The sequence below is a fragment of the Choloepus didactylus genome, chromosome 7 (assembly GCF_015220235.1).
Source record: "Choloepus didactylus isolate mChoDid1 chromosome 7, mChoDid1.pri, whole genome shotgun sequence".
Classification (NCBI taxonomy): domain Eukaryota; kingdom Metazoa; phylum Chordata; class Mammalia; order Pilosa; family Megalonychidae; genus Choloepus; species Choloepus didactylus.
In genome coordinates, this window is record NC_051313.1 from 45,672,511 (window position 1) to 45,744,599 (window position 72,089).

The 72,089-nt window shown below is 39.8% G+C and overlaps 1 protein-coding gene and 1 pseudogene across 1 annotated transcript in view; both read left to right on the forward strand.

Annotated features, from left to right (window-relative positions):
- Positions 1-784: 784 nt before the first annotated feature.
- LOC119540551 lies at positions 785-34,013 on the forward strand (annotated as a pseudogene).
- A 29,868-nt stretch (positions 34,014-63,881) lies between these two features.
- The window catches only part of POPDC3 (popeye domain containing 3), a 14,422-nt gene continuing 6,214 nt past the window's right edge, over positions 63,882-72,089 (forward strand). Inside the window, exon 1 of the mRNA XM_037844084.1 lies at positions 63,882-64,000. The gene's annotated coding sequence lies outside the window, so the exon portion shown is untranslated. The remainder of the gene's footprint in view (positions 64,001-72,089) is intronic.

Below are 72,089 nucleotides of genomic sequence, written 5' to 3' on the forward strand. Positions count from 1 at the left end.
TGAAGCTGAAGAAAGCAAACCTCTCCATTACTGCATTACAAGTTGTGGGATCTCTTGAGTGCATAAACTGTCTACTTTATATTTAGCAGAATCTTTCTACTGTTGAAGTGTTTCAGATGTTTTAATTGCCGATTTAAGTGTCTGAGAAACAAATCTGCTTAGTTTTCCTAGGCTGAGATGGAACAATTTTAACAGGGTTTTGGCATTTCCTTTCCTTTATAAAACATGCTCAGCAAACGGCACCAGTTAACTTCAGTTTGGTAAATTGTTATGTTAACAATTACAACATCTGCTGTGTTTTATAAAGCAACTAATCTAATAAAATCACTATTGTGAGAGAAAAAAAAACAACGACCCTAAGTTCCAGAGGAAATGGTGGCAGTTAACGTTAGGTAACTTTTTCACTTGCTCCTGACATTCCTGTGGGGGCATCGGAGGGGCTGGGCTCCTGCAACCTCAGTTCCAAGAGTTGCACAGCCTGATGACGCAAGGAACGTCAGCTCTATCACTGTTCATTCTTCACTCGGAGTGTAAAATTCCCTCTCACTAGCCCAAGATGGTTGTTAAATGCAAATAGTTTTGAGAGGGAAGATAACAGAGGGGCTTCATTTGCTATCACCTGAACTTTTCAGCTATTTTGCTGTTTCGTGTGAGGGAAGACACTTGGGTGAAGTGGGTTTAAGACTTACTTGGAGAGGGAAAGAATGCTCAGGGTAGGGAGGTAGGTATACTGGGAAGTTAGGGTTCCATAAAGGATACTGGGGAACAGATACTTAAGACCGAGATGGCCCGCCTCTCCCTCTGGCTCTCCGTGAACGCTGCCGCAGCATCACCTGTCAGTCAGGGGTCTGCCCCCAGCAACCCTCCAAAGCCAAGAGCCCCTGCTCAGAGCTCCGATCAAGGTTGTGGAGAAACACAGGTTTTGCAGCCTGAACCAGTCCAAACCTGTGGTGAAGGAAAATCATTCGATACTCAGGAAACAGAACACATTCACATATAGACTGGCCTCCATGCATGTTATTTTAAGCACCATGCATTTTATCCCAAAGTTGTATATCTTTCTAAAAATATTTTTTGCTGTTATTTTTAATTGTTGCAAAATGAATGTTGCTTGTCATTTTTAACTGTGTAATTTGAGATAAATTTTTATATATACAGAAAATTTGCCCCTTCACCCAGGTTTTCCTAATGCTGACATCTCCCTTTGTTCTAGTTTGCTAATGCTGCCTTTTAGCAAAATACCATAAATCGATCGGCTTTTATAAAGGGGGGTTATCTGGTTACACAGTCACAGTCTTAAGGCCATAAAATGTCCAAGGTAACACATCAACAAAGGGTACCTTCACTGGAGGATGGCCAGTGGCATCCAGAAAACCTCTGTTAGCTGGGAAGGCACATGGCTGGCATCTGCTCCCAAGTTCTGATTTCAAAATGGCTTTCTCCCAAGATATTCCTCTCTAGGTTGCAGCTCTTCTTCAGAATGTCTCTCTCAGTTGCTCTTGGGGTATTTGTCCTCTCTTAGCTTCTCCGGAGTTAGAGTCTGCTTTCAACAGCTGTCTTCAAACTGTCTGCCATCTGCAGCTACTCTCTCAGCTTCTGTGCATTCTTCAAAGTGTCCCTCTTGGCTGTAGCAAGCTCACTCCTTCTGTCTGAGCTTATATAGTGCTCCAGTAAACTAATCAAGGCCAATGCTGAATGGGCGGGGTCACACCTCCATGGAAATTATCCAATGAAAGACCTCGCCCACAGTTGAGAGATCACATCTCCACAGAAACATCCAATCAAAAGTCTCCAACCCAATCAACACCAATAGGTTTCCTTCCCACACAATAATGCATCAAAGATAATGGCATTTGGGGGGACATAATACATCCAAACCAGCACACCCATAATCATGATACAATTATCAAAACCTGGAAACCATCGTTGCTATAGGACTGATAAATAAACCACACACCTTATTTGAATCTTGTCCATTTTCCCACTCATGTCTTTTTTCTTCCCCAGGCTCCTACGTTGCGTTTAGCTGGCACGTTGCTTTAGTCTATCCCAATCTGTGACAGCCATCAGTCTTTCCTTGCCGTTCATGACCTTGACACCTTGGAAGAGGATGGTCAGATATTTAGTAGAACGTCCCTCAATATGAGTTTGTCTAATGTGTTCTCATGACTAGTTTGAGGTTATACGTTTGGGGGAAGAACAGCATAGAAGTGATGTTGTTACTTCTGTGCCCTTCTCAGTGCATCCCATTAGAGGGTACGTTGTGATGACACGTTTTATTCCTGGTGATGGTACTTTGACCACTTGAAAATAGTGTCTGCCTGGTGTCCCCAATCTAAAGTTACTATTTCCCTTCTTGAAAATTGCCTTATTATTTAATGATAGCTTTTGCCAAATTGAAATACATATTTAAACTCTAACTTTTTGAAAAGTATTTGAAGAAATTATAATTAAAGATGTATATAAATAAGGGTTGTGTGTCCCCCCTTTATCCTATTCCCCAAGCTGGGGAGATGTCTTCATTTTTCCTTCTCAAATTCAGTCATCACCAGGTCTACCAATTCCACCTTCTAAATATGCCTCAAATGTGTCCACTTTTCTCTTGCTTCACTGCAACTTCATAATTTGTCTTCCTGACTCCAAGTCTTGTTCCTTCAAATGCTATCTCCTCACTAACTCTAGAGTGGGCTTTGAAAAGCAAATACTATCAGGTCGCCTCCTGCTTGGAGCCTTTAGCGGCTTCCCACTGCCCTTAGGCTGAGTGATCTGTGCAGCAAAGCCTATAATAGGTCTTCCGAGATGAGCTGGTAGAAAAATGTCCCCTGGGTGGCTGAACAAGTTAATCTCCCAGCTGCAAAGCAGAATCACCTGGGGAGCTTGTTAAAAATATAACTCCATGAGTACTACCCACAGAGATTCTGATTTGATAGAAAGGACCTGGGATCTGCATTTTAATAAGCTCCCCAGGTGATTCTGAGATAGAAGTTGGTTGGAGAATCACTGATTTAAACACCAAAATGATGTTGGTTCTTAGGGGGTACAATGGGAAAAATTTTCTCTATATTCCAAATTTCCAGAATCTGTTGCAGGCCTGCTATAGTTTTTAAATAAATGGAGATTTATTTAAAATTGCATTATACTATAAAGCAAACTGGAGTCTATGGTCAACAGTAACATTGTAATATACCTCCATTAAATGTAACAAAGGCAATATGCCAATGCTAAATGTATATGTGAGGGGGATATAGGGGAGGAATATGGGATTCTTGGTAGTGGTGTTATTTGCTGTCCTTACTAGTATATTGTATTGTATGATATGTTATTTTTCTTTTTATCATTTTTTTTCTTATTGCTAAAAAAAAAAAACAATTTTTCTTGTAGTAATCAATACGTTCAAGTGCTGATTGAGGTGATAAATGTACAACTTTATGATGATACCATGAACAACTGATTGTACACTGTGGATAAATGTATGGTATGTGAATATAACTATAAAATTGTAGGAAAATATATATATAGGAGTAAAAGTGTTGGAGAAAACATGGTGAGAGGGATGTACCTATCTACCTGTTGATGAGCAGGTAGAATGGTGTAGCCTTTCTGAAGGTCAGTGTGGTTGTTCCACAAAAAGTTAAGTATCTAGGGACCAAAAGGTCCTGCAACCTCATTATGAGGTATGTCATTTGAAGATCTGAGAGCAGAGACATAAATGAACATTTGCAAACTGGTATTCATGGAGGCAGTAATCATGATTTGCAAAGGGTGCAGTTGACCTAAGGGTACATTGACTGAAGAATGGAATGGTGTACTGTGGTGTATGCTTACAGTGGAACATTGAGCAACTACAAGAAGGAGTGAAGCTGTGAGACACACAACGAGGTGAATGGATCCTGTACACAGTATTTGAGTGGAGTACACCAGAAATAAAGGCAAACACTTTAATGCCTCACCAATATGGACTAACTACAATGTGTAAACGCAGAATTGAATCTTAGAACATAGTCTAATGTGAACATAATTATTGTAATAGTCCCTAGATTGTAAGCTCTTACAGCAGTTAACTCTATTCCTGAATTGTAATGCCTATCTCTAAACTTTGAGATGCTGATCCCCTAGTGTATAACCTGATTGGTCTCTGGAACAATGCATATCTCTGAGACACCTGAAACTCAGAGCTAGAGCTCAGCAGATATGAATGTCAGTATTAGTGCATACAGCCACTGTTAAAAAAAATAATAATAATAAAAAAAATAAAGCTGAAAAAGAGCCCAGACTTCAATTAGTGATATGAATGAAGCAGGTCTGGTTAAGACCAGGGCAAGCCAGGCCAAAGGGTAAAGGTTGAAACTGACTGTGTTTTAAAACTTCAACTTCTGTATGAGACCAAGGGAAGAGATATCTATTTGGTACAGGATCTAAATTTTCTAAACGGTACAACTCTACAGTCGATTTGTTCAAACACCACAATTGCATGGAACTTTGAATAGGAAGTGAGATACAGTAGGTTAGTATAGGCTGGAGTGAAATAGTGACACATCCCAGAGTAATTTGGGAAGATAATAAAAAATATATTTACAGCCTCCCCCACCCCAGCCCTGAGGATCTGGGGAAAGGTGCAGATGTGTTGGACATCCTCACCTGGACTGGTGTTGATGTTGTCACAAACATTGGGACTGGCAGTTTGATGTGCTGAGCCCTCGATCATGGGACTTCCCCTTATGAAGCTCGTTACTGCAAAGGAGAAGCTAAACTTGCATATAATTATGCCTAAGAGTCTCCCCCTGAGTACCTCTTTGTTGCTTAGATGTGACCTCTCTTTCTCTAACTGAGCCATCTCGACAGATGAACTTGCTGCCCTCCCCTCTACGTGGGACCCGACTCCCAGGGTTGTAAATCTCCCTGGAAATGCAGCATATGACTCCTGGGGATGGATGTGGACCCGGCATCGTGGGACTGAGAGTATCTTCTTGACCAAAAGGGGGATGCAAAATGAGACGAAATAGTTTCAGTGGCTGAGAGATTTCAAATGGAGTCGAGAAGTCACTCTGGTGGACATTCTTATGCACTATATAGATAACACGTCTTAGGTTTTAATGTATTGGAATAGCTAGAAGTAAATACCTGAAACTACCAAACTCCAACCCAGCAGTCTGGACTCCTGAAGACAATTATATAATGATGTAGATTACAAGGGGTGACAGTGAGATTGTGAAGACCTTGTGGACCACACCCCCTTTATCTAGTGTATGGATGAGTAGAAAAATGGGGATAAAAACTAAAGGACAAATGGGGTGGGATGGGGGGGATGATTTGGGTGTTCTTCTTTCACTTTTATTTTTTATTCTTGTTCTGGTTCTTTCTGATGTAAGGAAAATGTTCAGAGATAGATTGTGGTGATGAATGCATAACTATGTTATCATACTGTGGACAGTTGATTGTTTACCATGAATGATTGTATGGTGTGTGAATGTATTTCAATAAAACTGAATTTAATAAAAAAAAATCAAAAAAAACTGCATTATACTAAAGGTTTTTTAAAAATGACTTAAGTACAAAGTCCTGGCATGTTCTCACTTCTAATGAATTTGCACATAACAAGGACATTATCATTTTCTTTCTTAAAAAGGTGATCACTTTATTTCCTAAGAGACTTGTTAAATTTAACTCCATAGCAGTGTGAATATAATCCTTTGGGATAATGATATGAAGTCCTATGTCCTATTGTAAAGATTCCAACACTGTCAGTGTCCGTAAAAGGCATTTGCCAAGTACAGTCCACAGTTTTTAAGACTAGGGCCAAGTTTAAAAACCAGCTTATCCAGTGCTAAATACAAAGTTTTAGTCATCCCAGTCTTTTCAAATGTATATAAAAATTGAACAATTTAAAAAATCCAAGCAACAATTATTTCTATCAAGTTCACTATACTTTTGTGGGAGTTGAGACATTCCCAACAGTAATCTTCAGCCTTTTCTTTAAATAGATAGCAAAATACATGTTATACCAAATAAATTTAAAATTCACATTAAATATATGATGTGAACAAATATTTTATCTCCCAACAAAATAAGAGGATGGCACTTAAACTTTTTTTTTTAACAGTGCACGTGCACATCCTTCCACTTCTGTTCTTGCAGGTGATACAGCTGACTGTACTGGGGAAATATTGGCAGAGAGAGAGGAGATGGGGGAGCTGAGGAATCAGTATTATTGGCTCATGGTAGCCTGTGGCTAAATGGTTACCTCGGCTCCTTGGGAATGAGTCGGATCCACTTCAGAATGTGACTTCTCAAGCCTGAAGGTACCTCCTTCACTGCCCCTTCCTTTGTGATTTATTCTTGTGATGAATGTATGTATTTTTTAACTCTCAAAAAAACACAAAGGGACATAAATTATGACAACATCATGATTAAGGAATCAGGTTTCTCATAGACAATACTTTTCTGTTTTTGGTTCATGAGAAAAATAAAGGTGGTGGGATATGATCTTTATCACAGACCCCGATCATATGCAAAAAAAAAAAAATTGAAAATGATCTAAGAATGCTGGATATGAAAATTCAATATTCTGCTACCTTTAACTATTACCTTTTGGGTTTGGAATCTAAAAACACAAAGCCAAGAAGCTTCAGATGAATGAGTCATAAAATCAACTGGGAGAACTACTCAGGGGTTTCCCCAATAGCCAAATTTATAGTATGGAATTTTTCATTTTCACTAAAAGGCAATTAATTGATTGAGTCATTACCACAGCACCATACCACCCTACATTTCATTTGTCTGAAGTGTATGTCTTGGAAGAATTCTGGGCAGCTTATGAAATTAAACAAGACATCTAAAAAACAGAAAGCAGGGGGTTAAAAAAAAACACTTCATGTTAGCAAGCACCTGGGAAAAACCGCCAAAGTTGAGCATCGAGCACTGAACTTGGCCCTGAGTCTATCAGCCCCTGGGTGAACTTGGATAAATTACCTAAACTTCAGGAGCCTCAGTTTCTTCAGCTACAAAATAAAGATAATACTGTTTGCCTCAAAGGGCTACTGTGTAAACATGGATTAAATGAGAAGATGACTTCCCCGATGTCTTAGTTTGCCAGGCAGCTGCAAAAAAGTGCCACAAACCAACTGACTTAAACAACAAGAATTTATTGTCTCACTGTTCTAGAGCCTGGAAGTCCAAAATCAAGGTGTCTGCAGGTGCATGCTTTCTCTGAAGTCTGTAGCATTCTGGTGGTGGCTGGCCGGCAACCAACTACTCAAGCTCTGCTTCCATTACATGGCCATCTCTCTTCCTGTCTGTCTCCTCCTGTGTCCAAATTTCCTCTGCTTATAAGGACTCCAGCCCTATTGGATTAAAGCCCACCCTGATTTATTGTGGTCTTACCCTCACTGATAGCCTCTCCAAAGGTCCTTCTTACAAATGGCTTCACACATCCACGGGACCAGGAGTTAGGACTTGCACATGTCTTTGTGTGGGGCATGGACCATTCCCCAACACCCAACTAAAGACAGATTCTCATTTTGTTGGTCTCTTCTCTCCACCCTCTTCTGGTGCCCAGTCCTCTGCTGCAGGCTATTGGTCTGATTTGTGTCTTTGACTGCAGCTGCAGAGGTTCAGTGGGCCCATCACTCTGCCCTTGGGGGCAGCATTCTATCCTCCTCAGGCTCCATCGTGCTGGCCAACCCCCTTCCTCTGCAGTTTCTCCATCCTGACCTCAGGCCCCTGATAGTCCTCTGTATTCCTCAGCGGGGCACTTAGGGACCTCTAGGTTCCCTGCACACCTCCTGCAGGTTGGGGGCTGCCGTGGGAGCTACCTCAGGCCCATCTGTCTAGCCAACCTCTCCTGCAGGGCTGCACATGGCAAAAGTGCCAGGAGGATGTTGTGATCCTCCTTAAGATCCAAAGGCCAAGGCAGCAGCAGGGCACAAGCCCCTTTGCCTTTGTCTTTGCCTCCACCTATTTATCATGATCCCTTCCTCTGGACATCAGCCCAAAGAAGGGAGGTCGGGACACGTGGATGTTGCCGCCTGCATCCCCTCCCTCTAATTTTCTCTTCTCTTTCACACACTCCACCTACCCTATGTCATACACTGACTACTATCTCTGCATTTATTATGATCTAGTCCACCAAGACAGGCTCTTAATAGCTGCCAAGGAAATTCCTCTCCACAAAGTTTGGTTTTCAAAACTAATGCTTTGCTGCAGACCTAGAAGTCCCATTTTAGATGTCAAAGACTGACTCTTGAATCTCTCTCTTGGTATTCCTGTGTGGCAAGCCTAATCTTCTCTCAAGGCAAACAGATATTTCTGGTCATAAAATGCATATCTGTGCTTTAATATATTTGAAAGAACATACAAATTTTCTAGAATGCCACACTCTTCCTATGACAGTTTGTCTTTCCATCTCACATTCCTCTCTTCTAACTGAACAGGGTTGAAAAGTTCCCCTAAAAGAAAAGCTCAAACTAGGAACTTTGGAAAAACAAGATAGAAAAAGGAGCTTTGAGAATGTAGGCTCATCAGTTAGTCTTTTTGCTTTTCCACATCAACTCCTGCTATTAGGTCATGTGTATATCTGAAGACAACTGGATCAAAACATGGAGTCTCCATTCCTTTAAATACTATTTCAAAAAACAATACATTCCTTGTTTGTATGAACCTCAAATCACATTTTCAAACCTCTCATAACAACAGGAAGCTCTTTTGCTACCCAAATGTTCCTCACCACCTTTAAAAGTTCTGCACATTTTCCATCACAGTTCTGTAAGATAATTTGTGAAGTTCCTTATACGAACATTTTATTCAACTGCCTAGGGTGTGACTCTATAGGCAACATAGAGATGAGTAAGTCAGGGCCCCTGTGTCCCATGAATTTACAATCCAGTGAGGGAACAGAAAGAGGAGATGAGCAACTACATAATTAGTTGTAAAACAATGGAAAACATTCGGGTACAATGGGATACAAACAATGGGGTACAAAATGCTAAAGAAGTGCTAATAGTGGTTGTTAAAGGACACCTCCCATGTGATTTCATAAAGGTGACATGACTTGTGTACTAGAAAATACACTGAGAGCTGTTTTACAGCCATTGTAGAAGTGAACTCTATGGTATTGAGCTCCCAATGACTGCTAATAAAATGACCTTGAGCCAGACCATCATGGTCCAATTACCTTACCTTCTGATCAAGTGGAGGAGGTTGAAGTTCAAGCAAGACCCTCAGACTAAATGACACGTCTGTATGGCGAGCTTTGTTTAGAAACTGGATGGTGGACAGGAGTCAGGAATAGAATACAGCTAGCATAGCGTACAACTAGCATAGCAACTTGCATAGAGATCTGGATGTTAACAGAAGAAATCAGTTCTATATGGTGCTCTAAGATGCTGACCGAGAATGGGTGTGTTCTTTGGAAACCAGATAAGTGGGGGGTAAGGTTGCTATGGTACAATGAAACTTGAGAGCACACTCTTTGTCCCCACTATTTTTATCCAGATGGAGGGCAGGGAAGAGAGACTATAGGAAGCAAAGACCAAAAGAAGAGAAGCACAGTGAAACAGGAGCATGGCAGGGGTTAATTGTAATGCAAATAGGGAGAATATTATGAAGATCACTGACATTTCTAAGTGTTTTGGAAAACCTGGCCACAAAGACAAGAATAGAAAAAGGCATGGAGTGAAAAGCAGAGGAGCCAGAAACAATTGTGTATTTGATAAACTTGGGATAAATCTTTGCAAGAAGAGATGAGGGAGTTAAGAATGAGAAAAGGCACCTTTGGAGAGAAGCAATAAACATAATAGGAGAAGTCAAACACAATTTAAAATAAGCAGCACAAATACTTGTCATAAAAATGTTTCCAGGGACTTGAAAATTAAATTAGATCTACTCGAAGGGACACTGAGGACCTCTTATTTCACAGTATATTCTGGGTGCCAGCAAAGCCCTATCAGGGTAACCAGAGCACAGCTCTAGCCCTGGGATATGGCCAGAGAATATTGTACTTCACTCCATTGTACCGTATCTGACAGGGAGGTGTAATAGGCTTAGGAAACTTAGGTTTTTCAGGCTGAAATCTAGGAAAAGGTGAATCAAGGGGCCAGGTGTGTGAGGTTTAGCTAGTCCTGTCCAGAGAAGGGGACACTGATTCTGGGTGTTTTATGTCTCAGTGCAAATGAATAAATTGTTCGGGCTTGCCATTTGTTCCAGTTTGCTAAAGCTGCCATTATGCAAAATACCAGAAATGGATTGACTTTTATAAAGGGGATTTATTAGGTTACAAATTAACAGTTCCAAGGAAGTGAAAATGTCCAAATTAAGGTATCAACAAGGGGTTACCTTCAGTGAAGAAAGGCTGATGGTGTCCAAAACACCTCTATTAGCTGGGAAGACACATGACTGGCATTAACTGGTCCTTTGCTCCCAGGTTCTGGTTTCAAAATGACTTTCTCCAAAATGTCTCTGGGCTTCTGTGTCTCTTAGCTTTTCTCTCTCAGCTCCTGTGCATCTTTGTTTGTTCTCCCAGGGCATTTCTCTCTAAGCGTCTGGGGGTCCTCTCTTAGCTTCTCTGGGGAAAACTCTGGGCTTCATCTCTTAGCTTAGTATCTCCAAATGTCTTTCTGTCTGTATCTCCAAGCATCTCCAAGCATCTGGGTCTGTGTTGGCTCTTAGCTTCTCTCCAAAATGTCTCTCTTCTTGGTTCTCTGAGCTCCTTGTTTCTGTGAGCTCTCTTAAAGGACTCCAGTGATCTAATTAAGACCCACCTGGAATGTGCAGGGTCACATCTCCATGGAAATACATAATCAAAAGATTCTACCCAACAACATTGGATTAAAGATTATGGTTCTTCTGGGATCCATAATAGTTTCAAACCAGCATATCATTCAAATCTGATCATTGAGAGAATCTGGAGCAAGAATCAACAAAGTAAAATGCAAAGCCATGAAAGAAAGCAGGGAAATGAGATTTTATTAAAAGTTGTGTATGTGGAGGATAAGCCTGTGAAGCAAGTTGCTTACATGGTATGTCATGGGAATACAGGCTCAGGCACAACAGAGGCTTTCAGCATATGAATGCTTTACTACTCTTACAGCATGAAGTGTCCATAAGGGCAGGGGAAGAGATCCCATTGGCTGGTGCCCTGGGGAAGCCACCTGCTCATGTCGGGATTGGCAGTTCCACATGTCCAGTTCCACGTCAGAGATGAGGGACACTTATGCTGCCTGACTGTTGGGTTTTTATAAACTCCAGGGGAAGGGGTCCCATGAATGAGCAAAAAGCATTCATCAAGCAACCTCTGTGCCCTGAGAAGCATTTGGGGCTGGTTAAGATTTAACATCTCCCCCAAGCTGCTTGCGGTCTTTTGTGAAATAAAAAACATACCAAACACTTTCACGCAAACAAGTACAAATGGAAACACACCAAACACCTGCATGCAAACCAGCAAGAGGAGAAAAGGAGGAGAGTAGGCAAGGGCTAGGAAGTGGCTACTGAGTGTGTCTGTGACTTTCCCAGCAGGGCTATTGAGAGTTCTTGTAACATACTTTAAAGGGAAAGAATATGGGGGAAAAAATCTGTGAAGCAAAGATAAAGTAGAAAGGATAAAATATAAATGGTAAATTTGGATGTTAATGGAAGGAAGCAGGATAAACTTAAACCAAGAAGATTCTTGGTGTCAGATTTCTTGTGCACTAGTTATACATGGCTCACAGGACCAGATACAGAGATCTGATGGATGGAAAGCTTATTATAGCTAACTCTACCATAAAAGGACAGAGTTTCAGAAAACATTTCTGGATGAACCATCAGAGGAAGTCGGGCATTATGTATACATGATTGCTTCTTGATTTAATGAATTAAAGACAACAAGATCTAGGTGTCCAGGGTCAAACCCCCCTGCCCAAACCGATGGGCTATTGGAGTTGGAGAACTACGCTACAGAGGGAGAAAAGATATACAACCCAGAACGGCATGCCCTGGAAAAGTCATGGTCAATGGAGCAAAGTGGAGGCTTGTAAAGGCCAAGGGTCTGAGACAAACAGGAAAATCTTGTTCCATGGGACAAACATAGATTAAGAAAATTGAGATGGACTTGAATTCTCAGGCAATGCATGTTACCTATCTGGACCTCTGTTTCCACATCTATAAAATAAGCAATTTAGATTAGACAATCTCTGAAGTGGGAGTCAGCTTGAAAATTGCATTACTAAATGATTTTTAAGAATTAGCAGGAAGCAGAATTAGGCCAAAGCAGAATTATCCTGTGAAATGCTGTACATGACAAATCAAAGTTAAAACCAGAAGAGGGGTCCCTGCCCCAAAGTAGAGTTTGAGCAAACAGTAGAGCAGCACATACTCTCTGAATAAGCAAAGGATGTTGAAGTTCATTCTATGGGAACACAAGGAGGAGGTTGCGATGCAAAGAAAGGTGTATAGAGTCTTACTAAATGGGAGGACGAGGAAGCAGAAAGGAAACAAAATAATTTAAGATCTTATATTTAAAGTGTGCCAGTTTGAATGTATTATGTCCCCCCAAACGCCATTATCTTTGATGTAATCTTGTGTGGGCAGACCTATCAGTGTTAATTAGATTGTAATTCTTCGAGTGTTTCCATGGAGATGTGCCCCACCCAACTGTGGATGATGACTCTGATTGGATAATTTCCATGGAGGTGTTGGCCCACCCATTCAAGGTGGGTCTGAATTAAATTACTGGAGCACTATATAAGATCAGACAGAAGGTACGAGCTTGCTACAGCCAAGAGGGACACGTTGAAGAAAGCACAGGAGCTGCAGATGAGAGACAGTTTGAAGACGGCCGTTGAAAGCAGACTCTTGCTCCGGAGAAGCTGAGAGAGGACAAATATCCCAAGTGCAACTAAGAGTGACATTTTTGAGGAGCTGCAGCCTAGAGAGGAACGTCCCAGAAGAAAGCCATTTTGAAACCAGAACTTTGGAGCAGACGCCAGCCACGTGCCTTCTCAGCTAACAGAGGTTTTCCGGAAGCCATTGGCCATCCTCCAGTGAAGGTACCCGATTGTTGATGCGTTACCTTGGACACTTTATGGCCTTAAGACTGTAACTGTGTAACCAAATAAACCCCATTTATTAAAAGCCAATCCATTTCTTGTGTTTTGCATTCTGGCAGCATTAGCAAACTAAAACATAAAGTGAATTAATATTTGATATCTTTCAAGTTTTCCTTGTAAAGTCTTAATAGTGGGAGAAGAAATGAAAAGTTGTCTCATACATTTTTTAAAAGTTGCGAACACAATTTTAAAGCACTTTACAGATATATAAGTTACTATTTTCTGTATTATTTCATGAGTCTAGAAGGAGAACCAGCTCTTTGAATTTCCAGTGCACTCGACACTTAGGGAAGTTTGAGTCTATGCTACAAAAGCAGCAGTTGACAACCAAAGTAAAAAAATGCTCTTAACACAATTAATATGACAAAATAATAATGATGGTAAAAATTTAGGAAGCCCAAAAAACTCCATATACAAGGGAACCAGTTGAAGATAAAAGAAGAACTGAAATTTTTAGTGGCTTTTAAATCATCATTATTATGACTATTAGTACAAGTTTATAAGAGGTTTTAGCTAAGCTCTTAGAAATCTCTTGTGCTTTCAGCAAGACCACAGAGCAGGAAAGAATGCATTTCAAAACTGAAATCCATGGTAGTAATGCTATCATCAAGCATCCTACATATTTGAAAGCTCTAACACTTGTTTCTTGGGAAGGACATGCCAATTTTATGGGAATTAGAGTACTTTAGTCATCTTCCTGATGCTTCCATCCCCCTCGCCTGTCACTTTTGCCAAAGATCCTCAATAAGAATATGGTGGAAATTTTTCTGCACTAAAAAGGGTGTTTGCACTGCTGCACTCTGTTTGCTGTCATGAAGACAGGCAGCTGCACCATGCCAAGAAATAGCCTAAATGTTTAATGAAGCAGGAAAGTCATTCTCCCCTTGTAAGGCAGACCCACTAGATGGTCTGAAAGATTGCCTCTGTTTGTTTTAAACTGGGGTATGGATTGTGAATATTTAATCAGTGCCACAGTATTCAGCTCTGTGAGGGGCCAACCCAGGGTCAGGTTATAGCTGCCCGTTGCTCCTACCATTTCCGAGCCCCTCGGGTTTACTAAAGGTGGGGATAGGAAGGCTGGACCAAGGCAGTCTCCAGCAGCACCCTTCGTAACACTGTATAAGTAGAAAGAGAAGCAGGATGTCATGTGTCCCTCCTGCGGCACAATGTTAAGAATTAGGAACAAAGTTTCAGCAGGAATGAGGAGCAGGCCTACAGTTGTTGCTGCCACTCACAAAGGTGGAGAAGAATAAAGGTGTTAGGACAGAGAAGCAATCAAAAATCCTTGTTGTGTATAAGCTGGGAAAGAGATCTTACATCCAGTTAGTTCCATGATTTAGTTGTGGTATTAAGCCCCTTTTACTAACTGAATAATCTTAGTTCAAGAAAGGGGTACTTTTGTGAGCAAGTTCCTCCTAACGAGATTTAACCTTTAATGGATACAGAATCTACTACAATAATGCAGGTTGTGGCTTGGATAAGGAAGTAGCAGTAGAGTAGAACCAAGAGGTGTTTGCTGATGGATTGGATCTAGAATATTAATGAAAGAAATGGATCAAAGACGACTCCAAGATTTTTGGCAGGAGCATTTGGAATAATGGAGGTGCCATTAACCGAGATGAGAAAAGGAATGAGAGATGCAGTTCTAAGAGGAAAATAAAGAGTACAGTTTTAGAAAATGCTAAATTTGAGAAACCCATTAAGCATCCAAAGCTAGAAGGCAACTGGAGAGCCAGATTTGCTGAGCTGTTGTTCTGGGTGGAGATATTTGGGACTCATCATAATAGCAATAGATGTTAATTGAATAAAATCACTAAGGAAACATAGAGAAAATAGAAGAGTTCTGAAGACTCCAACATTTAGTGGTCAGGAAGTTGAGAAAGGACCAACAAAGGAAACTGAGGAGGAGATGCAGTATGTAGGAAGAGAAATGAGAGAGAAAGTTATGAAAGTCAAGTGAATAATGTTTCAAAGAGAGAATGCTCCTAATGGACTAAATAAAATGTGGACTGAAAATTGGCCATTGAGGTCTTTGCTGACTGATAATTATACCTGAAGAATGGGAGAGACAAAAGCCTGAATGCAGTGGGCTCAAAAGAGAATGGGAGGAAGGTAAATGGAGAATATGAAGTATGGAGAAATATTTCAAAGTATTTTTGTGTAATGGCCAGCAAGGGAATGGGGTGGCAACTGGACTGAGAGGTAGAGTCAAGAAGATTTTCATTATTTTGTTTTGTTTTGATCTGTTTAGTTTTAAATGGGAGACATTACCCCATATGTGTGTGCTGATGGTAATAGTCAGAAGAGAGAAACAGCTGACAAGGAGAAGAGAGGGTGTGATATCGCTGAGTAAGCTGAAGAGGATGGACTCTGTGCACAAAAGGAGGGGTAGTCCTTGTACAGGAACACGGACATTTCATCCACTCTAACAGGAGGGAAGCAGACTAATACACAGAGGGGTAGTTTGATAGGTTTAATGAGGGTATGTTGAAGTTGGGTTTGAATTGTTTCTGTTTTATAATGTTTGTATTTATTTTTCAGAAAGTGAATTGTATCATCTAGGATACTTTTGGGTCAAAAAATCAAGATATCCAACTAAAGCTTCCTAGCTAGGCAATTTAAGGTTGTGTTCAGTAGTTCATGGATAACACCAAGGATCCAGGCACCTTCTGAATTTCCATCCCCAGTCCTCAGGGTACTTACTTGGTCCTTTGACCTGTCCCCGCCTGGTCACAAATGGCTGCTGCGGATGTACCATTTCTGTCTGAAGAAGAGTGGCAGCGAGGAGAACAGCGGCCTTTCTCCTACATGTCTCTTATTTCCAGGTGGGAAACCTTTCCCACCAGCAGACTTACCCCTAGTCCCATGGGCGAGGATTCTGTCATCTGCTTGTGTTCTTAATGGAAGGCAGGCAGCCAAAGCGAGTATCTGGCATTTTCAACACCTTAGTGGGAGGCAGAGTCTGCAGAGTCTGGAAGGAAGGATGAGGACTGGCCTTTGGGTTAGTTATGAACAGTGCCGGCTGCAAAGGTGGGGATACTCATTAATTTTAGACAAAATTAACAAGTATGAATTTTAAAATTTAAGGATAGCTACTAAAAAATAGAAATAAAAATTTAAATAGTAGCTTCCTTATTTGTAGACAGAAAGAAGGGGAAATTTAGGAAACAGAGATCAAGCAGTTAAGGCAGAGAGGGGACTAGAATTCACAGATCTGAATATCGGGTCTAGCACTCTTCCCACAAAAACAGCTGGCCCTTTTATTTCTTAGAGTCATACCCCATGGTGTTTTTACTACTATTCATAAGTAGTCTTTCTGTTTTATATATACACAGAGAGAGCATCTCCTGACTGTCATAAGGGATTCATTTTGTTTTCCAGGAGCACTGATAGAGTTGCGTTGTTCAGTCTTCTTTGGAACCAAACCACATGTTCATGCAGTACCCAACTAGAAGTAAAAAAGAAGGCAGTGGCCAGGCACTAGAGCAAGCATGATGGGTTTATATGAACTTGACCTTGGTATCAGCTTCACTAACCATCAAACTCCCACATCTCTTGGGTTTACCACCATCTGTCTTGTTCCCCATGCTTCTCATCTCTGAGTCACTGTCAGCTGCCATTCATTCTTCACATTGCCCAGACTGGAGGATTTGTCTTCCTTTTCTTTATTAACACCCAGGCCCTATTTGTGCCTGGCTTATTTCCCTACAGCAGCATCCTTTCTGAACTTCCCTACAAGTTACCCCTAGGTATCTTCAAGTGCTCTTAATCCCCTGCTGTCAGTTAAAAGACTCCTCTTTCTCAAATATGATTTTGATCACTTTATCTCCCAGCTCAAAGGGTAACTCCCAATTTCTTCTCAATTCACACATCTTAAGAACAACCAGTAACAAACTCCCTTACCCCCTTGTCCTAACTCAGTTGGATTTGTTTCAGTCTATATTCTGGTCCATGCAAACTAAATAGCTAATCAACATTCACATATGAGTTACCCACTTTCATAGAATAGATCTTTCTACCTAGTTACAATTCCTCTGTGGCTCTCTTTCCAACTTTCTTCTTGAATACTTCTAAAACAGTTCCATGAATGCTCACACATCATTTTTCTTAAAAGTCTATGACAAGCCCCAGTTGTTTCTATTTATACCAACAATGCTCTTTATAAATGTATCTGCCTCTTTGTGGAAATGTGATCAATGGGGATAGATGGGGCAAACTATAAATGGCTGAACGGTTTTTGTTCAAGTCAGAACTTGGATTCACAGCTGGTCAAAACCACCAGTGGTTTCTATATATTCCGAAGAGGATTGAAAGAAGTGCAACCCAAGCAGAATCCCAAACCATGCCCAAATGAAAAATTATCGCTATTTCAGAGTTCTCAGAAATTTTTTTTTTCATGTCTACATATTTCACAATATCATAAAATAATTTAGTTTTTGCTCTCATCACTTTTTCAACTTTGAGATGACTTTTTCTCTATGGAATATAGGCTCCTTCAGTTAATCAGCCCATACTCATACATAATTATCTGACACCTACTATGTGTAAAGCACTGAGTTAGATGTCTCTAGGGCTTATAAGGTAGAATCTGGGCCTTCAATTAGAAAGATAATTTAAAACTCAACAACCCTGTCAATTTGCTTTCTCTTTCTAGGAAACTCCTAGATTTTACATGATAGCCATTCTTCCAGTTCAGATGCTGTAATTTACATTGGTATAAGAAATGATACATTTCCTTACTTTTCTAAATCAAAGCAATTCTGATCTATATCCATCATCCACCAAGGCTGATGTAAGCTCTTCATCATTTCAGGGTCCCTCCTCCTCCCTAGAAATGTAGACGAGACCATAAAGCTTCTTCAAAAGCTCTCAGTCTGTGGTCACTGCTATTTCACTACAGCTTCTTTTCCTATGGCCAAGGCATTCTCCTTGGTGGTCCTTTCTGCTGTCTACAAGCTGACATTTGCACATTCCACCTCACCTTATCTCATTCCCAGCACCTAAGTCCAAGCAACTCCAGGATACTGTGGTTTCTAGGGATTCCACTGCAGCCCCTTCCTTCCTTGAAGACTATACCCTCCCTACCTCCTACCAGCAATCAGCTTAAATACTTGCTCCTCAGAGTTTGGCCCCCAGTCCCTTTTAACTGTTAATTCCTTCCAGGGGCTGGGGATTCCAAAGCTCAAGAACAAAGACCTGATACTCTATGTGTCTGGGTGAGGAATGAGGACATGTGTGGGTGTGAGTGTGTGGATGTGTGTGTGTGAAGGAAGTAGAAGGAGGCACGGGAGAGGATGAGTGGGGAATTAACCTTTTATTCTTTGAATCTTCTACAAAAGTATATACAACAAAAATAGTATCTCAATAGTTACCCTTCTACAAAGGTAGTAGATTTAACTTTTTCTCTGGGGACCAAAATCTTCTACTTCATCACACCAGTCAACAACTTTTCTTCAATATCATCTCCTGCTACTAAAAGACAATTCACTATTACTCAGCCTTTCTCCGTACATGTTCTCCACAACGCGTCTCCAATCTATTCTTTGTTTATGACATCCACAGACAACAACTTCCAACCAAGTTGTCACAGCACAGAGCCCCAAGGAAAGAGATTTCTTACTGAAACAACTGTTGACAGTAGAGGTATTAAGAGAATTCTGGAAGGCTAACAACCACAGATAACCATAAAAGCATATTTGACTGAGGCATATCAATGCCTGTCGAGTGATTTGTATTCCTCAAAAGGACAAAAGGATTTGTATTGCTCTGTACCCCTGTCACCTCACACACAATAGCAAATCCTGTGGCCATGCTGTGAAGCCCCTTGAAGGACCATTTGATACTGCCATAATTTAATTCTATCAGTCTGGACCCAAAGTGGATCCACTGTGGACTAGTTTTCTCTTCAGAGAACACTGTGAATGCTTCAAAAGTAGTATTAGCTATAAGTATGCATTCTCCAATAGAAGGAACCAAGGCTTCTTGAATAAATGACTGGTTTGGGGGCAGGGAAAATGCAGGTTAGCCTGGAGCATCTTGTAGTAGCAGAAAGTGCTAAAAAAATAAAAATTAAAAAAAAATATGTGGGGGAGTGTCAGAGTGACACAGGAGCCAAACTTAAAGAGTTGCTGATGGGCAAAGCTGAAATAATCTGAGCAATGAAATAAATAACATAGCATTGGATTATAAGCCAAAGTAGAAAATAAATACCCATGAGTCTATGCTGACATAAGTAAATAACTGAATACAAAAAGGTGGGAAAAGAGATAAATCTCCAAATAATTTATGGAAATACTCCACCATCAAGAAGATGGTGTTTAATTCCCTTTTCCCCTTGATTTAATGACTTGCTTCTGAAGGATAGACTATGGAAAGGAGGGGGAAGTCACTTTACAATGGATAAATCTTGCAAAGACTACCTCAGTCAGGTGATCAAGGTTAACTTCTCCAGAGATAAGTTATACTGATATCATGTTCCCTTGATATGATGTGATGAGGAGGGCACTTTGCCTCTGTAGTATTCTTCCCCCAAACCCTTAACCCCAGTCTAATCTTAAGAAAACATCAGACAAACCCAAAATTGTGGAACAATGTACAACATACCTGATAGTACTCTTGAAAACTGTCAAAGTCATGATAGGAATAACAAAACTATCATCAATCAAAGGAGGCTAAGGAGGCTTGATGCTCCAGAATGAGATACTGGAACAAGAAAAGGATATTAGTGGGAAAACTAGTGAAATCTGAATAAAGTCTATAGTTGAGTGCAATGTTTAAGCTCATGGGTTAATTGTTTAGATTATAGTGTCCAGTTGTTTGGTCAAGCAGACTCTGGCCTGATTGTTACTATGAGGGTATTTCATAGAAGTATTTGCATATATAGTCAGTCGAGTGTATCTACAGCTGATTGCATCTACAATCAACAAAGGAGATTACCCTCAGCAATGAGAGTAACCTCCTCATTCAATCAGTTGGAGGTCCTAAAGCCAGAACTGAGGATTTCAGAAGTCAGAAAGAAAGATTTCTATCTCTGCTTCAGCCAGACAGCTTCTTCTGGAGAATTCAGCAACAGCTTTATGGGAGTTTCCAACACATGTCTTTTCCTGGGGAATTCAATGTCCCTTCATCAGCGTTTCCAACTTGTGGCCTACCCTACAGAATGCAGACTACCCATCTCCATAATTGCATGAGCCAATTTGCATAATGAACTATATATATATATATGTATATGTGTGTGTGTATATATATATACACACACACTTTTATACACCTAAATCCACCCTTATCCATATATCCTATCTGTTCTGTTTCTCTGGAGAGCCCTGATTAACAAATTGAGTTAATAGTATTCCAACATTAATTTCTTAGTTTTGACAAATACACCATAATTATGTAAGATGTTAACATTAGGGGAAACTGGGTGAGGGGTATATGGGAATTCTCTGTACTATTTTTGCAATTTTCTATAAATCTGAAATTATTCCAAAATAGAAAGTTTATATATATATGGTTCATTGGGCAATGACCCAAACAAGTAAAAGTGTCCGTTCCATCCTGGTATTTCTATTTCATTTATTCTGAATTTGCTTTGCCTACAAGCTGAAAACTGATCCTTTAACATCAACCAGGATGAGTAGATGTGGGAGAGAGTCTTCTCCTGACGACCTAAAATGTGTATCATAGAAACTCTTTCAACTCCCTGGGCAGAACTTGTTTGGCTCTGGGACAGCATTCGCCAAAGAAGAGCAAAGATGAATTATAAGTCAGCACTGAGAAGACTGCATCTCAGCTTTTTGTAATTAACAGCTCACTTCAGTGCCATATTTCAGCATAAAAGAAACCACAAAGGAACCAGCAGCCTCCATTTAAGAATTGTTATTGAATGTGTTATTGCAGCTATTAACACTTCTCAATTGTGATCCCTGGCAAATACTTCTATCTTCCCTTCATACCACCTTCATTTTTCAGTTCAGTTCTTTCTAAAGCTTTCTTACAGCACAGAGAGATTTTGGATTAATTTTTCCTGCCAAATCAAATTTTAAAAAATATTTTAAAAGCACTAGGGTCATCTCCTCAACTAATATCTATTTGGAGAAGATAAAATTCCACCTTCCACATGGAAATTAAAGATTTAAGCATGCTAAAAATAATGATATCTAATATTATACCATACATTTGCAACACACTTTCATACACCTAAATCCATCCTTACAATAACCCTTTAAGGTAGGCACAACAGATACCAACAGAGTGAAAAATCAGGCAAGTGGCTTAAGTCGCTTAAGCTCTCAGCAATAGACAGGTGGGAAAGAGACAAAAGCTAGATTGGGAGGGACTGAAGTTAGGAGAACCGAGAATATAATAGGGCCAACTCCCCAGAGGGAAAGCCGACAGTGTACATTACAAAGAAGGGATGGCCTGGGCTAGAAGGCATCACATCCGGGGGTGGGCAATGGCAGAAAGAGCATCATGGTGCCTGTGGAAACCCAGCTGATGTCCGAGACTCCCAGAGAGGGTGTTCTGGTCCTCGCTATAGCAAGGCTCTTATCCCAAGTAGATTATTAACCAAAACCAAGGCAGAAAACTTTTCATAGCATACTTCTTTCTGTCACAGATTGCTTCAGGAACTGCACAGAATTTGGTCTTCATTTGGAGGCTTCAGAACACTAGCTTAGAAAGGCTGGAGAGATAGGTTGTGACAATCATTCCCACTTTTCAAATGAAGAAAGAGATTAAGTGATTTAACCAAGCCAGACTATGCAGCCACACTGCCTGGAATCAAATCCAGATTCCACTGAGTGGAAGCTTCACCATCCCCCTCACCACCACGCCTCTTTGTAGACTGCAACCAGGAGAGGTGAAAGAGCATGAAGGAGGTACACCCTCTTCTCAACAACTTTGATCTAGAAATGGCACATGTCCCTCACGTCCCAGTGGCCCCTGCTTACTGCAAGAGAGGCTGGGACATGTCAGGTGGGTACATGCCTAGAAAGAAGCAGCAGATCTGGGGTGAGCAGTGCCTGCTACACTAGCTCTATGACCTTGGGAAAGTTAGCTTCTCTGTGCCTCGTTTTTTTCTCCACTATAAAATAGGGATGATAATATCACTGGCCCTATAGTGTTCTTAGGAAGATTAAATAAGGCAACACATGGAAAGCATTTGAACAGTGCCAGCTTCTAAGTTAGCTCTCCACAAATGCTGGCTATTATCATTATTTGCCTCATTATCATGATTATCAGCAAATTAAGTAGCTGGGACTTAAATCTACATCCTTTGACTCCCAGTCTAGGGAGGATTGTCCCTACTTTTCTGGGTTGCTGCTACAGTCTACAGCATCTATATAAAATGATTCAATTCTCAGCTTTCTGACTGAAATACAAATATTGTTTCTTTCAAAATCACCAATGGGAAAATCTGGTCACAGTAATTGGAAGTAACTCTTGGGGCTAATGAAAGGACATGGTACGTTTATTTGATTTCAAAAATTATAATTCAGGTTTTTTTCTTACATTGAAATTAAGAATTTCAATGAAAGACAGCATAAACATGCCATGCTGGGGAGAAAATCCAACTTAAGGGCTCATTGCTCCCTAGGCCTGTATTTTGAGGGGAGAAAACACATATTTGATTTTTTTTCAGAGAACACTCTTTTATTAACGGCCTTATTGAAGCAGCCACGGGCTGCTTACTAGATTATTTCTTGCCCTTCTAGCCTTTCAGCTAAAGCAGATTGTATCATTCCATATTTAGCTAATTCTATGTCATTTGCTTGAATATTGAGAAGAGTATCAGGAAATGAAAATCTCCTTCAGTGAATAATCTGGACACTTTCCTTTTCAATCAGGTAAATAAAAATAGAAGGCAAATATCATTAGCTCATGAACAGTAAATTTTTCTGTCCATATTCCTGAGCTATTTGACATCTAATGCTGCTGTTTGTTGCCTATAAACTGGGGCTTTTTGTAAATGTCCTGTGATGATGATTCAATACTTGGGTTGCCAGTATGTCTTGCCAACTACCTGGATTCATTTATTACCCTATCTCACTTATCAGATGAGAAAACCCGGAGCACAGTTGTCCTTGCTGGAATAATGTACAATTGGGCTTGAAGCATCAATTTATTCTCACCAAAACAGAAAGCATTAAACAAACAGATCTTGAAGAGGCATAATCGGGTCATCTTGTTCACTTCCAAAGTCAAGAAGGTAGAAAAAGAAAATCTACCCATGCATTCTCTCCCGAATAGGCCACCTCTGTACTCAAGACATCCCAGGAGTAGAACTTTTCAAGCAGGTTGTGAAGTCCAGGTTTGGAAAGTCTCCTTGACTCTTCTCTGAGTAAACCTCACCTTATTGGGTGATTCACCCACAGATCTCTGGAAGATGTGTGAGGGGACTTTAGATACAGTAATGTGGCAGGGACTGTGAGCTGTCTGTCAAAATCTGCTCCCCACTCTTAGAAAATAAGAGAAATGTAGCCAAGTATAAGGTGGCCCAGTGGGATTACACTCCCCAGAGAATCCTCAGGTAGATATGTCCATATAGCTATGTTTTCACCAAGGAACGTGGGCAGGAGTGATATGTACTACCTTTAGGTCTGGAATTTAAGACATTGAGCAAGCACCTTCATGCCACCTGCCTTCCTTCTTCTTCCCTTCAGGTTAGAACCTGAATGTGGCAATGACTCAATTTTGACAATGCAAACAATGATAATGCACTAGGGTCTTGCTACTCCAGTAACAAATGCAAGGAACTGGGAAAGAGGAAGAGCCTTGCTAAGGAATTGTCACTAATGGGAGTCACGGACTGGAAGTCAAAAGGGGAATTGCAGTAGATGAAATTAGAGCTACAGTTAAGAAATCTCTGGGGCTTCATGGCTGTCTGCAGCAGCTATCTTCCAAATGCATTGCCCCACTCCCCCAGCCTGAGCCCCCTGCCCTTCCCAGTGTCCAATGGCCAGTTCAGAACACTGTGGTCCTTGCCCTGTACGACTAAGCTTGAGTTGTTTCAAGGTCAACATTGTATACATGACAAAGGAAATGCTGGAGTGGTAGTCACAAATGATGCCACATGAATTCAGTAATTTTTAATTATCTAAAATAGCCCAAATGGCTTAGCTTGAAATATAATCCTATTCTCCCATTTGACTGCTACATCCATCTGCAAACAATTTCCTCTGCTCCTGTCCACATCCCATACTCAATCCATGTACTCTATCTCTGTTTTCAGCACACAAAATTTTTTCCATTCCTTCAGAATATTCCCTCTCTTATCTTGGCTTTGCACATGCTGTTCCTTCTAGTTTGAATGTTCTTTCTTCCAGAAATACAACCTTTCCAGAATCATTCTTCAAGACCAAGTGTAATGTTTCTCCCAGAAGCCATTCTCCAACTCCACCTGGGCTTTAGGTCTTTCCCCCTTCTGTCAATGGAAGCTAATGGCCCTTAAGAGAGGGTATTTTTTTTTTAATTTAATAGATTTTATTTTGAAATAAATTCGATCTTACAGGAAGAGTTGCAAAAACTGTACAAACCCATCATACCCCGACCCCCATCCCCCAATACCCGGATCCACCACCTTTAACATCTGGTCACACCACCATTTCTTTCTTTCCCTCCCTCTCTCCCTCCCTCCCTCCCTGTCTATCATCCATCATCTATTGCTCTGTCCTCTGAACATATGAGAGCAAGCTGCACGTATCTTTGAACAAACAGTATAATTCACATATACCTTTCCCATGGACAAGAACATTCTTTTATGCAATCTCATTAAGCACAGCTAAGAAGTTCAAGAAATTCAACATTGATACAAAGCTTACATTCTGTATTTCCTGTGTGTGTGTGTGTGTGTGTGTGTGTGTGTGTGTAAGATAGAGTATTTTAATTATTTATTTTCTTCTCTAGCTCCCAACTTACCTGGCCATACCTAGCGGGATAAACCTTATATTTAAACTCGTCTTTGAATTCTCTGCTGCAGAGCCTGGTACCTAGAAAATACGATGACTGTTTGCTGAATAAATTAATTCTCTCCCTACCCCATTCTTCCTTAGTCCATTACACTTAACAGAGTTTTCTCTATGTATATGTACATGTGTCCCTGGCTGGTTGCAAGTTTCCATTCCCAGTATGCATGTGCATTTTAAAAAATCTCTGAGAAAACATGGTGAGAGGGATGATGCCTCACCAATATGGACTAACTACAATGTGTAAACTCAGAATTGAATCTTAGAACATAGCCTAACGTGGACACAATAATTGTAATAGTCCCTAGATTGTAAGCTCTTAGAGCAGTTAACTCTATCCCTGAGTTGTAAGGCCTATCTCTAAACTTTGAGATGCTGATCCCCTAGCATATGTTGTCACAAACATTGGGACTGGCGGTTTGATGTGCTGAGCCCTCGAGCATGGGACTTGCCCTTATGAAGCTCATTACCACAAAGGAGAGTCTAAACTTGTATGTAATGGTGCCTAAGAGTCTCCCCCTGAGTACCTCTTTGTTGCTCAGATGTGGCCCTCTCTCTCTCTAACTGAGCCATCTCGACAGGTGAACTCGCTGCCCTCCCCACTACGTGGGACCCAACTCCCAGGGGTGTAAATCTCCCTGGCAACACAGAGTACGACTCCCGGGGATGAATGTGGACCCGGCATCGTGGGACTGAGAGTATCTTCTTGACCAAAAAGGGGATGCAAAATGAGACAAAATAGTTTCAGTGGCTGAGAGATTCCAAATGGAGTCGAGAGGTCACTCTGGTGGACATTCTTATGCACTATATAGATAACACCTCTTAGGCTTTAATGTATTGGAATAGCTAGAAGTAAATACCTGAAGCTACCAAACTCCAACCCAGCAGTCTGGACTCCTGAAGACAATTATATAATAATGTAGATTACAAGGGGTGACAGTGTGATTGTGAAGACCTTGTGGATCACACCCCCTTTATCTAGTGTATGGATGAGTGGAGGAATGGGGATAAAAACTAAAGGACAAATGGGGTGGGATGGGGGGATGATTTGGGAGTTTTTTTTCACTTATATTTTTTATTCTTGTTCTGGTTCTTTCTGATGTAAGGAAACTGTTCAGAGATAGATTGTGGTGATGAACGCATAACTATGTTATCATACTGTGGACAGTGGATTGTATATCATGGACGATCGTATGGTGTGTGAATGTATTTCAATAAAACTGAATTTAATAAAAAAAAAAAATCTCTGAGCACTCAGAATGCCTAACATAATTTGCAAACAAGAAGTTCTCAAATAATGTTGATTGATCAACTGAATGAAAAGTTTTCTCTAAAGATTCTTTAAATAGGACTCTGCCAAGTCAGTCAAGTAAAATTCTGAATTTTTCCTCTAGATTTGGAAAATACATGTACCCATTTTTATGCATTTGTCAAATTTTCTTTTCCTGTTGAGTATATAATTTGTCTATATTTTGGGAAGTTTTTAATAAAATTTTCCTGTATACCACTTGGATTTACCTTCTGTCTTCTGCTACTTCCACTCTTAGCACCCAGATTGTTGCTCTGAATACCATTTCCCATAAAAATGAACCAGGGTTCCATGGAGAAATGGCTGATTCCAGACCTGGGGCAGGAAATGTAGATGATATCTTTCTTATACCAGAAAGCAAGGAAGCTCTCATAAACTTCTGGAGTCATGTCAGTAGAAGTCATGAAACAACTTGAAGTGGCTTCCACTGGTCAAAGAAGAGATTATTTGAACATTTATAAAATAATATGAATTTATGTGAAATATAAATTTCAGTGGATTGAAATAAATCAATTAAGATAAAAGTCCATGGACTACTTGCCCTTATGAAGCTTGTTACTACAAAGGAGAGGCTCAACTTGCATATGATTGTGCCTAAGAGTCTCCCCCTGAGTACCTCCTTGTTGTTCAGATGTGGCCCCCTCTCTCTCTCTAACTGAGCCGCCTCGGCAGGTGAACTCGCTGCCCTCCCTGCTATGTGGGACCTGACTCCCAGGGGTGTAAATCTCCCTGGCAATGTGGAATATGACTCCCAGGGATGAATCTGGACCCAGCGTCGTGGGACTGAGAGTATCTTCTTGACCAAAAGGGGGATGCAAAATGAGATGAAATAGTTTCAGTGGCTGAGAGATTTCAAATAGAGTCGAGAGGTCACTCTGGTGGACATTCTTATGCACTATATAGATAACACCTCTTAGGTTTTAATGTATTGGAATAGCTACAAGTAAATACCTGAAGCTACCATTCTCCAACCCAGCAGTCTGGACTCCTGAAGATGATTATATAATAATGTAGATTACAAGGGGTGACAGTGTGATTGTGAAGACCTTGTGGTTCACACCCCCTTTATCTAGTGTATGGATGAGTAGAAAAATGGGGATAAAAACTAAAGGACAAATGGGGTGGGATGGGGGGGATGGTTTGGGTGTTCTTTTTTCACTTGTATTTTTTATTCTTGTTCTGGTTCTTTCTGACTTAAAGAAAATGTTCAGAGATAGATTGTGGTGATGAATGCATAACTATGTGATCATACTGTGGACAGCTGATTGTATACCATGGATGATTGTATGGTGTGTAAATATATTGCAATAAAACTGAATTTAAAACAAACAAACAAAAAGTCCATGGACTTATGGCCCATCTGAAAAACAAAACAAGCCATTTTAGTTTACTAGGCTACAGGAAGCAATATACCATGAAGTAGTTTGGCTTTTAACAGTGGAAATGTATTCGCTTACAAGCTTACAGTTCTGAGGCTGTGAAAATGTCCAAATGAAGGCACCATCAAAATGATGCTTTCTTCCTGAAGACCAGCTGCCTGTCATCCTGGACTCCCCTGTCACATGGCAAGGCACACGGCAGTGTCTGCTGGTCTCTCCCTTCTCTTCTGGATTTTGTTGCTTTCAGCTTCTTGCTTCCATGGCTTTCTCTCTCTTTGTCTGAATTACATTTTCTCTTATGAAAGCTTGCAGTAGTAGGATTAAGACCCAGCCTGATCAAGGTGGGACACATCTTAACTGGAGTAACCTCATTAAAAGATTCTACTTACAGTGGGTTCACACCCACAGGAATGGATTAGCTTTAAGAACATGATTTTCCTGGGTATGTACAGTTTCAAACCACCACGAAAGCAAACAAAAAATGCCTCATTAATTGCCTTTGGGGGATCTACGTAACCAATTCATTTTCTGAAAAATCCTTTAGAAGGGAAATTGTCAAGCATTTTTCCTGCCTTTCTTGTAGGAAGTATACCTTAGGGCATATAAAATTGAGTTTAAGTATCACCCTATAACTGCACAGCTCCATCTGCCCCTGAGCCTTGTTCAGTGGACATCCCCATCACCACCATTGCTGCTCCCACCCCTAACACTGCCAACCCTCTCAGCTTCCCCTGAGCTAACGGCTGGGTTCTGAATATGGCGGCGCCGTATCTGTAGCTATGGAAGGAGTAGCAGCCCTGGGGCCCAGGTCCAACCTGAGGGAGTGGGCACAAAGGCACTGGCTTTTCCCACCACTTCTGAACCCAGATAAAGTGCTAAATTGTAGCACATGGGATGTGGCTTCAGCTCTGATAGCTCTGTCTGGAATTGGGGGCGTTCAACACCTCCTGATGTGAACTTTGAACTTTGACCAGTGAGTGGTAGGATACAGAAAAGCAAAAGCAGATAGTCACACACACACACACACACACACACACACACACACACACACACACACACACACACCCTTCCATGGACTGTTCCAAGATACAGTGTTTCATGCTGGCTGTCTGGAAGATGTTCTATGTAACCAACTAATCAGTTGTGTTTTTTTGGTGCCAGCTCAATAACACACTACCTTGCATTTGCTTTTCCTCCATACCTGCCTCACTTCCCTTTTTCTTTGGCTGTTGTCACCCTTGGATGGCATCTCCCAATAAAACCTTAGCATGCAAACTTTCCTTAGCTATTGGTCTGTAGGGAATTTAGTTAAGTCATGGTGTAGCCAAATGTTTGAAGAAGCAAAATTCAGCTTATTTTATTTAATACAGAAATTACAGAACTAAAAGATCACCATTTTGAAATCTCTTATAAAATAATGCATCCATCATTTTATAACTCTCAAAAATTGATAATGCCACAGGAAGTGAGACAAATGGTGTATGTCTCCTAATGGAAACAAACAGAGAGAATATCTAGATGTTTTCATTTCTGTGGTGGGAGATAGGGACATTTTTTTCATGAAGACTCATATGATAAGGGGGTTCCTATCATCTGTGCTCTTGATATCTGAGAGATACCCTTTCCTTTAGCCTGACCCCATAAACCTGACATAGTTCAGCCAAACCAGGTTATCCATTCTATAAACACAGCTCTCATTTTCAACACTTCACCTTTTATCATATCTGTCCTTAGACCGTCTTTGCAAATCCACACAAACTGCCATCCTGAGACATTCAAAGAAGGACTGGAAAGAGAGAAGCCTTGCTTGGATCAACAATATGTGCATACAATTCACTCCAGTCTATGCCAGAGAAGCCAAAATTGAAAACAAACTTTCTTTGAAATCAAGTTTTCTTTGATTGTTTTCTGACCAGAATGATTTGTTTTTCCTCCTATGAGCTCCAAAAGCACCTATTTTGAACTTTTTGCAAGTCAATTATCATTTCCTTCATGTTTTTCAAACTGAAGTATTTAAACCCACATTGGCAATGGATAAGAATTTAGGCAACGCCACAGAATAAACATGGGACCCCTTCCTAGGATGTCAATTTTATTTAATATTTGAAAGATTAGACAAATTTTTAAGAGACTCAGTATTAATGTGGATATATTATGCAGTAGAGTGCATATTTTGTTATTTTTCCTGATATAACATGCAGCTGTAACTTTTGAACCTAAACTTGCCTGAATTCCACCCCTTGTTTGGAGAAGGTGGAAGTGTTGTAGATGTGCATATTTAACATGCCTCTGGTTTATTCAAGTGCATAGTAAGTATGAGACCATCTTTACGTAATACACTCCTTCCCTGCTATTATTACTTGGAGCATGAAGTGTTTTGAAAAAGGGTGAACCTTCTGGGAGGAAAAGTGTTTGAGATATCAGTCCTATTTTTTCAGTATTCAAAATTGTAGAAACATGTATGGATGGCTTGTGATGTTCCTGCAGAAGGCTTGGTGTCAGGGAAGGGCTACCAGTCTTGTGCGGTAAGACAGCCTTATGAATACAGGTGGTGGGCCAAGGTGGCTCTGCTCCTAGAGTCGGAGGCTTTCCTTGGGGCATCGGCATGGCCTTTAGACCCCAGTTGGTAAGTGGCCTTGGTGAACACAAATGAGTCCACTAAAAGATACCATAAATTCTTCTGCCAGCATCACCTCTAGGCTGTGGCTCTCCCTAAAATGGAAAGGTTAGTGGGGACTATTGAAGACCAAAGTGAATCCTTTGGTGATGTCATGTAGCAAATTCTTTCTCTACTCTTGTAGGAGGAGTCACCAGTGCCTATTCAAAGTCTAGACTATGATCAAACTAAGGCTTTGACTTGAAGAAGAGGTAGAGGACTACAGCAGTAGTAGAAGAGAGAATTTTTAAAAGTGTGTCAATAGCGCTTTTTAATCCACCTCTCCTTCGTCCTAAACACAACTACTCCCCGCCCAGTTAATCTCCATGTTTAGCTGCAGCAGATTAGATAGATAGATAGACAGATAGATAGATAGATAGATAGATAGATAGATAGATATAGATATGTGTATCACATGCATGCATATACATACACTGTGTTCTTATATATTTCCCACCTTATCCTAATTCTTTGAAGGCAAAAAATCTCCTCCAGTGTTTCCTTTCTTGGTCCTCCAGAGAAAAAAGGCTTCTATATTTGGTGGGTGACAGTGAAATTAATGAACTGACTGATGAAGTTAATATGGGGAATGCCATCATTGGCTTTGCTTTTTCAGGAAATATGGATTTGGTTTTTATGGATACCAATTTTAAAAAAGCTGCCTCTCTGAATCTCACAGCATTTTCTTCACTAATACATTCGCATTCCCAAAACATAATTCTTCAGACTTAATGATAAGAAACCAGTGGTAAAAGATTTAAGAGATTATATCATATTGAATGAAACAATTCTCTCTTATGAAGGAATTCAATTTTGTTATGAGAACTGCAAAGGATTTCAGTCTGTGTCAGCATGGATCTGTATAAGATCTAGTGGCTTTTGTGTTGACACAGGTGTTATCAGAATTCAAGGCATGTCTTAATTTCCTTGGAGTACAAAGAAAGCAGGAATAGAAATAGGGAGATAGATGTGTCTTGTTGGAGAATAAACATTAAACACATAAGCGTGTGTATTTTTAAATGACTTTTCAAGGAAAATCCTTGGTTTAGTTGCATGGTTTCACTGCAGAGCCATCCCTCTCCAGTCCAATGTTCCAGAATCATATGCTTGTGCCAAAATAATTTGTTTCTTGGAGCACTTGAGACTTCTGCCATAATGAGAATCTGTGAATCTTACAAGGTCAGTAAAGGTTATCAATACACACCCAGAGCCTACAAATCAATCCCAGACAACTGAGTAGCAGGATGGCTATTATAAGAACACCAGCATCAGCAGAATTACAACTAACAAAGAAATATAATGATTTTCTCAATTCTGGCACAAAAAAAGTGGCAAGCTTGCTAAGAATGGTACAGAAATAGCTAGCATGGATTTTGATACCCAGGACTTCCTGGAAATGTCAAGTTTGTGTTATTTTTTATTTTTGACTAGAGGTTCACGATATAAATAATTTCATTTGGGTTTTTTCTGTTTTTTTTTTCCCCCTCCTATTTATAGCTGTAATAGGAAAAATAATTTATGTCCAACAAAAATATTTGCCATAATAACTAAAATAGACTAAAATGGAAATCACCATTCACTGAATGTGGCCTACTTCTTCAATGTACACTTAAATATCTATTTATATTAAATTACAAAACCTATTATGTACCTCTATTATCTCTTAGCAAATAAGAAACAAGCCAACATAAGTGAATATCCTTATTCTTAGGAAATGTACATGGAAGTATTAAGTGTTCATGGAGCATGATGTGTATGACCTAATCTCAGATGTTTAGAAAATAGATAAATAGGAAAAAAAGGTAGATTAGATATAGATAGATAGATAGATAGATAGATAGATAGATAGATAGATAGATATAGAACAATATGGCAAATGTGGCAAAATATTAAAAGTTGATAGATCTGGGTTGGGGATATTGGAGTTCTCTGAACGGGTTTGTATTACTTTTGCAACTGTCCTGTGAACTTGAAATTATTTCAAAATAAAAAGTTTAAAAAAAAAGAAAAGAATCAAACCAATGAGAAAGACTTGCTCCAAGGCTTCCAGGAACATATGTTCAGGTGTGGATGTCCAGCTCAGGCAGGTTCTAAAGAAGTTTACTAAATGACAGAAACAGTTTTTTTAAAATGTGGTTAATATTATTATTATTGCAAGTATTAGCACACACATTAAATAAGAACATATTTTTAATGGATTTAATGATAATGACCATTATATCATGTTTTGATGAGAAAAGTAGGCAGTGAAGGTTTTGTGGAAAATGGACATTTCTTTTTTAAATTAACTTTGTAAAGGTATAATTTACATGCAATGAAACACACCATTTTAAGGGTACAGTTTGATGAGTTTTGACATATACACCCTGGCAACCATCACCACAATCAAGATATAAAACATTTCCATCAACCCAAGAACAGCTGTGTCTTTGTGCATTCAGTCCACTTCCACCTGGCCCCTGGCAACCACTGATCTGATTTCTGCCACTATCGATCAGTTTTACCTTTTCTAGAATTTCGTATAAATGGAATCACACAGTATGCAGTCACATGTTTATGTATGTTACTGACTTCTTTTGTTTATCTTAATGTTTTTGAGATTCATCCATGTTGTTGCATGAAAATGTAGTTGATTCCTTTCCTTGCTATGTCATATCTATGGACACAATATCTTTTCAATCTGTATCTTTGACCAGTTGTCAGATACTACAGGGTGGTGAACTAATACTAATAAGTCACTAATACAATGTAGTGAACTTCCACTTTTTGTTTTCTACTTCATTAGCAGTTACCTGATATTCTTTGATTAGATGCAGTCTAGGGTCAAAACTGTGAAAAGGTCCAGATGGCTAGACTGACCATGATCTTGGTCAAACTGATATAAGAAAATGACCTGTTAGAGCTTAGAGAATTGGGCAAAGAATGAACACTGTATGATTGTAAGGACCAGTGTTACATCACCACTGCTATGGTGGGTACAATGCTTAAAGATTTTTCCTTGTGGAAAAGTCATTTTTTATTTCCCCTATCAGAGAAGCTCTTTTATATTCAGACTTTATTGAAATATGTTGAATAAGAAACCATCTTGGACTATTGGCAGCAGCAGAACCTGGCAACTAGGCCCTCCTGGCACCTGAGACGCCCCTGGAGACTGACCCCGCCCTGCGGCCCAGGCTGGAGCCAGAACCCAGCTGGTGCCATGTCTCCCAACTGGGATTCCATTTACCTCCAATGAGCCCTGTTCCAGGCTGCAGGAGCCACCAGGTCACCCCCTCTCATAAAGCAAAAGCAGCCACGGTTGCAGCACTGTTCAGCACTGCTAGTCCTCCAGCTGTCGGGCCAGCTGAAGGAGAACTATACCCCATGGAGTGCTGGTGGCTGACAACGCTCATTTCCCACAACTCTTGCTTCTGCTGCAAGCACTGTCACACAAAGCTCAGCCTGGATGCTACGCGGTGTTGCACAGGGAAGTTTACTGTAAAGCCCACTTTCAGCAGTTGTTTAAGAGGAAAGGTAACTGTGATGGAGAGTGAGTAGGGGAAGGGAGAGTTTCAGTAGAAGCAGCACAAGGAGCTCTGGGGCTACAAAGAGGTGGACTCTGGCACCAAAGACATTCTGAGACCCTAGAGGGCCTGGAGTGGGGCAGTGGGAGGGGTGGGAAAGAGACTGGATCTGGGCTTGGTCTGGGGGGCAGTGTTGGTGTGGGGGTGGAGTTGGAAGGGGATGAGGCTATCATGCTCAGGCTGAGGGTTACTGGGGCAGGGCTCTGCTCCAGGTTTTCTGGGTGGAGGTTTGGGAGCCAGGTTTTGAGTTAACTCACCACACTGCTTCTGGCTTCTTTCAGCCCAGCTTGGACCTCAGGGTCCCAAGCTCCTCACTGCCTCTGGGGTCCTGTGTGGTCCCCAGGCCTCCCCATCTACTTCTGCCCTTGTCTGGTTGGGAGCCACAGAGACTGGGAGGAAGGAGAGGGGGGGTGCTGCCTGCTGGGCCTCACAGATGGCCCACCTGGTCCCAAGGGGCGGCAGGAATAGGAGAGCGGAGAAGCCCTGCCCCTGGCAAGTGGGGCTCAGGACCAGCTCGCACCTCCACGCCTCCGAGTCACAAAGCAGAAGCTAAAGCACCCACCAGGCTGGAGTGAGAGCCTCAGAGACTAGCAGTGGGGCTGTCTGCGGCCATGCTCCGTTCTGACTGTTGTGATCAACCCTGTTTTAAACACGTTTAAACAGATCCTGACTCTGTACAATGTGGCCTAGCAAGGGGCTGTGTGGCAGGAAGGAGGCAAACTCACTACGAGAGCAGAAGGAGGAATAGGGTCAGCCCGGGGTATCCTGGCTTTAAGGGGGAGGCAGGGGGTGTTGTTTCTGGCGATGAGTGTCCGGGAAATACTAGCTAGCTTGAGAAAAGGGGGTGCTCTCCCCAGCCAGGTCTCCATGCTGTCAACTGCAGAGTGGTTTTATCACCAGAACTCCACTTTCCCCCTCAACTTTGCATTGGTTAAGTGATCCTAGACCCGGCAGCTGACTTAGGCACCTATCTGAAGGGAAAGAGCGAGTTCTGACAGCGTGAGGGTCAGGCAGGCCGTGGGTGATAGCATGGCCTCCCTGCGCTTTAGTATGGTGGGGTGCAAGGCAGAACTCTCTGTGTCTTCTCTGAGGCCCCTTTCCCTTAGAGGGTGTCAGAAGTCCCCAAATCTCCAGCTCCCCTTCTTCTAGCCCTTTGTCCCGGAAATCAGCAAGGAATGGTGGAAACCAGCAGATCCGGAAAGTGCTGTTGAAAGTTTCGTGTCTGCTTTTCTTTTGTCCCCAGTAGTTCCCATGTTTTTCCCCCTGAGGAAAAAAAGAAAGAAAGAAAGAAAATATTACCCTCTGGCTCTTTATTCCCTAGCCTTTGCAAGTTGGTATGGTCCTTCTATGTTCCTTTGGACAAGGGTTTTTTATAAAATTATTTTCATACTAAAATATTAAATATTTTTATCATTTGAAATGTCTAAAGGTTTAAATGTTTAAAATGTAAAACAAAAGAAGAAATAGTATAAAAAATTAAAAAGAAAGAAAACACTCCAAACCTCTAGCTTTGAGAAACTCAAATGGATATAAATTATCTACATTTGTCAATTAGTTTAGCAGACTTCTGTTATCGACTCGAAAACCAAAGGTGATGATTATAGATAAGAATTGTATTCCGGCAGGCAAAAGTAAAATAGCTAGCTAGTTAGAAATGCAATTGTGGTAGAATTTTTTTTCATTTAATTTTTATATCATCAGCAAGTTTGTGCAGTAATACAATGTTTAAAATATACTTTGATACAAAAAGAATTCTCAACCAAAAAATTAGTACAAAAACATGAGCTAGAAGAAAGTCTTATTGATTCCTTCTTATAAAAAGAAAATTGAAAGGAAGTTTGTGCTAATGAGGCGCTAGTGTTATATTTTGTAGAAAACAGGGCAAATCAGCTTAATGATACACATTCATTTGTAGGAGTTTAATGAAATACAGAAAAGCATATTTAGAAACCCCTTCAGGAAGATGACAGTATTTGTTCAGAAAAAATTCCTTGACAAGCCCGCTTGGGAGAACTCAAGTGTAGGCACACCTGTTCTGCAGGCTGTGTGCTGGAGTGGGATGTAAGTGGGGTGGTGGGAGCAGGAAGGTTGCAAAGGGTTAGAAAAAAAGTGGATGTGGAGCCAGCTTTGCTTGACTTGGCTGCCTTTTTGTGTCCCTCCAAACCCATAACAATATAACCAAACTCATTAAACATATTAAATGAGTCCTTTTTTTTTTTTCAGGTCTGGATCCATGTGCAAGGAACTAAAGCAGCCATCAGGGACTCAGGGGAGAAAGAACAAGTGAGCACGAGGAAGCAAAGAGGGGCAGGGAGAGAAGGAGAGGGAAAGAATGAAGGTTAGGACAGAGTTTGGAAGGAATGTGCAGAAATTATGGAGTGAAGGGGGGGGATCTCTAGACTCTAGCCAAGAAATTGGGTTTGAGGCAATTTTATCTGGGAAGCAAGAAGATATCCATAGCAATCTTGCAAGCCAAACTTTAAAATCTGCTTGAAATGGTCATTATGATTTTGGTGGTAAATATCCCCCACATCCAGCCACTATGAGGAACTAATGCCACATCTTTTTCCATTTTATCAAAAATATAAAAACAAATGATAAAAAATTGACCAAGGTAGTTTGTATTGCCAATACATGCATATTCTAATGATTCAAATGCTAATTAAACAATGCTGACTTTCCCCACCTCTGTCAATCATGTGAAATCTTATTCAGTTCCCCCAATACTGAAATGTTCATGCGTGTACAGTCTTCCCTATCATGACTTTAAGGTCTATTTTTCATTAATCCTTAGCTGATATTAGTTCTTAGAGTTTCTTATGGAAAAAATAATGTTTTAATTCATACACACACACACACACACACACACACACACACATGTGCACGTGCCTGGGTTACATATATATTCTTAGATGGAGCATGAAGTAGAAACAAAGCACAACAAGGTCGGGAAGGTTTGTTTTGTTTTTAGTTTTGAATGCAAATAAAGGTAGTAGTTCTGGGGAAAGCCCCTACAGACCACTTTACCACACTGCAAATTGTCAAAGTCTGAATTACAGGCATTCCTAGTCTTAAGAGGCTGAGTGTGACTGTGGGAGGGTGTTAATGATCTAGACATCACATCTGAGAGCTGTCCATGGCATGCACTATGGGTAGGCAGAAATATTTGCAGTATTACTGTGGACTGATCAATTTGGACACCCACAAACTGTAAACATTTTACTAAAAACCAGAATCATGTTGAGAATGAATGGTTCCATTTCAAAATGCAATTTCTATTTAGGAAAACAGATTATGAAAATTCATTTTATTCATGCACTTATTAAATGTATATTGATCCTACAATATAGCTATTCTTCAAGTTAGTAAAGAGCCAGACCAGCAGAAGCCACAGACAACACAGAAAGACCCATAGGGACGCAGTGATAATATGGTGAGCAAAGCAGGCAGAGTCCCTGTCCCCAGTAAGCTCACGTTCTAGTTGTAGGGTGGGGGACGACGGGTACATTTCATGTTAGAATTACGTGCCATGAAGCAGGGTCAGACAACAGAGAATGACAGGGGATGCCACCTCAGGGAGGGTGGACCGGAAAGGGCTCACTGAGGAGACCTCGGGAGGTGAGGTGTGAGCTCTGTGACGATCTGGGGGAGAAAATACCAGAGAGGAGAGCAAAGGCAAAAGGAATTTATTTCTGAATGTAGCCTTTATGATGCTTGGCAATTATGGTCCAGGTAGGTCTCGATTATGGATTCTCCAAATAAATGAAAATAACATATAGCCCGACTATAGTCATACACACACACATATATTTCTGTCAACCAGACAACCAGGAACATGAATTAGCTAAAAGTTTTCAGACTGTAGAGTGATTGAGAATCATGTGGGGATTCAGGTGAATAAGAATAGTGCAGGAAAAACTGGCAGTCTGTTGGATATTTAATTAGCTCTTAGTTTTTATAGCAGTGATTGGGCTTCAACTTTTTCTAAGCTCAATTTAAATGTCTTCAGCAAAGGACAGTTTGCTGAGTTGGATCCAGCAAGCAGAGGGGTGTCATGAAAAGAGCAAAGAGTTACTTCCAGCTATAAATGGCACGTGATATCATTTGGACCAACTCTTCCATTGAAGATAACTATGAAATCTGGATATAATTTTTCAAAATCTTGAAAGCACTGTAGAGAAAAATGATAATAAGGATTTACCAGGCTAAAATTTTGGAGAGGTGAGTGGAGCCACTTCTATCTAGGGGATGCTTGTCAGCCTAAAGATGAATTTGTGAGAGTGAGAAGGTGGGAAAAGGGACATCAAAAATTAGAGTCTAGCACCTATCAAAAGTTAGAGCCTACTGAAACCTCCCTCACCTGGGTCCTGCCCTGGGACCCTAAAGGGTTGCAATGTGGAAGCGAGGATATAGGCCATGGTCCAGCAAATTATCTGGGTGGACCAATAAACCTCAAACCTTGGTCTTGGACTGCTATCACACTTAGGTGCTGGCAGAATGAAATCTTTTAGAAAAGAAGAAAACATCACCCTAGATCCAGGTTATTTCTATAATTTTTTTCACAAAGACAATGTGTAAGAAAAAAAAAGAGGCTCCAGAATCATCAGAAACAGCAGGAAAAAAAAAAAAAATAGATGAAGAGAACTCCAAATCCCGTAATGCAACTTTGCTTACCATGTTCATAGTGATGAAAGGGAACTTTGGAAACTTCAGCAAGAAAGTGGTAACTTTTAAAAATGATATTGGAGGTTTGAGAAATAACAAAATAGAAAGTGCAGAAGTAAAAAAGTACAATAATTGAAACTGAAGAAGCAATAAATGGATAGCTGACGAGAGAATTAGTGAATTGAAAGGTAATTAAAAAAGAGACAGTCCAGTGTGAAGCACAGAGAAACAAGAGTGGAAAATAAAGAGGCATAGAGCATACAGTGTGAAGGATTAACAGATATTTAATTAGAGACACAGAAGGAGAGGGGAAAGGACCAGAACAATATTTGAAGAAACAAAGATAGAGTTTTCCAGAAATTTCTAAAACAAGAAGCCTGACAAAATCCAAGCAAGACTTTTTTTTATAGTGGCCACACCGAGACACGTGAGAGTGATGCAACAGAAAATCAAAGGGAAAAAAACTCTTGAAAGAATGTGGAATCAGTTAAAAATTAGGTTTGAATCCCAGCTCTACCATCAATAGATCATGTGACCCAAGCATGTTACCTCTCTGTCCCTCAACTTCCACATCTGCACTAGGTAAGTTAAGGGCTAGGTCACATAGTTGTTGAAAAGATTCAACAAAACACCTATGTAGTACACCTACTGCATGTTAAAAAATGGTTCCCTTCCCTTCCCAGGGTGCTCTCTGAGTCATGCCACACTGTCAGTAATTGCCAGGACTTTGCAGGTCCAGCCTTGTGAAGAGTCACTCTTAAGGAGACATTTTAAACTTCTAGTGCAGATTTCTCCCTCAATTAGCTTGAAGTGTAATACTGAACCCAGAAATCTAGTCAAATCATTCATCAGGTAATGATATCAATGCAAGGATATTTTCTTTTAACCTTTGAGGTAAAGGGAATAGGTATTTACAAATTAAATAAGATCCTAACCCAGTACAAAGTCATTTTCAAATCATATTTTTGTCTAAGTACTATAATATATATCATGGCAGAATGCATCAACTTCTTAGTCAAACTTTTTCTTACGTTAATTATAAAAACCTAAAGGATCAGGATTATACCATAAAAGAAAATGGATATTTATCTACAAATACTATCAAATGAGTTTCTTCAACATCTATTACTTTGATAACTATTGGTTTTTTAATTTTGTTTTTACTTTCTTTGCTTTATAGTAAAAGCCTCTCTTTTTACCTTCAAAGGTAGCATCTTTAATTTGTATTTGCTGAAAATTTCTCTCCATTCCAAATGTTATGTGAACTTCTGAAAAGAAATGATTATCGGAAACAGGTTAAACTTTCAGTATGGATGAACAGTTATATTTGTACTAATTCAGGTTTTCTCACATGCTCTTCCATTCGGCACTCATACTCCTTGATATGTGTCCTATTGCTATTCTTGCACATCTATGAAATGACATATGTACAAGGATATTTATTACTGCATGCTGTTAGAGTAAATGTTTGGAGACCACTTAAATAAAGGAGGGGTTGGATAAATTACAGTATATCTCAACAGTATAATACTATTCAGGTATTAAGAAAAATAAGATCCTGTCTTAGTTTCCCAGCTGCTAAAACAAATACCATACGATGGATTGGCTTAAACAATAGGAATTTATTTGCTCACAGTTCTGAGGCTATGGGAAGTCCAAAATTGAGGCAGCAGTGATGCTTTCTTCCCAAAGGCTGTGGTGTTCTGGTCCTGGCTGCTGGCAATCCTTAGTCCTTGGTTTTTCTGTCACATGGCAATGCACATGTTGGCATCTTTTCCTTTCTCTTCCAGGTTACATTGACTTTTAGATGCTTCTTCTCCAAGTGATTTTCACTCTCTATGTCTGAATTTCATTTTGCTTATAAAAAACTCCAGCAATCCATATTAAAGCCCAACCAAATTCAGTTGGGACACACCTTAACAGAAGTAACATCTTCAAGAGATCCTATTTACGATGCCCATACCCACCAGAATGCAGACCAAGATAAAGAACATGTTCAAACTGGAGTACACAATTCAATCCACCACAGTCCCCTTTGTGCAGAGATATGTATAGATCTCTATATATTTTCAAAATATTGCATGGTGAAAAAAATCAAGGAGTAGAACAATGTACATAGCATGCTATCATGTGTGGGGGAAAAGCCGGTAGATATATTTATATACCTAACAGTAAATGCATTGAATGTTTACCCTGGAAGAATATCCAAGAAATGAAATAGGTTGGAGATAAGAGCCTTGCATTTCACTGTATAGGATTTATATACTTTTTGAACCTTATAGCCTATGTATGTATGTATGTATTACTAAAAAATAAATAAATAAAACTTTAAAAATCTATTTTAATTGATTACTATGTGACAGACATTGTTCCAAAACAAAAAATAAAACCTTTTCATAGACTCTAGAGCATCACAGAATTCAGGAGAATACACAACAAAAAGTTTATGGTAACTTTTCCAAGACTCTTCTGGATTTTACTATACCAATTAATTCTTTAAATCATATTACACTTTATATCCAGTAAATTTTATGCTACACAGAAGAAAAACTATGTCCCAAGCCAATTACATCTAAAGCAAGTTCAGGGCCAAATCTTGCCTACCATCTGTATTTGTAAATAAAGTTTTATCGGAACACAAGTACATCCATTTGTTGCAACAGAATGGCCTGCAAAACCTAAAATACTTACTATTTATCCCCTTACAGAAAAGGTTTGCCAACTCCTGATCTAAAGCAATGAAAAAATGAGGCTACGAAAATATCTTGCTTGAGTAATATAAAAGCAGCGCACAGTCAATCAATGATTTTAAGAGGGCGTTTTTTTACTGTGTAAAGGGAATGTATATCTTGTTTCTCTCTCCGTAGTAAGAAACACACTCTTAACATATTTTATATTAACCCATGTATCTTTTTCTTTAAACATGTTCTGTGTATTGCTAGAACCCACCTTGCCAATAGTTGAACAAAGCCCAGATATTTGCTTCTTTTTTTTTCCCCAAAAAGGAATATCCTGGCAGATTTGTTTTGTGTATTCTATGCTGCCTAAATATTGACCTCATTTTATAAATCTCAAAATCTATGTATCTAAATTTAATTTTACTTAAGACTCATAAAGTGACTAAGGCAAGTCACTAGTTTGCTCTGGATCTCAGCTGTCAAGGGAATCAGCCCTTCCATGACCAGCAGAACATCATGGTACGTATTCTAAAAATTAAGCATCTTAACCCAATGGGATGTTTAATGTTGTGTCCCTAGGATAAGTACTGTAACCCCTATAGACAATAAATGTTTTACTAGACAAACATTGTGACCTCTCAAAGTTGGTTCTCAGTCCCCCTTTCCAATGGCCTTTTTGAAGTTTGCTATTTTAATACCATGAAGTCTACATCCCCCTCCCCTGCTGAGGAAACAAGATGGGTGATTACCCCTTTGTTCTGGTTTGCTAATGCTGCTGTTCTACAAAACACCAGAAATGGATTGGCTTTTATAAAGGGGGTTGATTTGGTTGCATAGTTATAGTCTTAAGGCCATAAAGTGTCCAAGGTAAAGCATCAACAATTGCATACCTTCACTGGAGATGGCCAATGGCATCTGAAAAACCTCTGTTAGCTGGGACACGTGGCTGGCATCTGCTTGCTCCCAGGTTGCATTTCAAAATGGCATTCTCCAAAATATCAGTGTCAGCTTCAATGGCAGTCTTCAAAATGTCTGTGTCAGCTGCAGCTCTGAGGTCCCTCTGTTTGCTAGCTCTTTTTATAGGACTCCAGTGAGCTAATCAAGACCCACCCTGAATGGGTGGGGTCACATTTTCATGGAAACATTCAATCAACAGGTCACACCCTAATCAAAGTTGTCACTCACAGTTGGGTGGGTCACATCTCCATGGAAACACTCAATCAGAAGTTTCCAGCCTAATCAACACTAATACCTCTGCCCCTACAAGATTGCATTAAAGCATATGGCTTTTTCTGGGGGACATAATATATACAAACTGGCACACCCTCCCTCTCCTGGGTAACAGAAGGTTCCTCCTCCATGCTGACCCAAGTCAATTTTCAGAGAGAATCTTAGGTTGTCCTTATGAGAAAGGCATCAAACAAATGAAGGAGGGACATTCTGCAAAACAACTGGCCAATACTTCTCAAAATTGTCAAGGTCATCAAAAACAAGGCAAGTCTGAGAAACTGTCATAGCTAAGAGGAGTCTGAGGCAATGTGACAACTACATGTGATGTGGTATCCTCGATAAGATCCTGGAACAGAATAAGAACACAGGGTAAAAATTAAGGACACCTAATAAGTATGGAGTTTAGTTAATAGCAATGTATCAATACTGGTTCATTAATTATGGCTAGTGTAGCATACTAATGTAAGATGTCAGCAATAGGGGGAACTGGGTGTGGGGTGTATGAGAAATCGCTGTACTATCTTTGCAACTTTTCTGTAAATCTAAAACTATTGTAAATTTAAAAGTTTATTTTTAAAATAGGAAGAAGAAAGGCTGCAATTTTGATGATTTAAGGAACTGGGCTTTGTGACTCTCCTTCCTTTCCAAAATGCACTTTATAAATGATGAAGTATTGGGTTTTTGTTTGCTCATTTGTTTTTTCTTAATTCTTGATATTTAATTCTGAGTAGTGGTAGCTTTTCTACAATTCAGTTTCTCCCTCTGTTAAGTTACAATGATAGCAATATGGAAAGACACCTTAGGCAACGATGAAGAAGCAATCTTGCATTTGCTATGTTAACTTGTAAGACTGGGTTCTTACCCACATAACCCAAAACTCCCTGAAAGTGATAAGAAAACCAGGCTGCCCCTGGTTTTCATGTGAAAGTCAAAACTGACCTGTCTCTGAAGCCTTGCTTCAGGGTGTCTCACTAATTCCACTTTCTAAAATAACTGTCCTGCCATACTGGCAAGTTTTGAGTCCTTCAGAAAATTTTGTTATTTTATGAGAAAGGATACCAGAAACTCTTGCATAGCCCTGTCAGGATATCATCAGCTCATTATAGAGTATGGAAGTTTTAGTCTTGGATGTTGTCAGAAAATGTGAATGAAAAGATCCATCAACTGACAATAAGAAAAAAAAAAGGTAGAAAAATGTCACACTAGAACTAAGAACGCTTTTTAAAGGGTCTGTTGTTTTTCCATCTTAATATAGCTTTATTTGTGGATTTATCTCATAAAAGATGAGCCAGGCACACAATTAGTCAAAGGCACAAATTAAAAGGCATGCTGTCTAGCTTTATTTCATTAGGAAACTAATCCCAGCCATGTTTATTTTGGCATTGCTAGCACATGTTGAAATGAATTGAATTAGAATAATAAAGGTATGATTTTAGGGGGACATATGCCTATTTATAAGCTGAGGAAGTATTTATAGTGGTTCCAAGGTATGAATATGTGTGTGTGAATGTGCATGCAATGTAATAAATAAGTTATACTGCAAACATACAGAGAGCTTTACACATCCAAGCTTTTGCTGTTGGAGATGTTTACAATAAAGCTGTCTGAAATGTGTGCAAATGTCAGGAGGACATTTTTCATCTAGAAGTTGTCCCAGTTTTGCTCTTAGACATCTAATCACGTTCCTGTGGTTGGGGAATTTCCCACCTTATGAGTTTGGTCAGAGGTAAAGCCCATCTTTCACTATCCAAACCGAAGATGCCAGATAGTCTCATGGTGTCATTTGCACTTAATGACCTAGGCCTTGTCAGTTAAATATAGCCACTCCAGACCCTTAAACAGGGGAAGCAAGGAAGCAGGACTGGCAGGAAATTTTTTCTGGCAACAGCAGTATTGTCAGCAGCCCCCTTTACTGAGGTAAGGCAGTGACATGGTACCAGTGACAGAGTGTCCTGTCAGTGCATAAATTGTAAAGTACAATGTCAGGGTGCCAGTGGTAGGGTCCTCACTAGACCAATAGTGCCAGTTTGAATGTATTATGTCCCCCAAAATGCCATTATCTTTGATGTAATCTTGTGTAGGTGGACCTATCAGTGTTAATTAGATTGTAATTCTTTGAGTGTTTCCATGGAGATGCGATCCACCCAACTGTGGGTGATGACTCTGATTGGATAGTTTCCATGGAGGTGTGGTCCCACCCATTCAGCACAGGCCTTTATTAGTTTACTGGAGCACTATATAAGCTCAGACAGAAGGAGCGAGCTTGCTACAGCCAAGAGGGACACTTTGAAGAATTCACAGAAGCTGAAAGAGGAACTGCAGCTTCTTTGCTTGGAGACAGCCTTTGAAAGCAGACTTTTGCTCCGGGGAAGCTAACAGAGGACAAACGCCCCAAAAGCAACTGAGAGTGACATTTTGGAGAGAAGCTGAAGACTGGAGAGGAACATCCTGGGAGAAAGCCATTTTGAAACCAGAGCTCCAGGGCAGATGTCAGCCACATGCCTTCCCAGCTAACAGAGGTTTTCTGGACACCATTGGCCATCCTCCAGTGTAGGTATCTGATTGTTGATGCATTACCTTGGACATTTTTTGGCCTTGAGACTGTAACTGTGTAACCAAATAAACCCCCTTTATAAAAGCCAATCCATTTCTGGTGTTTTGCATTCCAGCAGCATTAGCAAACTAGAACACCAACTTTGTGGGATAATTTTAGATGTGTAGGATCTAGATGAATTGGGCTACCTGACTGGAGATAGCAGAATCCAACCCTCCTTGTGTTTCTGTGAGTTACCCAATATCTTCTCAATAAACTTTTTCTATGTTTAAATCACCCTAGATTGGTTTATTTTCCTTATCCTAACAGATAGTGCAATGGCTGCAGACAATATACCACCAGGGAAATAGAGAAGCTGAGATTGATTATCTGGCCAAGTCAAAGTTCAAGGCAATGAAAATCCAACTCATATTGAGGAGACAGGAGACTCTGACCTTCCCAGGAACTGCAGAGGTAAAACAGTTCATTTAATTATTTCCCCATGATCATCTGAAAGAAGTGCCCATTGAATGGTTATTGCTATAGAGCAGTGTTTCTCATCCTTGGCAATATTGATGGTTTGGGTTGTTCTTTGTTATTTGGGGCTGTCGTGTGCATTGTAGAATATTTAGCAATATTCCTGATCTCTTTCCACTAGGTTCAGTGGTAACCCACTTCCCACCAGTTGTCACAACCAAACTGTGTTTAGAGATTGCCAAATGTCAATGGGGGTGTGTATGCAAAATTATCCCTGACTAAAAGCCACTGCCCTAAAAAAGCATGACAAAACTGAGGAATTAAGGTCTTTGGGGTGGGTGGATTAATAAAGGAGAATGACAATCCCTAATTCTTAAACTCCTGGTTGAAGGGATGGAGAAAAAACCAATGACTCCCTTTGACTTTGGCTAAAAGACTCCCTTATCTCTTATAGCTACAAGGTTACAACAGGCAAAATCAGTCTCCAGAGTTGAACCTTGCTCTTCCACTTGGTTCTGGACCCAGGGAAGTAGGAGGTGTACAAAAAGTGAATCCCCATTTGGAACTGGTGGCAAACCTCTTGAAGGGCCTACTGCCCCAGCTGGGGGTATTGCCGGAAATATTGCTGGCCCCCAGCTGTCAGCCCTCTTTAGAATTGGCTCACCTGAGGAGAGTTGCCTTGCTCAAGGTCATGCCTCCTTCCATGGGAAGCCCACATCCAATGGCTGCTGACACAGGGGTATAGATGCCCAGCCACCTCACCTCAAACTCAGGACAACTCTGAAGGGCAATCCCAGCCTCTGAACTTCTTGTGGATTCGATTGATGAGTGGGGGAAAGCCCTGATTTATAGGATTTGCCGATTTCCAGGCAAGTTGGCTCCATTTCTCACAGCCTGACTGCTACTTCAGCCCCTTTCTGCTCTATGTTATTCTCTTCTAAGGTGGTAATCCCAAGAGCATGCCCTGACAAAGCTGCTGTTCCCCAATCTCCATCTCAGAGTCTGCTTCCAGGACTATCCAGCCTGCAACAAATGATGACTCAAGCAAATGGCAAACCTCTAGAGGGGAGGATAAGCTCTCATCATTGAGAGAAGAGTTCACTATTCAGCTCATGGAGAAACTTATTCATCATGCAAAGTAGGTTGCAATTTATCTTGTAGGCAATATGAAGGGCTCTAAATAGGGCAGTAATAAGATCAGACATATTTTAGGAAGGCTGTTTTGGAATCAGAGCACAAAATAAACTGGTGTTGCAAGAAGTAATGAGGGTTGAATAGGGACAATGGCAGTGGGGAGAGAGAAGAAATCCTGTAATAAATTGGGAGGATTGGATGAATAATTAGACATGAAGGTGGGGGGGAAGTAGAAAGAAAAGTAGTAGATTAAGTTAAGATTGCTACTAACTTGGGAGACCAGGAAGATTAGTTTATGACAAAGAATTTAGGAGGAAGATAAATTTCCAATATATTGAATTTAAGGTATACCTACATGAAGCAGCGAGGTGGAGATTTTATATATATATGTATATATCCCTTTGTATACACATACATGTACATATATAGACACACACTTATATTATATTGCATTGTGTTATATCATATTATATGAATACCCTGACTAGTCTAAAACAAGATTTATTGAGACTTACACAAATGCATATATTACAACAAGATAAAAATAAATGGATGAAAAATTGAGGTGGAGGGAAATTAAGACAAAGGTAAGGTTAATGCATAAGAGGCAGACCCTAAACAACAGCTACAGATGGATCACCAATTCTGCCCGAGCTTCCTAGTGGCAAAGCAGAGAAGAACACCATCTAGCACATTATTCATTGAGACCCTAATTTAAAAGCAAGTCAGTGGCTTCGGAGAATCAGCTGTTCCTGGCTACTCAGATCCCAGGGCTAAACAACAGTGAGGTTTAGAGAAATAGAGGCTTAAAAGAGAGCTCTAGAATGGAGATAGAGTGTAGGAGTCAAGGGGAATTGGTAGTGGTGATGACCGTGGGCATGAAGGCAATCATCCGAGGAGAGCAGGTACTTGAGAAGAAAAAGGATCAAAGATGGAGCCCGGGGGAGCACTGACATTTAAGAGGAAAGCTGGAGGACCAGGGAAAGAGATGGAGAAGGGAATATTAAACTGCCAAGGTACCACATCCATCTGAATTACAGATTTTATTCTTTGGGTGTATTTGATAATTTCAGTGACTATTTCAAGGACAGAAGAGACCATAGTGGTGAAATACACCAATAATAGCCTTCAAAGGCCTGCCTGGGGAAAGAACTCAATGATCATTTGTCTATCTCGGAACACAGCTAAAAGCCACTGTCAGTAACAAAACCCCCAAAGGCAAAGGAAATTGGTTTATATCAATGGTGCTAGGGTTATTATGATATGAATAAAGTAAAGTATATGGCAGTAGAAGAATGTCTGGTATCAGACTTTAATAATAAATTCCACCTTACCTCCAATTTTAAAGGAAAATTGCAATTTATGTTTACTTCAGGAATGACTGCATCCTCAAAAAATATATATATACATTTCTGCAAAATAAGTTTCTCCCAGCATCCTGTCTTAAGAGTATAAAAGTTTTGTCCAATGTTTTTTATTTGCCTTCCAAATTAATCTCTCTCTATATCCAGCAGTGATGAAAGAATCACTAGGTTTACCTATGGATTAGCTGATAAATGAAATTAGATCATCTCTGCCCTGAAGAAATTTGAGGCCTGCTAACCCTCTGAGAAGGAAGGTTTGAGAGAATCTGTTCAACAGGTAATTATAGACACAGTTTTTCTTGGCGGGGAGAGGATGAAACACAGAAATAATATAAATAGAATTGATAGATTCCTCCTAATCCAAATAGTTTCTGATAGATCTTCAACCAACAGAAGTGTTGGGGAGAAAAATATGCTATTTTACATCAGTTTTTAGAAAGAAATCAAAAATAGGAGTAGGTTATGCATTATTGTATGAGAAAGGAAGTGAACAGATGCAAAATGGACAACCATATGAAAAGCTCATTGAAGAGAACTGGATGATTAATACACTACAAACAGGTTGGGACATCATGATTTATCTCCATCTCAGAATGGAAGTCTGCGATGCAGAAAATGAGGTTAAAATGAAAAACGTAGGAATCCTGACGAACAATAGAATAGTGGTTAATCTACATTTAAAGAAGGGACATAAATTAAAATGAAGGGCCAAAATTCTGGCAAAGAAGCCAAGAATCTACCGACAAGTCTTAGTGAGCAAAAAGAGTTGGAATACTTCATTTGAGGACTTGGAATTTTTCTCTAGTATAATGCAAACCAGAAATCTAGATGAAATGACCTACTGCATTTCCCAGTAAGCTGATGATGCTTTATGGGTAGCAAAGAAAATTTTACAGATAGAGCAAGGATGGGGAATGGAAATCACCTAGATTTTTCTTGCTGGTAGACACAGAGGAATAACTTAGGATCCCAGGAATAATGAGTGACTCCAGAAATCGAGTAACAAACTAGAATCAAACTTGCTATTTGACAATATTCTAATAACAATATTCACAATTGACGTAAAAGATCACTTACCCAGTGCCAGTTAGGGTGGTTTAGTGTATATTCCCTTTTTATAGCTGAAGAAACAAGTTTAGAATGCCAGATAACTGTCAGATAATTAGAGTAACACTTAGGACTTCCAAAACCCTAACAGAGGAGCATAGTGTGTTTGATACTCCTACAGTATGTAGTCTGGGCCAAAGTTGTGTTTCCTACACTTAGAAGAAAAAATTTCTTCCTTTTTTCTATTCCCACTTCTGAAGACTATTTCTGACATCTTTCTGGAAGAATTCTTTAAACAGTTTCATTTATGTTAACACTTTTTTGTTAGCTCACACACACACACACACACACACACACATTAACCAAGAGCAGCATTAGGTAAGTATTTCTTTACTTAAATTTTATGGCTTTTTTTTAATGCCTATGTCCTACCCTCAGGGATCCAGCTTTGATTGTTCTGGTCTGTGGTCTGGGTATCTGCGGTAGATAGAATTTTCCATAAATGGCTAGAACAATAATCTCCCATCCCATGTGCTCTTCCACAATGTGACCTTGCTACTCCCCTGTCAAGAGGTGGAGTCCATTTCCCTACCCTCTCGCTTCTGAGTGAGCCAGCCTGACGACCTGACTAATAGAACATGGCAGAAGTGACGCTGGGCTAGTTTGGGCATTGTCTTTAACTTACCTGGCAGCTCCTGCTTCCTGCCTTCCAGAACATTTACCCTTGGAACATGCCCTCTGGGAACACAGCCTCCATGCTGTGGGAAGTCCAAGCCACATGGAGAGGTCCCACGTGGGAGCTTCTGCTGGTGGCCAGTGTTAACTACCAACAATGAGAGAGAGCCTTCTTGGATATCCAGCCCAGTTCAGCTCCAGTCAACATCTGACTGCAGTCACATGAGACACCCCAAGCAAGAACTGCCCAGCTAAACTCAGTCAGACCTCAGAACCATAAGATATAATAAAGAATTGCTTTCCTATATAGCTACTTGTTAAATCATACTTTAAAAGATATTATCTTTTTGTATATATGTTATATTTCACAATAAGGAAAAAACTGAAACTGTGGAACCATAACCCATAACATTCTTTGAAATTTGCTAACTACTTGTTAAATTGCACTTGGAAAGTTATCACTTCTATGTATATATGTTATATTCTACAATAAAAAATACGATTTTAAAAAAAGAATTGCTTTAAGCTTCTAAATTTGGAGGTAGATTATAACATAGCAATAGATTATCAGAACAGTGTATTTATTATAAAAATCTCCAGGTAGAACTTTTTTCTTTTTTTAAATTTCATTTTCTTTTGTTTATTATGAACTTTAACATACATACATAACAGTGACAACCTTCAAAGTATGACTTCACAGGCAGTTAGAGAGCAAATCTCAAAGAATGTCATGGGTCACAGTTCCACACCTTTAGCCATTTCCACTGTTGTAAAACATAGCATGCATACAGAAAGGTGCCAACTCTCGGTGTACAGCTCAACAAGCAGTAATACAAGTAATCTCAAAAACTGCCATGGATTACAGTTCTACAGTCCCAGTCCCTTCCCTATTATGCAATACAAGGTATATACAGAAAGGTGAAGAACTTCAAGGCACAATTCAATGATGAGCAGCTACAGAGCAAACCCCAAAGGATGCCATAGATTACAGTTCCACCATGTCATTTACCTCCTTCCAGCCATTTCAACACACCAGCATCCAAATATATATATGTGTGTGTGTGTGTGTATGTGTGTATATATATAATTATATAAAGTTTCAGTATTCATAGACCTTTGTCAAATCTTACCTTGTTTGTTGCTACCCCTTCCTCTCACTTAATCTCTTTCTCCATCTTCAGGGGTGTCTAGGCAGAGAGCACCCTAATTTGTTCATATTGAAAGGGGATGTTGATAGTTTGGGGAAGGAAGCTGCATCTTACTGTTGATCTTAAAGAGGCAATTGCCTCTGAGTTTTAGTAATTGTCTAGTATAGGTACATTCTGGTGAATTTAAGTTTCTGAAAGATAAAACTTAATGAGTGAATCTTTTATAGAATCTCAGGTAAGGACCTAGGTATTTGGGGACTACTTTTGGTAAGGGCATGGCATATTCTGGCCATTTGGGATGTCTAGCTGGAGTCTGAATAAGAGAAACCTCTAGAATAGACTCCTGACTCTATTTGAGATCTCTCATCACTCAGCTTGTTACCTTTCTTTTTTCCCCCTTTTGGTCAAGTAGGTATTTTCAATCCCTCGCTGCCAGGGCCAGACTCATTCCTGGGAATCACATCCCACGTCATCAGGGAGATTCATTCCCCTGGGAATCATGTCCCTCATGGGAGTGGGGTGGGATTATTAATGAATTTATTTGCCAAGTTGGGCTTAGAGAGAGAGGCCACATCTGAGCAACAAAAGAGGTTCTCAGGAGGTGCCTCTTAGGTATAATTACAGGAGGGCTCAGCTCCTACTACAACCCTAAATTTCACAAGAGCTAGCCTCAAGTTGAGGACTTGATTTATTATTATAAAGTAGTGGGTTCCTAACTTCACTAAATATATATTTCCTTTTTTTTTTTTTTTTAAGCAATGAGAATGTTCCAGGTAGAAATTTGAACACAGACTAGATACTTAATGATATTAAGGAATTATTATTAATTTTATGTCTGGTTCTGGTTTTATGTTAAATAAAAGAGTCTTTATCTTTTAGAGATAAATTTTTAAGTATTTATGGATGAAATGATATGAAGTCTGGGATTTTCTTTAAAATAATGAAGTGCGTGGGGGCTCATATGATTCAATTTTGTGTTGAGAATTGAGGGAGCTGGTTAGAGGGATTTTTCATAACACATTTTTTTAAAAGTTCCCCAGGGATTAGAACAATGACTTACATATATTTCATAAACATTCTTTTTATCTATTCAATATTTAATTAAAAAAATTAAAAAGTTAATTCAGCATTCAAAATACAGACTCAATATAACTTCTTAGAGAATCTTGATACTTCCTTTATCTACAGTTTAGGAAAAATATATGGTATTTCTGTCTTTGAAGAGACTTCAAGTGCTTTTTAGAATGAAGTGACTATGAAGAAAATACGATGTATACAGTTTGCTGAAACATCATGTACAAGGAATTTTAATGGCATGTAAAGCCCCAGAATCCCCATCTTCTTGCCATACATGCCTGAATCCTTAAGTCCATTCATCCAAGTTCAGCCCCCTCCTAAAATAGGTGCCAACACTAACAGCAATTTTCTAAACAATTTCCTGTCTCAATCTCCCTACTACGAACTCACTAGATTGTGCATCATTCCCTTCAGAACAGGTACTTTGTTGTTTTTATCTTTGTATTCATTGCCTTGGCAGAGCACTGGCACAGGGTTCTTGTTCAATAAATAGAAGGGTTGTGTATTGCAACGCATGGTCCCCCTTCCTGTAAATTGAAGGGCCAATTGCACCTGATCCTCTACACCAGACAGAAGGTAGGCATCTTTCATTTTTTGAAAGACGCTTCTTTGAGTGGAGGAGGCACCTTCCCTCACCCACTCTGCTGGCACAAAGACCTGGGGAGGTGCTCTGTTCTCTGTCTCTTTACTCTGGAAGGGTTGGACCTACCCAGAATGGGGTAGAGAGGCCAGAGCCAAAGGTGTGTGAAGTCCTGGCTTGCTGCCAATCACATCACGGTATACCCAGCAGGGGCTCACTGCTCAGAGGCTATTCTGGCATAAACTCAGTCACTTTGGTTAATTCAAGATGGGCACGGCGTGCTCACCTGGGATGGAGGTACATCATGACTGAAGGGCACAGGAGGGGTCCCCCATTATTCTCTGTGGCTTAACCGACTTTAAGGTATCTCCTTAAGTAGGTCAAATGGTAAATGGAAATATACAAATCTCAACTTTCCTCATGCCTTTGCTCATGATAAGGCAAGAGAATTTGAGACATTACTCTTTTATATTTGATTTTATTGAGATATGTTCACATACCATACAATCACCCAAAGTGCACAATTATTCACAGTACCATCATATAGTTCTGCATTCATCACCCCAGTCTATTTTTTTGAACATTTTTCTTGTACCAGAAAAAGTGAAAATAAGAATAAAAAATAAAAGTAAAAAAGAACACCCAAATCATCCCCCTAACCACCATATTTTTCATTTAGTTTTTTATCCCCATTTTTCTACTCATCCATCCATACACTGGATAAAGGGAGTGTGATCCACAAGGCTTTCACAATCACATTGTCACCCCTTATAAACTGCATTGCTATACAATTGTCTTCAAGAGTCAAGGCTACTGGGTTGCAGTTTGATAGTTTAGGATTTACTTCTAGATATTCCAATGCATTAAAACCTAAAAAGGGTTATCTATATAGTGCATAAGAATGCCCACCAGAGAGTGACCTCTCGACTCCATTTGGAATCTCTCAGCCACTGAAACTTTGTTTCGTTTCATTTCCCATCCCCTTTTGGTCAAGAAGATATTCTCAATCCCACAATGCCAGGTCCAGATGCATCCCCGGGAGTCATATCCTGTGTTGCCAGGGAGATTTACACCCCTTGGAGTCAGGTCCCACGTAGCGGGGAGGGCAGAGAGATCACCTGCCAAGGTGGCTTAGTTAGAGAGAGAGGGCCACATCTGAGCAACAAAGAGGCACTCAGGGGAGACTCAGGCACAATTGTAAGCAGGTTTAGCCTCTCCTTTGCAGTAACGAGCCTCCTAAGGGCAAGTCCCGAGATAGAGGGCTCAGCACATCAAATCGTCAGCCCTCAATGTTTGTGAGAACATCAGCAACAATCCAGGTGAGGAAGCCCAACACCTCTGCATTTCCCCCCAGCTCCTCAGGGGGGCCCTGCATATATATTTTTATTCGCTGCCCAAATTACTTTGGGATGTGTGAGACATTACTTTTTATTTCTGTTTCTTTTGTTCTTCCATAGCCAAGACAAAACAAAATAATGGATTATTATGCTTCACAAAGGAATGCAATAATTTCAGTTAAATTTGAGACTGGGATTTAACATGACAGTTTGTCATTTTAAATTGATTTCTCTGTGCAGGTCAAGAAATGAAAGAGCAATTCACTGGAATGAATCTCAATGGAGCTCAATAACCAGCCAAGATGGGCATTTCAAAATAAAGCCAAGATTGAGAAGTGGTCTTTGTTTCCTGATTTTGAGCTCCTCAGAAGAATTTTAATGACTTCTCTTTTGACTAGCAGATATTTGTTTTTCCACATGGTATGAGATGGATTAATTCAAGAGTTTCATGCCCAAGACCAGTTGAAGGACAATTTTACATTTTCATGTATTTAAATCCCTACATGGCTTTTCTACCCCTTCAGCAACTCTGACAGCTTCATATCTCATACCCTCTTAAATGACTGTGGCCCCAGGTTCTCTGGTCCCTTCCAGAGCACATATGTACCAATTTAGTCATCCCTAATCCACAGGAGCCAATAATGCATCCTTCTAACTCAGAAATGTTATCACTGCCAGAGAAGACCTTCCTTAATCCCAAAGATCGATTTACCTTTTAAATCAATAATCCCAATTCTCATCAAGAGACTTAGGCACCATATATACTTTATTAAAATTACCTAACTGATGAAGATATTGTACAGGGAATGTGTCATTGGACTACATACATGTTGACAAGTTCTGTCTTCTTTTGCTCGATAGGGAACTGATGTTTCTTGAAAAGTAGAGGGGTGAGGGCAAACTTTCTTACCACCCTTTTCTGCCAGTTTTTGCTCTCTAGGTCTCATTTGTCAGCTCAGTGTCAAGAGAGTTGCAACTGGCTGTCTACAAATATGGTAACCAGTTCTGACCCATCTGTGTGTGCCTCTGAGATGGAGGGAAAGTGTGAGCTGCTCAAAGTTAGATCAGTTGTTTTGGTTCCCCTTTCCATTGTATTTGGTTCATTTTTATTTTCTTTTCTCTCAGTCACCCATTTCGGTTAGTGAACAAAAGTCACACAGCGAAGAAATATACATGGCCTGAAATCATGTGTAAATATGTGTGTGTGTGTGTGTGTGTTTGGTTTAGGTAATTTAAAAAAGCATACTTGAAAGATAAACCAGCAAGAACCTGGAACTAATGTAACCAAATTTCCTATTGTGTTATACATCCATTACAATCACATACTTGTTGGTGGCCAACTGAATTCAAAGGAAAAACATGTAGAGCACAGGCTAACAATCCTTTCCCAGATTTCAGAGAACAGCTTGCAGTGACTCTGTTTCGTCAAAGGAAAGCTGGCTGTGTTGCAAGAATGGCTTGCTCATTCTTCTGATGAATTAGTTGTATTCATGTGCCAGAAACAAAATAACAATCTGGGGATGATTTCCGTAAAGCTTGATGGTTCATCCAAATGTGATTAACACAGCCAAGGATTTTTGCCCTTGCTACTGCAAAATAACTCAGAGGTTGGGTTAATCAGGGCTAATCTCTTCTCCACATTTGAAGAACTGTGCTAGTTGATTTTCTTTCTTTTCTGCATAGTAGTTCCTGGGAGAGCCATAAATAAACCTCTTGGTTTTCCACTTTGAAGATATTTTAGTGAGGATCAAAGTATGAAATCTGTCAGACTAGAGATTAATTTCGGGGTGGAGAGAATCCCATGGGATAAACAAAGATGCAAAGTTTGTAACAAAATAGTTACTAAATAAATACTGACTTTTAAAACTGCAATGTGGCAGATGAGAAGCCACAAACACAGACTTGTCTTTATCTATACTTTGGGAAGTAGTAGAGGATTGTGATTATGTTCACAAACGTGAACACCTGAATGATTCGGGGTTTAACACTGGCTCCAGGATTTTAGGTTAGAGTGGGAACTGCAGTTACTTGCTGGAGACTGCTATATACCTCAATTTCTATCAACAAAGAGGAGTAAAGGTATCTAGCAACTTCAGTGAGAAATTGAATGAGATAAGTAAGACTCCTAGCAAAAGTAAGTGCTCAACAAATGTTCACTATTCAAGCCAGTAGCTGTTTATTAAATGGACACAATAATTATTCTTTAGGTCATAATAGAGATCAGGGGAAAAAGTAAGAATTTATCTTATTTAAATATAGATTAGTGTTAATTCACTCATTTCTCCATAATTCACACTGCCTTATTCATGTATACTTGGTAGATTTTAAAAAACACTGCTTAATGCATCTGAGACAGCTTATATACAGGAAGTTTTCTGAATACATTATGATTTGACTATGGCAAGCTGACTCAGAAGGTGGCAAAACAACTCACTGTTTGGGTACAGAGCATAATTTCTATTTTAAATATCATAATCCTTTAAAAGGGATCTCAATCCTGAGTTTCTTTACCAGTCAGGATTTGAAATAGAGCAGGGAAGGAAATTAAAATGAAGTAGAATCTGGATTAAATGATGAGTCATTCAGATGCCAAATTCTGTGCATTTAATACTGGACTGTAATGCTTCCTAAATTAGTGATAAAGACAGGGCTGTGTCAGAAGTTCCCAACCTGCTACACAATAGAGAAGGAATATGGTGGAGTGGTGAAAGTCTTGGCCTCTTGAAGCCCAACTATCTGAGTTTGAATCCAGCTCTACCACATGTGCTATAAAACCTTGGGAAAAGTATCTAATCTCTCTGTGTCTGAGTTTCCTTTTCTAGAAAGTGAGGACAACAGCAACACCTGCCTGTAAATTTGCAGGAGGATTAAATGCCTTAATACATGTAAGCTAATCAGAACTGTACCTGACCTATTATAAGCAGTTGTTACTTGTTATTTATTTTGATGAGCATATAGGACACATTCCAAGATTTTATTTTTTGTCTTTGATTATTATTAGATCTGAAGGGACCTCATTTTTTTCTTTTTTCTTTTACCTTGTCCTAAAAATCTGGGGATGTACCTTTAATCTCATATGCCTTGACTACTTCAAACACTGCTCATAGATAAGGCTTTTTCGTCCCCTATTTCATAGGGATTTCCACGGATTGAAAGAGATATTTCTAAATCAGGTTATCCCTCCTTGAGGACTATAAATGCTAAGTTACTTATCTTCAGGGCAATGGTTTCAGAAGCACTAAGCTTAAAAAAAATGGGTTATAGAAACTGCTTTGTAAACTCCTGAGAACAATGAAAATGTAAGGTAAATTTTCACTCCGAGAAGTTGGATCTTATCATGGAGTCAGGTTCTACAGTCAGCATTTTAAGGCACAAATAAAGGATGGTCAAAATTGCCCTTGAAAATCCTTCAGATTGCCCTTAGAGCATAAGAGAGCTCTGATTTTCGGTAAGTCCACTACAGACACTTTTTTCTCTAGCTTTGGAACAGATCTCATTTCTTTTGGACACCAGATGAAGTAGTTGGCTTGTATTTAAGAACTTTTTGTTTGAAAAATATGTACAACATAAACCAAGCCCTTTATGTGCATTTTCGTCATTTACTCCTCACAAAGACTTAATAAAGTATTACATAGGAAGGACTGAGGCAAAACAAAAGGTGAGGGCTTGCTCGCGGCCAACATCAGGCAGACTGAGGAGCAGAATGGTGATCTCAGTTCTCTTGGGCAAGGGAGCCTGTATTTCCTCTCTACAACCTGTTCCCTCTGCCTAGAATTACTGTTACATGGTATTGAGGGATACAAATTGCCCTTTGGTCTAGTCAAGGCTGTTTAGTGTCTTACTGGAGGGAGCCGTTGAGTTTAGAGCTCAACTTCAACTGAATACAAGAAATTGGACAGAGTCCAGACAAGACTAAGGAACTAGTTTGAAAGTAGTCCCAGGAGGGGTTTGGTTTACGAGTGGAAAGATTTAGAGAGGAATAGAAAGGGCATTACTGACTCTGCTGGGTTTTATAGCCATAAATAAGTTATGCAAGGAAGCCGAGGAAGAATTGGCCCAGGCTGTCTTCCTGCCTTGATTGCCGCCTGCTTGAAGATGGAGCTGGATGTGCAGCCTCTTGAGACTCCGTTGCATCTCACGATTCTAGGAATCCACCCCTAGACTTCACATGGGGTAGAGTGGGAGAGGATTTTGCCAGAGGCTGTTTACAGATACCACTCCACTGATTCCTGGAACACCTCTATAAAGGGTGACCAGACGTTATTGTCTTCCTCTCATTTAATAATGGAGAAATGAGACCCAAAGAGTCAATTCACAGGAAAAATGACTCTTTGACAGGCATTTCTTGCCCGGCTGCCAGGAAGGCGCCTGAATGACACATCAGCTTCACAGGCAAGGCTCATAAGACATAACTGAAGCAATCAGCTTTAGAGAAATAAAGGACACTGCCACCCACACGCCAAGTGTCCCCGCCTATCCTCCAGGCCTGGAGGAAGGGCCCGGAGGGAACTTAGAGACTCAAAATTTGCTGGTCGGTGGATACAGGTGAAAGGCACCTAAAGGCTGGAGCCACCTACCTGTAGCAGCCCAAACAGCCCATCCCCTCTGGGTAAATAGACCTGTGAAGAGACCAGGTACTCAAATTGCCTGGTCAGCAATAAAGTCATGATGCTTTATTTATTTATAAAGGGGGTTTTCAGTACTTTTTTCTAATTATGTATACAATATCATTCAATGTTAAAAAAAAAAAAGGAAAAAACAGAAAAGTGTAAAAAATAAGATAAACATAGATAAACATCACTTCTAACATCAAAGATCATATATTTATTATACATATATTTTCCTGACAAAACTGAGATATATAATAGTCCATTACATGGATAATATTAATAACAACAATACTGATGAAATGTCATATGTGCCAGACATCATGCTAAGCTTAATTTGCTTTATCTTGCTTAATAAAAGTAATTCTGGAGAGAAAATGAGGATTATTTCTAGGGCCAATCCAGTGTGGCACCTTTAAGGAATGTGATACTTTCCTCACCCTACCAAAAAAAGGAAAAAAAAAACTATCTAGCATCAAAATCCTTTAGATCATTTTAATTATAGCCCTCAGCAGTGTGGTTGATATTAAAATCTAAGGAGAATAAGAAAAAACTAGCATGAATGATAAGCCTCTAAATCAGTAAGGCCCCCCAGGGTCTGCTAATGTGAAAATAAACAATGGCCCACCACACTTAAACTTCAAAACCAATGGGAAAATTAGCAGTCTAATCTCGGAACTGTTTGGAGTTCGTACTTCAGCAGCACTTTCTGTAAAGATCCACTGTACTTTTGAGTGCTGCAATTTTTACTTCTGTAACTGTTAAAGATGATGCTGATACAAATATTCTACATAGTGTCATGAAAGGTATAATAAAAAGGACCAACACATCTAAAAGAAAAAGGTTTCAATTTTGTGTGACCATAGCTACAATTTCTTAGTAACATGGCATTTGGAATATAATGTAGAAAAAATAATTAATAAAAATCTTAAAGTCCTCACAGAGGAATCTACATTTCTATTCTCTTGTTTCCTCTTCATTTTAGTTGGTTTATGTTTATATTTTATCAGTGACTTTCCATCTCTCTTCTAACTCTGAACATTAATTCTCCTCTCTAGAGCTAAGAGATAATTTGTGATTTAAAAATCCTTAAAGGCTACTGAATTGTAATATGTGCTTTTTAAATTAAAATCTTATCAAGTCCTAACAGAGGACTTACTATTTGCATAATGCTTTTTTTCCTCTTTCCAGTGTGTCTCAATTCCAATTATTACCTATAAGGTAGAAAATTAGGCATGTCCCATTCACTGTTACCATGGTTTAAAGAACTATTCCAGGTCAGTCAGGAATCAGATTTAAAAGTGTGAGATGTGGGGTAGAAGATATTTAACAATTAACCTGCTTTCATTCCCAAGTATATTTCCTTTGGAATTTGGGTTTTGGAATGAGCTGCCAAACCAGGAAAATCAAGCTTTTCCCAAGTCCCATAAATGGCAGCATTGACACAGTCATTTAGTTCTGGCCTCAAGGGGCCTCAAAGTTTGGCTGTGGTTGAACTGCAAGTTTTCACCCTGGAGTAGAGTAAGGCCGCTTTACAAGTGCTTAAACATAGAATTACCATACGACTCAGCAATTCCACTCCTAGATATATACCCGAAAGATTTGAAAACAAGTACTGAAACAAAAATTTGTACCCAAATAAATGTTCATAGCAGCACTATTCGCAAGAGCCCAAATGTGAAAACAACCCCAAAGTCCATCAACTGACGTATGGATAAATAAAATGTGATATATCCATATCATAGACTACTATTCAACCAAAAAAAAAAAAAAAAAAAAAAAAAACCGAAGTTCTGATCTATGGTCCAATATGGATGTACCTTGAAAACATTATGCCAAGGCCAGACACAGAATGTCACATATTCTATGATTCCATTTATACAAAATGTTCAGAATAGGTAAAGCCATAGGGACAGGAAGCAGATTAGCGGTTGCCAGGCTGGGAAGAATGGGAAATGGGGAGTGATGACTTAATGGATCTGGGGTTTCCTTTTGGGTGATGAAAATGTTTTGGAACTAGATAGTGGTGATTATTACAAAACATTGTGAATGTAATTAAAGCCACTGAAGTGTATAGTTTAAAATGGTTAATTTTATGTTATGTGAATATTATCTCATTAAAAATGTGGATGGGACAGCAATGTGGAATACACTGCAGCCATTGGCAATGATTTTGTAAATGTGTATTTGCTGACACAGATATTTTCATGGCCTTTACTAAGTAATAAAACAGGATATAAACTTTTTTAAAAAAAGCAAAAGAGGATGATGAAGCAAAAGAGCAAAAGATCCTGAGAGAGAGGGAGAGAGAACAAGAGTCAGGGGAAAAGAGAGAAAGGTAGTAGAATAAGGAGGAAGCAAAAAAGGGGAAAAGAGAGAGGAGGAAAGAAATATGAGAGAGAACTAGAGAAAGAGAAAAAGAAAATGGAAGGAAACAGTGAGAAAGCATATCAGTTTGGCAAACAATTTAGAAGTTTAATAGTATCAAGTGTCAGTGGGAGTTGTGCAGAAATGAGAACGCAGAAAGGAGCACTCCCTTACACACCAGGTATCAGTGTAAACGGTCACATCCACTTTGGAGAACAATTTGGCAGCGACTAATAAAATTAAAATGGACATATGCAGAGCCCCACTTTTGGGTGTATAGCCTAGGGAAATGATTGCACATGGGCCCAAGGAGTCAGGCACAGAGCCTTTGTTTGTAATATCAAAATATTGGAAACAACCCAAATTCCTTTGGATACATAGTTATATACTAATAAAATAACATTTTGCAGTTTATACCACATATATTAATATGAAAAGAACGCCAAGCTATTTTGTTGTCTGAAGAAGATAACTGCAGAATGACACATATAATTAGATGCCACACAGAGTACGTATTAGTTTATGAGATTTTATTCATGTATTACTTGTATAATTAAAAAATTATAGTAGTAAAAAGAAAATGAAAAATACAAAGAAAGAGAACCAGGGAGATTTAAAGAGGCATTAAAAAATGAAGGAAGCAGGGAAAAGAAAGAAGGAAGGAAGAGGGTAAGCAAACCAGACTGGATTTGTATCCAGAAGTAGGGGCAATTGGCAAGCAAGTACTCAAGGGGAAGGACAAAAGAACATCACAGAAGTCTTGGATTAAAGCTTTACCAAGCTAAGTGGATATGGAAAGGCATGGTTTAGTACTTAACCTGCTCCTAGTTCTTTACCACAAATATGCCTCACTTTGCAGTGCACTTGAGTTGTATACATTGAGTTGACTGTGTTTCTGTCCAGCCACAGCAGTTTTAGCCAAGAAAACATCCCATGGACCTGAAGGGAGGAGAGTGGAGCCCAGACTCACAGTCTTTGAAGCAGAAACGCAGCTGGAAGTCCCAGGGAGCCCTAGACCTCTGGCTGATCTGTGAGGACCTTTTCATCAGACTTTTTGTGTCATGGAGCCTCTGCAATGAAGATCAAGGTGAGGAAATGCAAGTGAAGGAGCAAAAAAGAAAAATCAGAATGCAACAGGACAGCAACATTAAATGCAAAACCTATCAAAGAATGGATTACACTCTATGTACTGAAACGTTGAATATCTGAACAACACATGCAAGTTACCAGAAACTTAGTGGCTTAAGATAGCACACATTTATTATGTCACAATTTTGGTGGGTTGGGAGTTCAGGCACAGCTTAACTGGGTCCTCTGCTTAGGCTTTCACAAAGCTGCAATCAAGGAGTCGTCTGGTCCACATTTTCATCTTCAGGCTTGACTGGGAAAGAATCTACTTCCAGGGTCACTCGGATTGTTAAGAAAATTAATTTCCTTGTGATTGTAGGCCTGAGGCCCTTGGCTTCTTGCTGGCTGTTGACTGGAGGTCCCTTCAGCTTCCCGAGGCCACCCACAGCAAATAGAGGCCACCCATGGTTTCTTGCTACGTGGACTTCCCCAACATGACTACTTACTTCATCAAGCCAGCAAGAAGAGTCTCCAGAAGGAGTATTCTGGGAAGACAGTCTTTTATAATGTATATTGTATGCCTTAGAAGCAAGACACATGTCCCACCCACATTCAAAGGGAGGGGAGTCCACAAATGTGTGAATGCCGGGAGGTGGGGGTCATGGGCTACCTTAGAACCTGTCTCCATATGAGCGTATCTTCATTAACTCTGAGATTTTTTTTTTCCTTTTTAAAATAACTTTGAATGTAATCCTTAACATTTTTTAATTTAAAATACTAAATAAGCAGTAAAATCTAAACCTAGAATATACCTGACATAAAAATTCATGACCTTTTCACTTCCCTAGCTAATTTGAAACCTATATGTATACACTACAGACAGCATCCACTTCACACTGGATCTCCAACATTTCAGTAATACCCCAGAATGAAGACCTGAGATTTTGCTGGGAAACCATTTGTGGTTTCTAGCCACTTATGAGTTGTAGCAATTCCAGGATCTTTGACCTTCAATCCAACATCAACTTCAATCCAGGTTACTTTTTCATTTGTCTAGATTCATTGTTTTCCAAATTGCTCTGGGGATCAAAAGAAACGTTGCTTACTCAATAAAGGTTTGTTCTTGGAATTATTGTTACCGACATGGTTATTATATAAAATGAAAGGGAGGGTGCCGACAGAGGAGAGAACATGGAAATACATGAATAAGGTGTGCGATTCACTGACCCCTCACCAACCAACAGATAGTTTGGCCAACAAAACAAAACTTTGCTAATTTCATCGGAAAAAAAAAATAACTTTCATTACTGCCTTAAATTGCATGCATTGCTTATTACCGACAAACTTCCTTTTTTATTTTTTTCTTTTTATGATTGTCTATGCCCACTATCCATTTGTTTTTTATGTGTGTTTTTTGAGATATTCATTGGTTTAAATAAAGGTATTAACCCTTCTCTATCCTATAAGCTCAAATATTCTCTGGTTATTTCTCTACATTTTGTTTATGTTGGGGGCGATGGGCGGGGGTAGACACAGATGCTTTTCATTACAGTTGTCAACTCTATCGCTCTTTCCTTGCCGTTTATTTCCTAAAACAGTCTTGATTTCGATTACATGTAAGCGTTGGTTGGAAGAGATTCCTGCCTAGTAAAGTAGCGAACACTAGGTTTATTTTATAACCGCGAGCAAAGAACACATCGGGAAAGACGTCTTTGCAAACTTTGGTCCGCAGCCCCCACTTCGTTTACCTCCAGTCCTGCAAGCCCGCGACCGCGCCATCTGCACCCGGGTGTTAGGTCTACGCTGGCCGAGGCGGAGCGGCCGCCCCAGCCCGCCCCGCTATGCCCGGGGCGCGTGCCCGTGCCCGGCCCCCTCCCGCGCCGCTCCGGAGCCGCCTGCTGTGGCGCTGAGCCCGGGCGCGGGGCGCGCGCCGGCCGGTTGGCAGGTAAAGAGCGCGTGAGCCGGGGACCAGGGCTTACGCGCCGGCGAGGCGAACCCCGCGCTCTCGGCAGGGGAACTTCCTCCCGCGCCAGGCTGGAGCTCCGCGCTGGCGGGAGAAAAAAGGTAAGGAGGGGAACCCAGGGGGCGCCGCGGCCGCGGCTTTCCCGGAGCTGTCCGCACTCTCGCACCTCGCGGCCGCTTCGGACAACTTTCCCCGCGCGGATTCTCTCCGACCGGCCGGGGTTGGGGGCTGCCAGGCCTCCGACCCCCGGAGCGCCCGCTCACGCCAACTGCACGCCCTGGGCTCTCAGCCGCACCGCTTGCAGCTCGGCGGGGTTGGGGTCGGCGGCTGCGGGCTGCGCCCGTTCTGGCCCCTGAGGACGCGTGTCATGTGCCCTAGAGGCCTCCTGTGAATCTTCCTTCCAGATCTTCTCGCACAGGTCCGAGGACTCCGTGTGATCGGGACCAAGTCCACCCCCATTCCACTCTTGACCAAGGCACCTTAGAGCCCAGAGGGAAAGGCCGGATTCGCGAGAGGGAAACGGTGGTCCGAGGGGCTCTGGCAGTTAATCTTATGCATCGCTTTGGGGAAATGCCACGTCTGGGAGTTTCCTTTCCCTGTCTGTAATCAAAGGGACTGACTGGGGCCAGTGTTCTCACACTGTGTGGGAAGCAAGCTGTCCGGGTTTCCCACTTCATCAAAGGTCGCCGGGACCTGTTTTCCACCTTTGGAGACCACCCTGCAAAAAAGAGAGAGAAAGGAACAGAGGGAGAGAAAGAGAAAAATATTTGAAAGCCACCTACTTACTCCGTCACCAAAGTCGATTACAGTGGCATAAGTTTTGAAAGTCTGTATCTTAGGAAAAGATTAAAGACACTAATTGAAATACAGTAAGAGGACTATGGCAATAATTGTTTTAGCTAGGAGACATTTGCAAAAAGTGAAAAGTACTACATGTAAATAATAAATGGAAACGTATAAGTAGAAGCCCACTTTTTAAAATAATTTGATATAATAAACTTCTAGAATGTGACTTTTCACTCTAACTCTTGTACTTAGGTATTTTGAATTTGCAAGCCTGCAACCTGCAGTTGTTTCATGACAGTCTTAAGTTATTGCTGCCTGCTCGTACTAAGGTTTGGTGGCTATTTTTTCTCTTATTTTTAATTCCGGAATCAGTTCTGTGTGGCATTAGGAAACCAATCAAGAACTACACAGAAGAGAAAATATTAACTGAAATCTGATCTCATTTTACACATTTGCAGAATGAAGTGGTCAGGCTGATGCCAGATGATCTCTAAGGCTTTCTCCTGCCCTGAGAGTCTGTATTCTCTCTTGAAGAATTTAGAATGCAAATATTAATTGATGTAGAGTAAGATATTACCTGTCCTAAAAATTTTATACATTTAAACTGGGAAACATTTGATGATTAAGTTTCTTTAATCATATCGGTCTCTCAAAAAAGCTGAATCATTGTGCATCCTGTGCTTCTAAATGGAGACATTCTGTGCTATTAAGTAAAAATGTGTCGTGGGAAACCCAGTATCCCCATCTTTTTACCATAAGACTGACTAACCATAAGATATGATTGGAGCATTCACATCTGCTTATTTTGAAGCAGTTTCCTGGAAAGATCAAGAATAGTTAGGGAGTATTTACTATAGTACATGAGTATAGCAACACAGAAGCAACATGGCAGATAAGTTTCAAAACTGCTTTGGAAAATATCATGATAGATATACAAGCCTGCGGGTTGTCATTTAGATCGGTTTTTGTAATTGTGGTTGTAAATCAGCTGGGATTATGTGAATTTATCTCCAGTTAATGGAAGAGTATATGGAATCATTATTTAAATTTTTAAAAGGAAAATGGAAAATGTATCTCCCTTTTATCTAAGTAGTTACAGGAAAATGTTTTGAAGTGAAAGTTACAAGAGATAGTTTTTTAAATTAAACAAATGCCAGGACCTCCTCCAACTGAGAGAATCCAGGGAGTAATTCAGAGTGATTTAAAATGACACCTTCTCATTTTGTGTTCTTCAACAGAAGTAATAGTAACCTCCAGTGGCTCTGAAACACCCTGAAATTGGAGGGAGGAAGATGGGAGAGTTGGGGGGTTGGGAGCATCAGGACTGGGGGTGGGGTGGGGGTGGGAGATCCAGAAACTTGCTGACCCTACAGAAGAATTTTAATCTGCTTGAGCCTCATTTTCCACTCTAAACAATGCTGAGAATACTGAAATTGCACAATTGCTATGACTCCTAAGTGGGTCAGTGTTTGTAAGACCTAGTGCCTGGCATGTAGTAAGAACATAGCTAATCTTCCTTGGAAGGTGTTTGCCTATTGACTGAACAAACTGTAGGTGGGACAATAGGTTACAGATTGTGCTTTAATTCAAAAATACCGTGTGGCAAAATCTTGATTAATATTGAATCTGGGCAATGGGTATATGGATATTTATTAGATAACCATTGTCTCTACTTTTGTATATGTTTAAAATTACTCATCAGAAAAAATTTTTAAGTATGATTCTAAAAAAAAATTGTGAGACATTTCTAATCTGGCATTTCATTTTAATGTGTGTGGTTTTTTTCTTTTGATTAATGAATACATAAATATGGACTGGAAGTAAACACACAAATTATAAATGGGAGGTTGATGGGTGAGAAATGGTATTGGAGAACAGTTTATGGTGATCTTCAATTTTGTGTGTGTGGTATGTTTTATTTCTTTTATTATAAAAAGAAGACCTAAAGAAAATATGACAGTGTCATTTGAACTGGTTGTTGGGTTCATGGATTTTCATTATATTCTTTGATAATTTTGTATTTAAAAATTTTCAAACTAAAATAAGAATCAGCTGGTTTTATAAAATCATTTAAAAGAACATAGACAATATGAATGTCAGTATTAACGCATACAGCAACTGTTAAAAAAAAAAAAAAAAGGCTGAAAAAGAGCCCAAACTTCAGTTAGAGGTATGAATGAAGCAGATCTGGTTAAGACTAGGGTAAATCAGGCGAAAGGGTAAAAGTTGAAACTGACTGTGTGTTAAAACTTCAACTTCCATGTGAGACCAAGGGAAGAGATGTTTATTTGGTGTAGGATCTATATTTTCCAAACAGTATAAGTTCTACAGTCAGTTTGTTCAAACACCACAATTACATGGAACTTTGAATAGAAAGTGAGCTATATGGGTCTATATAGGTTAGAGTGAAATAGCAACACATTCCAAAGTAATTTGGGCAGAGAATAAAAATATATATTTGGGGCCCCCCTAAAGAGCTGGGGAGGATGCAGAGGTGTTGGACTTCCTCACCTGATTGTTGCTGATTTTCTCACAAACGTTGGGGACTAATGGCTTGATATGCTGAGCCCTCTGTCTTGGGTCTGGCCCCTATGAAGGTCATTACTGCAAAGGAGAGGCTAACCTGCTTATAATTGTGCCTAAGAGTCTGTCCCTGAGTGCCTCTTTGTTGCTCACATGTGGCCCTCTCTCTCTAACTAAGCCACCTTGGCAGGTGATCTCACTACCCTCCCCACTACGTGGGACCTGACTCCCAGGGGTGTGAATCTCCCCGGCAATTCAGGATATGATTCCCGGGGATGAGTCTGGACCCAGCATGGTGGGATTGAGAACATCTTGATCAAAAGGGGGATGCGAAATGAAAAAAAATAAAGCTTCAGTGGCTACAAGATTTCAAATGGAGTTGAGAGGTCACTCGGGTGGACATTCTTACACACTATATAGATGACACCTTTTAGGTTTTAATGTATTGGAATAGCTAGAAGTAAATACCTGAAACTATCAAACTCCAACCCAGTAGCCTTTACTCTTGAAGATGATTGTATAACAATGTAGATTACAAGGGGTGAGTGTGATTGTGAAAACCTTGTGGATCACACTCCCTTTATCCAGTGAATGGATGGATGAGTGGAAAAATGGGGACAAAAACTAAATGAAAAATAGGGTGGGATGGAGGGAATGATTTGGTGTTCTTTTTTACTTTTATTTTTTATTCTTATTCTGTTTCTTTCTGGTGTAAGGAAAATATTCAAAAATAGATTGGGGTGATGAATGCATGACTATATGATGGGACTGCGAACAGTTGATTGTACACCATGAATGACTGTATGGTATGTGAATATATCTCAATAAAACTGAATTTTAAAAAAAAGAACATAAACAATGCAGATGTATACAAAGAAAAAAAGTAAAAAGAGGATCCCACCATCCAGAAATAACCATCCTTAACATTAAATGAAGAGGATTCTATGTCTTTATTTATTTATACAGATAGAGGAATAGTTGCTAGATAAAAGATAGAAATGCTTTCCTAAAACTAGGATAATGCTAGGGATATATATATTTTTTTAATTTTATGATATTTAACGGAGGAAGAAGAAATTGTACTGAAATTAAGAAATTGCCAAACTTGACATCAGTACTTCTTTATCCTGAGAAATATCAGGTCCTAAAAAAGTCATCCAGATTAAGAGAAAAGATTATGAATACATCTCAAGATCAGGTTATTCAAAACATATTTAAATTTAGACAGTGACTCTGTTATGAGAGATAAGATATTGGCACTTTTATACTATACTTCCTGTAGTTTCACTTCACTCGTGCTCCAAGTTTTTTCCTATATTTATATTTTTATGTTGTGAAGATCTATAACATTTGCACATTGCCTCATAAACCTCATTTTGGATATTATTTAGTCCTAGTTTTATGACTAAGGAGAATCACTGCTGATCACTGGTTCTTTATCCTTGGCCTCTCAAGTATTCACTTTTAAATTTTGATTTGTCTTCTTTTTTTTTTCATCATGTGTTTTTTTTGTTTTTTGCTTTTTGTTTTTTTTTTCCCCAAGAAGGGTTCATTTCCTATACCCTTCTATGTCTGAGAATGCCCATATCTTTTTTTCTGTACCTGAATTACTGTTTGAATGGTTGTAACCTTTTTGGGTGCAGTTTCCTTTTCTCAGAATTACATAGCTCTTGATCTATTAGTTTCTGGCATTTGATTTGGCTGTGGAAATGTCTAAAACAAGTCCCCAAATTTTCCTGCATGCAGTTGATTTGTTTTTCTGACTAGAGTCCCAAAGAGTATTCTTTCTATTCTTTAGGTTTAGTAACTTAGCTAGATTATGTCTTGGCTTAAGTTCTGATTCAATTTTTCACGGAACTTGGTGTGTTCTTTCTATTGGCAGATTGAACTGATCCTAATTTCAGGATAATTTTCTTCCATTATGAATGCTTTTCTTCTTCCGTATTGTGATTCTCTACTTCAAGGACACCAATTACTTTTCCATTGGCTTGTAATTATTCATATATATATACACACACACACACACACACATATATATATCTCTTCTATTTTGATTTCTCCTGTGTTTTCTGTGCATTCACTGTGATTGTCTAAGTGACTAAAAATGTGTCTGATTCATAAGTGAAGATGTAGCATGATATACACACCAGTAGGTCTAAGAATGAGGAGATTTGGATTCTAACTTGGCCAAAGCTTTCTTAAAGAGGAGAAAAAAAAAACCCACCCCTCCTCCCACTCCCAGTGTTCTCATAGCTATGAAATGACAGAGTTACTTTATGAAGGATCTGACAGAATGAGTACTCAACAAATGGCATATTTTATTATTATCTTTATTCTCCTTCCAAGATGGGGGGAGGGGTGGTGTTAAAATTCAAGTTCCAAGTGCCTGTTGCATTATAATTGTTCTGGAAGCTACAGTGCATGAATGATAGATAGCGCCCTGCCTCCTCTATTATAAAGAGGAAATTTAATCAACTCAGAAAAAAGAGATAAACAAAACACCTTAAAATTTTGTTTGGAGTTTGTTCTGGGGTCAAAGCTTTGTTTTCTATTCTTTGTATTTGTTTTCAAATTTAAATGGAATCTTGGCAACCTCACCGGCCGTGGTGTACCCTCCTTGACCAACGCTTGGTCAAATAGGAAAGGAAGTTAAAGATGAAGATTCTAACTGCACTATGGGGAAAAGTTATTTCCAATAAAGAAATTTTGTTGGGAAAGGGAAGGCTGACATAAAAAGATGTACATGTGGTCAGTGTAGAATAGGTTCATTTGACCTAATATGGAACTTAGCAGCTCTGAGTTCTCAAGGTTTCAGACTGGCAGCCTGTGGCCACATCTGGCCTCTGAAGTTTGGCCTGCTCAGCATTGGCTCTTACATGGAGGTTTGTAAAAATATTATTTAGCTGCAAGCATTTTCGAATCAGGAGGGTTCCCATAACATCTGGATTTCTCGTTTCTCTTGAAAAATCAGATAATTTGGCAACAGTGGGCTTGCTACAATCAGCTGGTGCTGAAGAATTACCTTCTCTTTTGGATGGGACATGCAGCGCTCCTGGTTGATTTCCTTATACCCTGCTTCACTAGTTGATGTTGGCTGTTTGGTTGCTGGAAGGACCATTCATGTATCCCCTAGTGATGAGGTCTAACCTCCTTATTTCAAAGGAGTAAATTGGCCCAGGGAGTTAACTGTGGGAGCCAGGTCAGTCTTGCATCCGGTCTTGTCCTGAGAGGGCACACACTGCCCTTCTCGTTGACCTCAATCTTAAGACATGCTTTAAAAATACATTCTTGTATTTGTACTGTTAGCCAATAACAAGGAGTCTGTATAACTAAAGAAATATAATAAGAAAAGAAGTGGTTGCCAATGAAGTATTAATACTCATCAAAATTTTTGAGGAACTCAGGTCTCAAAATAGTTTTTTTTAAACTATGGGTAGTTGGTTGGCAGACACAGTAAATTCTCATCTTTAATGTGTGCAGTGTGTCATCATGGCAAGAAACAAAAAGTCCAATGTGCTAATAAAATCTTTTCAGAGGATAATTTCAGTGAAAGTATATATCTTACTGATTATTGTTAAACCACTTTACTTAATAAACATAGTGAATTTCTTTTAAGTTTTGTGTAACACGTCTTTAGAGTCAAATCCATAAGAACATGGTAGTTTTTGCGCTAAGTTCAGGAATTTCAGTATATCCTTTAGTGCCAGTTAGTTTTGTTGCTACATTGCCTAAAATCTGGCACATGGAAGTGAAATGATGTGGTATAAACTACAAGCTTTGGTGTCAATAAACTTAGATGGAATCTTAGTTCCTTCACCTATTAACAATGGACCTTGAACAATTTACTTACCTTTTCTGAGTTTGAATATTCTCATCTGTAAAATGAAGATAATAGGACCTTCCTCATGGAATTGTGAAGATTAAATGAGATCATTTTTTAACTGTGACTGGCACATAGAAGTTGCTGAGGAAATGTAGCCTCTTGAGGAGAAGTAGAGAAAGCTAGCTTAAGGAAACAGGAATTGAGCATATGGAACACATACCAAAGTTGGCATGTGCTTCCAATTAATGAGTAGAGTATTGGTGGAATTTTGAACTTCTGAGTTGCCTGGCAACCAAGAGTCACTCAATGCCACAAGCTACCAGGGTTGTTTTCGTTTTTAAGGAAATCTTAAGGAGCTCAAGGTTGTAATAAGACAAAAGGATTCCTCTGTGAATTTGGAGATGTGTCAGATGTTTTAAAAAAAGCAAAAAGCAATGCCCAACCCCTCACTGTCTTTGGCCAAACTGTCTTGGATGTTGGGATCCTCCCCACTTCTGTGCCTCTAGGTGACAGGAGATGGTTAGACCATCCGTTAAATTGGGTAGAAGGTGGGATAGAGAAGGCAGAGTATGTGCACTTCTATACCAATGTATTCAAACAACATTCATTTAGTGCCAGGGTTCAGAAATACAAAAACATTTGTCTTTGCACTTGCTGCCCTTAAGAATTTCAGAGTCTAGGAGAGAACGTTAGTCAATGTTGAATAATAATTCAACAAATTATTTCGTGGGTGGCTTTCCTTGTCCCAGGAACTATTCTAAGTATGGATTGAGTAATACAAGCAGATATAGCAGGGCCTACATATCCACTGTTAAGACTTTTATTTTCCTGGCAAACTGATTCTGGAAGAATATCCCATTTTGGTCTCCCAACACAGTAATATCTGATTCATTCCTTGAAAGGAGGCATTGCCTGCTGCAGAGAGCAGGAAGCTGGGGATAGGAGGATTTGTGTCCCCACCCACTGCTGTGACTTACTACCTCCTTGACCCGGAGCAAGTGACTTAGCCAAACTTGTGCCCTGCTTTTCTCATTTTTAGCTGGAAGTGATGGTTTAGA